General features: G+C 49.6%; 3 protein-coding genes across 23 annotated transcripts in view; 2 read left to right on the top strand and 1 right to left on the bottom strand.

The window, feature by feature from the left end:
• Positions 1-4,600: 4,600 nt before the first annotated feature.
• On the bottom strand, positions 4,601-36,101 carry TMCO3 (transmembrane and coiled-coil domains 3). 6 transcript variants are annotated; one of them, XM_036831525.1, is made up of 15 exons: positions 35,890-36,057; positions 35,026-35,432; positions 34,082-34,161; positions 27,434-27,956; positions 25,089-25,268; positions 23,349-23,540; positions 22,148-22,276; positions 18,416-18,508; positions 14,966-15,152; positions 14,767-14,887; positions 9,463-9,658; positions 6,716-6,866; positions 6,035-6,114; positions 5,202-5,351; positions 4,601-5,017 (listed from the first exon to the last, which is right to left on the bottom strand). In XM_036831525.1, the coding sequence occupies exons 4-15, from the start codon at positions 27,875-27,877 to the stop codon at positions 4,904-4,906; spliced, it is 2,037 nt and encodes a 678-aa protein (XP_036687420.1). In that variant the 5' UTR covers positions 27,878-27,956; positions 34,082-34,161; positions 35,026-35,432; positions 35,890-36,057; the 3' UTR covers positions 4,601-4,903. The 6 variants fall into 6 exon arrangements, with proteins under 6 accessions (XP_036687420.1, XP_036687418.1, XP_036687422.1 ...); XM_036831523.1 differs by having other exon boundaries at positions 34,918-35,068; XM_036831527.1 differs by lacking the exon at positions 35,026-35,432 and having other exon boundaries at positions 14,767-14,884; positions 35,890-36,101.
• Positions 36,102-36,157: 56 nt separating this feature from the next.
• Positions 36,158-55,924, top strand: DCUN1D2 (defective in cullin neddylation 1 domain containing 2). Of its 15 annotated transcripts, XR_005017202.1 has the most exons (9): positions 36,229-36,372; positions 41,238-41,304; positions 42,274-42,481; positions 43,904-44,037; positions 44,913-45,080; positions 45,496-45,616; positions 52,891-52,973; positions 54,205-54,301; positions 55,132-55,924. XR_005017202.1 is itself a non-coding variant. In XM_036831531.1 (5 exons), exons 1-5 carry the CDS (start codon positions 36,370-36,372, stop codon positions 55,209-55,211), a joined length of 471 nt encoding a protein of 156 aa, XP_036687426.1. In that variant the 5' UTR covers positions 36,226-36,369; the 3' UTR covers positions 55,212-55,924. The 15 variants fall into 15 exon arrangements, 1 of the variants encoding a protein (XP_036687426.1); XR_005017198.1 differs by having other exon boundaries at positions 36,168-36,372; positions 42,274-44,037; positions 45,496-45,558; XR_005017197.1 differs by having other exon boundaries at positions 36,168-36,372; positions 42,274-44,037.
• A 3,103-nt stretch (positions 55,925-59,027) lies between these two features.
• Positions 59,028-64,726, top strand: part of ADPRHL1 (ADP-ribosylhydrolase like 1) — a 12,316-nt gene continuing 6,617 nt past the window's right edge. The window contains exons 1-2 of one of the 2 annotated variants that reach the window (XM_036831529.1): positions 59,028-59,377; positions 61,977-62,141. In XM_036831529.1, the coding sequence (XP_036687424.1) occupies positions 59,164-59,377; positions 61,977-62,141 (379 nt within the window). In that variant the 5' untranslated portion in view covers positions 59,028-59,163. The remainder of the gene's footprint in view (positions 59,378-61,976; positions 62,142-64,726) is intronic. The other variant, XM_036831530.1, reaches the window with a different exon arrangement.

Genomic DNA, 64,726 nt, shown 5'->3' with positions numbered 1-64,726 from the left:
TAGAATTGCTGGGTCATATGGTAGTTCTCTTTTTAATTTTTTGAGGAATCTCCATACTCTTTTCCATAGTAGCTACACCAATTTACACTCCCACCAACAGTGCACAAGGCTTCCCTTTTCTCCACATCCTCACCAACATTTGTTATTTGTAGTCTTTTTCACAATAGCCATTCTGACAGGTGTGAGATGTATCTCATTTGTGGTTTTGATTTGCATTTCCCTGATGGTTAGTGATGTTGAGCAGCGGTGCCTGCTGGCCATCTGTATGTCTTCTTTGGAAAAATGTCTATTCAGATACTCTGCCCATTTTTTAATCTGTTTTTTTCTTTTTTTTTTTTTTTTGATGTTGAGTTGTATGAGTTCTTTGTATATTTTGGAATATTAACCCTTTATTGGATACATTGTTGGCAAATATCTTCTCCCATTCAGTAGGTTACCTTTTCATTTTGTTGATAGTTCCCTTAACTGTACAAAAGCTTTTTAGTTTCATGTAGTCCCATTTGTTTATTTTTCTTTTGTTTCCCTTGCATTGAGACAGATCAAAAAATTATTGCTGAGACCAATGGCACAGAGTGTACTGCTTATGTTTTCTTCTAGGAGTTTTATGGTTTCAGGTCTTACATTTAAGTCTTTAATCCATTTTGAGCTTACTTTTGTATATGGTGTAAGAAAATGTTCTAATTTCATTCTTTTGCATGTAGCTCTCTGGTTTTCCCAACAACCACTTATTGAAGGGGCTGTCTTTTCCCCCTTGCATAATATATTCTTTCCTCCTTTGTCACAGATGAATTGACCAAATAAGTATGGGTTTATTTCTGGGTTCTATTCTGTTCCACTGACCTATATGTCTGTTTTTGTGCCAGTACCATAATGTTTACTGCAGCTTTGTAGTATAGTTTGAAATCAGGGAGCATGACACCTCCAGCTTCGTTCTTCCTTCTCAAGATTGCTTTGGCTATTTGGAGTTTTTATGTTTCCACAAGTTTTAGAATCATTTGTTCTAGTTCTGTAAAAAAAAAAAAAAATGCCATTGATATTTTGATAGGGATTGCATTTAATCTGTAGATTAACTTGGGTAGAATGATTATTTTAGTATTAATTCTTCCAATCTATGAGCATGGAATATCTATTTGTGTGTTGTCTTCAATTTCTTTCATCAATGTCTTATAGTTTTTCAAGTACAGGTCTTTTATCTCCTTGGTGAGATTAATTCCTAGGTATGTTATTCTTTTTTGATGTAATTGTAAATAGGATTGTTTTCTTAATTTCTCTTTCTGATAGTTCATTGTTAATGTACAGAAATGCAACAGATTTCTGTATATTAATTTTGTATCTTTCAATTTTAGTGAATTCGTGTATTAGTTCCAATAGGTTTTTGGTGGAATCTTTAGGATTTTCTACATATAGTATCACGTCATTTGCAAACAGAGCTTTACTTCTTCCTTTCCAATTTGGATGCCTTTTATTTCTTTTCCTTGTCTGATTGCTGTGGCTAGTACTTCCAATACTACATTGAATAAAAATGACAAAAGTGGGCATCCTTGTCTTGTTCCTGATCTTAGTAGAAATGCTTCCAGCTTTCACCGTTGAGTATAATATTAGCTATGGGCTTGTCATATATGGTGTTTGTTCTGTTGAGGTATGCTCAATCTATACCCGCTTTGTTGAGAGTTTTTATCATAAATGGATATTGAATTTTGTCAAAAGCTTCTTCTACATCTATTGAGATGATCATGTTTTTTTAAAATTATTCTTCAATTTGTTAATGTGCTATATCACATTAATTGATTTAGATATTGAACCATCCTTGCGTCCCTGGGATAAATCCCACTTGATCATGGTGTATGATCCTCTTAATGTGTTGTTGAATTCATTTGCAAATATTTTGTCCAGGATTTTGCAAATTCATTTGCACATATTTTGTACAGGATTTTGCATCTATGCTAATCTGTGATATTGGCCTGTAATTTTCTTTTTTTGGAATATTGTTGTCTGGTTTTGGTATCAGGGTGATGCTGGCCTCATAGAATAAGTTTGGAAGTGTTCCTCTCTCTCCAATATTTTGGAATAGTTTGAGAAGAATATGTGTTCTTCTTTAAATGTTTGTTAGAATTCACCCGTGAGGTCATCTGGTCCTGGATTTTGTTTCCTGTGAGCTTTCTGATTACTGATTCAATTTCATTACTGGTCATCTGTCTTTTCATATTTTCTATTTCTCCCTGATTCAGTCTTGGGAGATTGTACATTTCTAGGAATCTATCCATTTCTTCTAGGTTGTCCTTTTTATTGGTGTATCATTTGTAGTCATCTCTTACAAGCTTTTGTATTTCTGTGGTGTTGGTTGTAACTTCTCCTTTTCCATTTCTGATTTTATTTGGCCCTCCTCTCTTTTCTTCATCTTTTCTTCTCTCTCTCTTTCTGCTCTTTTTCTTTCCTTCTACTAGCTCTGGGGTTTGTTTGCTCTTTTTTCTAGTTCCTTTAGATGTAAGGTTAGATTGTTTATTTGAGATTTTTCTTGTTTCCTGAGGTAGGTTTGTATCACTTTAAACTTCCCTCTTAGAATTGCATTTGCTGCATCTCATAGATTTTTGGATCACTGTGTTTCCACTTTCATTTGTCTGCAGGTATCTCTTTTTTAATTTCCTTTTTGATTTCTCCAGTGACCCATTGGTTTTTTAGTAGCACATTGTTTAGCATCCATGTGTTTGTGTTTCTGCAGTTTTTATTCTCATGGTTGATTTCTAGTCACATACTGTTGTGGTTGGAAAAGATGCTTGATATGATTTCAATTTTCTTAAATTTTTTGCAGACTTGTTATGTGGTCTAGCATATGATCTAACTTGGAGAATGTCTTGATTATCTGCAAAACTTCATTTCTCCTTCAAATCTGAATAACAGCCTTACTAAGTAGAGTATTCTGGGTTGTACGTTTTTTCCTTTCATCACTTTAAATATATCATGCCACTTCCTTCTGGCCTGAAGAGTTTCTGCTGGGCCACACACAGGCCCAGAGAAAATGGTGATGGGTCAATGCTGGTATCTGGGAGGCAGGTGGTCTGCAGCCCCAGGTGCGGGGGTTAGAAGGGCTCTGAGCCTTCTGCGAGTCTGCACGGTGAGGGGAGAGAGAGGACAGGGGTTGAGAGAGGGCTCTGTGAGTTCACCATGGGGGCAGACTGGAGCAAGTTTACAGATGATGAGGACCAAGAGAAGTGAGGGTGAAGACACCGGTGAGTAAAAGGTGACAAGGCCAATCCCGGGGCTGGAGCAGAGTGGGCCTGGTGGGGGAAGCCCCCAAGGCTTTGGGGAGTCCTGATGGTCTAGGCCTCTCCAAGGAGCAGGGCTTTTCTAACAGCATTTCCTCTTGTCACAAAGTGTACATCTTTATTAATTACTTCAGTCTCACAGAGTGATATTAGTTCCACATTTCAGGGAAAACTTTATGTCAGCACATCAGATAGGTTTCATTCAACAAAATTTAAGAGGTCCCAGCTCTGCTGTGGGTGCTGGAGATATAAGAGAAAATAGAACACACACCAGAGGGAGAGGCACATCGACAGACACGGTGCAGAGTTACAGGCAAGGCAGGAGGGCCTTGGTACCTCAGGTAACACCTCCCACTCCACCCAAGGATCTGGAGGGAATGGCACCATGTGAAATGGTTTACAAATGAATAAAACCAATGCTAGTTTCTAAAAATATTTAGTTAATATTACTGCAACCCATAATTTACATCTGCGATCCGTAATCACACCTAACATCTCTGTCCCTCTACACCAAGTGTTCCGGACAAATCACTGGGCTCTTAAAGCCAGTATTTATAGGAAAACTCAACTTAGGTACCCCTTAGGGAAATCTGTGTAAGGGTCAGATCTTCAGCTGTGTGGTTTTCTAAAATGGGGCACACTTTGGCCGCAGCTGTGGCTGTCTTGCCGCTTTCAGAGCTGGGAGACGGGGAGGCTGTTGTAATTGCTGACCCTGTGAGCACGTGAGACTGGATAATATATGGAATGAAAAAAAAAATCATCGAAAGTAAAAAACAAAAGGGTACATAATCACCAATACACTTTTAGAATTCAAAGTCAGAACTTAGCTTATACAAATAGCTCTGCATTCATTTAGTCTCTATAAAAGTGAGGTAATAGGTGACACACCTTAATTTTCTTTTTCTTTTCTTTTTTTTGGCCGCACCATGCTGCAAGCGGGATCTTAGTTCCCCGACCAGGAATCGGACCTCCACCCCCTTCAGGGGAAGCGTGGAGTCTTAACCACTGGACCGTCAGGGAAGCTCCCCCCCTCTTTGTTTTGCATCTTAATTTTAAAAACTGATAAAGATTAGATCAACACAAAAATCTAATTAAAAAACAGGTTTTCAATAAATTTCAATTAATTATACTGATCATAAATGATTTTTATTAAGGAATGTATATTCTTGTGATTCAAAACCAAATATTTTAAAAGAATGATTTACCTGATAAAAACTGACATGAAAGTGTTGTTTAAAATTGTAATAAAAAGCAAAAGACATTTAGAAGAACTTATCTCATTTTAGAAAACATAGACTTTAAGGATTAAAAGTAACTTTCCAAACACATTGTGAGAATTAAAAGCTCACGTCACAGAAACGTTTAATAACAAATATTGACCAACGGCTTACAAGTTGTACAATAAATAAAAAAGCCTCCTAGATTTTTTCTTTACCAAAAAAACATGAACTGATGAAATAACAATAGAAAGTTGACATCAATTTCTGAAGAAAAGGCACATCCAGGCAAGAGTCAAGGCGATTTGTAAAACGCAGTTACACGTAGACGGCGCATAATCACTGCACGCAGAGGCGGGCTCTGGGAGACTCTGAGGTCCGGGAAGGCGGTGACAGCTCCGGCCGGTCGCCTGGCCGCGGTCCTCAGAGGCTGGACCTTCTCTCGGGCCGGGGCGCACACCTGGTGACGGCCGCTCGCCAAAGCAGCGGGGCCAGGAGGAGGCTGAGCGTGGTCACACTCAGGATGAGGAGGTACACCTGCCGGGGGCGGGGCGTCAGCGCGGCCGGGGGCGTGTCTCCGCATCGCGGTGTGCGAGCCTCTGGTGCCCGGCCAGGAGGAGGGCGCCCCCTTCCCCAAGAGGCCCCGGGGACTGGGGCGCCCCCCCCACCCCAGCCCTACTCCCCCTAACAACCCCACTCCGCCAGCCGGGCAGAGACTCACCTCCCGAGAGATGACACGCGCTCTGCGCGCCCGGCTCCCCAGGACCAGAGAGAACTCGCTGACCTGGGCCAGCCCCGCGGCCACGATCCACTTGACGTACTGGCTGGTCTTGGGCAGCAGCAGAGACAGGACCAGGGCTGCCAGGACGAACTGCCAGAGCGGCAGGTCACGCTCGGCCAGGCTGGGCCCGGAGCACCGCCCGCAGGAAGCAGGGCGGGTCCCGGGGGGGACCGCGCAGGAGGACGAAGGGAGACCCCCCCCCCGGGAAAACCAAGGCCCTCCCGCCCAGCGAATATAGTGCAGCGTTCAGAATGGAAACTTTGTTTTTAACAAAATGTAAAGAAAGCGCAGAGGAAGCAGCCTAAAGCGAGCGGTGCCGTTCAGCCATCATCGGGGCGCTGCTCCTTCTCCTCCGCAAAGCCAGCGGCCACCGCCCAGGCCACTTCCGCTCCCAGAATCCCACGCTGACAGGGGCACCTCAACAATTTGTAGTCACAGAGATCAGACAAGTGGAAAGTGGCAAAATAGTTCTCAGTGGCCGTTAAAATGTACGTTTGCGTCACCAGAGCCGGGTTGGCGGTTCTTTAGACTCACTTAGAAGTCAAATTACAGAGCAAGGGTGTCACTGGAGGATCCAGAGAGTGGTTTCTCCAGTCCCAGCTTCTGAAACCCCCACTTTCAACACAAACTCTGAGACAAAGGACCATCCCGATCCAAGAAGCCCCGGCTGCCCGGGCTGCGCTGGGCGGGGGGTGCACACAGGCAGGAAGCGAGGCGCGTGGTGTGACGGGTGAAACCAAAGGCAGCATGGACTTCGCAAGCAGGGGCCCTACCTTCATGACCACCACGGACAGCGTGAGGACCAGCAGGACGGTGAGCTCGTACAGCACGAAGGTGGGGAACACGTGAAGGCCTGTGGGACGGGGACGGGCGATCGTCCGGGCGGGGCGGCCAGCCTCCCTGCCACCCCTACCTCCCCAGGCTCCTCCGCCAGGACGGGAAGGGGCAGGGTGTCTCCCACCCACTCCACCCCGAGAGCCCGAGCAGAGGGCCGGGCGACTCAGTGCTCCCCGCCCTGTTTCCACGGGCTTCAGAACCTGCCTCTCAAGGCACCCAGAGTCTCTGGGGCTCTTGGACCCACCGAGCAGTGGAGGGTGTGGGCGAGAGGCCAGGTGGCCGTGCTGTGACCACGAGCGGGACTGCCCCCCTCCACGGGGACATTCCCAGGGCAGCAGCCTCGACACACCAGTTTGATTTTTTGTATTAAAATTAGAATTTCTTCCTGCACTTGATGTGGACGTGCTGAAGTGGACCTGCCACCCTGCCGAGCGGTGGACCCTCAGGACCCTCAGGCAGGAGCCCCCGTCCCACAGCTCAAACCTTCCCTCCTTCTAAGGGAGAGTCTCTCAGACCCTAGTCGCCATGGGAACTGTTTTCGCAGCACAAGCTAAGTAGAAACAAGTGTGAGCAGATGAGACCCAGTGGGAGTGTCACCCCTGGAGGAGGAGGGTCACCTATGGACGCGAAGAACACGATGGCCAGGAAGTCGCGGACGGGCTCCACGTAGGACACGACCTCCTCAGCGACCACGTGACCCTGGGAGGACACCAGGGCTCCGGCCAGGAAGCAGCCCAGCTCCATGGACACGTCCAGGAGCTCGGTGACCTGAGGGGAGGAGGACACAGGTCACGCCGGGTGCACCCGCCAGCCTCTCTGCTGAGGACACACGAGAGGGCCTCTCGGACGTGGCGGGATGTCCCCATAAAACTGAGACAAGTCAGCTTCCCTGCCCCTGCCCAGGCCCCTGCGGTGTGCTAGGAGAACCCCGCAGAAGGCACGGCAGTGGACGTCAGCTCATTGACCACGAGCGAGAGGAAACGGTCATAAAAGTTGCAACCATCGTTCGTGTAGACTGCTGTGGACGTTTTGAGGGAGACTATTTTCCAAGATCTAAGCATTTGTGACACACTTTCTTTACCCTGAATCAATTAACAGCCCGACTCCCCTGGCATTAAAAACGTGGTGCACAAAACTATTCCCGCCCCCCCCCCGGCGCCTAGAGGAAGGAAGCGGACACGGCGTTTAACTCGGGGAGGTAAATCCAGTGACAAGAGCAGCACAGACAGACGGACGACGTTCCAGGAAGCCCCGCTGACGACCGTGTCAGAGCCCATCAGACGCCTGGGAGCGGATCCGACACAGCGCTCGCTGCCGCCACACACACACGACACACGCCCGGCAGCGCGGACACGGACGTGGGGAGCCAAGGGCGCCTAGCGTTACGGGAACAGTCACAGAACCCCCTGTGCGTGGAAGCGGACCAGCCGAACCCGTCCCCGTGACCCAGGAGACCACGAGCAGACAGCCTGCGGAGAGGGGGCCGGGCTGGCCGCCCGCCCGCCTGGGGACAGCAGGGCGTCTGGGCCACCCATGCTCGGCCACTCGGCTTCTGTGCTGTGACCTTCGACTTCGACTTCACGGGGGTGAGGAGACGCTCATGGAGAACAGGTCCTGACCACGGCCATCCACGCCGCGCTAGCTCGCCTCCCATGGATGGCAGGTCTCAGTGAGAGGAGAAAGCAGTACGTTTCCAGAGGACAACGCAGAGCGTCTCCGGGACCTGGGGCCGGAAAGCGTGTGTCACGCGGGATCCTGAGGTGCTGCCCCTGAAGAATGATCGCGGCCCTACACTAAAATTAGGAACTTCCGTTCAGAAAAACGTGGTCAAGAGAGTGAAAGGCAAGTCCCAAACTGGAAGACATTAGCAAAACTGTATCTGACAAGGAATATCATTCAGCCGTGGAAAGGAATGAAGCACTGACACGGGCTACAGCTCGGGATCAGCCTCTGAAACGTGCTGGTCGGGGAGAAGGGCACGGCCACCTGGGGAAACCAGCCGCGGTCACGCAGGCCCACGCGGCCCGGGCCTAGACCTGCACGTGCAGCCTCACTTCCACGGCCCGGAACGTCTAAGCACAGACGGGGCGAGTGAGCGGAGGCCTGGGGCGCTAGGCGCCTTCCCCGCAGCAGGTGCTCAGGAGACACGGCCACAGAGCGAGGCTGCTCCAGCTCAAGGGCCGCTGGGTGGCAGCACGGAGCGCCGGGTCGGAGCGCTCTGCTGGTGTCACTCCAGAGGGGACACTCCAGATGGGGGGGAGCCACGCTCAGAAATGAAGTCGGTCACGTACGTGAACGGCTTTGAGCAAAAGCAAACCTCAGTCTTCTCCCAAGATTATGAGACACTAGCAGGCAACTCAACTGTGTAAGGAAGTTATTTTCCTCAGTTTCCTTTATAGGATTAAACTTTTCTCTTGAGCTAACTGTAGGCTCACGTGCAGTTCTACGAAGTCATCCAGAGACCCCAGTACCTTCCCCTGGGCCTCCCAACGGCAGCATCTTCCCAAGTCACAGCACGAGTCCTGTGGATGTGACACCGTGGGGCCACGTGGGCCGCCCGTGGCCTCCGGGGTCCTCCCCGCCCCCCTCCCTCCTCAGCACCCGGCCAGCGGCCTTCCCCCATCTCTGATCTGTCTTCACGAACTGCACGGAAGTGGAGTGACACAGCTCCTGACCTTGGGGACTGGCTTTTCGAGTCAGCACAGCTCTCCGGCAACTCACGGACCCGCGGTTCAAAGCTGCGTGGCCACCCTGGCGTGGAGGGCCGTGGCCGGCTGAACTACGCGCCTGAGGAAGGCCATCTGGGCGGTCTGGCCCGATGGGAGCACAGCTGTTGTCACGCTCACGTGTCAGTTTCCGCGTGAACACGGGTCTTCACTTCTCCGGCGCACGTCGAGGGGCGCATCTCTTCCGTGCAGGTGATGCCCCAGATCTGGGACTGTTTATGGGGTCTCCGGCCCCTCCCCTGCTCTCCCATGAGAAGCCTGTCCCTTAACTGGGGTGGCCGCCTCCAAAACAAGCCTCTATGGTGAGCTTTTCACGTTACAGCGAAAGAAGTTATGCTGCTGGCTAGCTTGTTCTCATCAAACAGAACGAAAAGTCGTTTTAAACTGTGATTCTTGCTTCGGATGCAAAGCATCTAAGACAGACTCGCACGGTTTCACACTCACAAACACCATCCCAGCAGAGAGCCGAGAGCGCGGGCAGAAGTGCCAGGCAGCACGACTGTGCACGGATAAAAACACCAACAAGTGTCTCGCGTATGCCAACTGTTAGTAGAATGAAAGAAGAAGGACCGATCACAAGCTCTCGGTGAACAGAGGATAAGTCAGACGATGTACGTGGCGGGCATTTGGGGCCTTACCGTCAGCATGAGGAAGATGAAAGCGGAGATTCCCAGGATGAGGATCTCCTTGTTCCCCTTGCTCTCCGCGTGCAGCTTCCGGCAGTACGGTCCCACGAGGTAGGTCCTCATGACAAGACAGAAGAGGAGAACCGCAGCAAGCGAGAAGAGGACCTGCCCGACCAGGCCCAGGACCCGCAGGATCTCCATGGCGACGCTGAGAAAGAGAGGGAGACGCCTGATTCTCCTCAGAATACGCTAAAGTCCAATGAAATGACCTTTCATTCCTTTTTAACATTACAAAATAAATGACCCAAATCGCAGACATTTTCATTTCTAAATGTTAGAATAAAATCCATCAAACATTAACCTCAGAAATTAAGTTACTTGAATCGAATATAGAAGCTGAATTGTGTTGCAATTAATACTTTGGAGTAAGTACATTTTATAGGATGTAATGACTCGTGACTGACAGCTTATGTGTCTCCATTGATGACAGATGATAAGAGTCCTCACGAGGAATTAACCCCCGTTTGAAATTCTTCGTAAGGCAACAGTCGCTCTGTAGCACGACACTGCAGGCTCCCCACCAAAGCATGACTGGGGGATGTCAGCGACTTTCAGAAGAGCCTTCCCTTATCCCGAGCCAGAACTCTGAATTTTCTGTTATTTAGTCATGGAGAACAGGGTTCTGCGGGAAGCCCTTTTTAGAATATACTATTCAGATCTCAATATATTCTTAAGATCTCAACCTAATGACTTTCACAAGATGGGCACTATTGTGTATCTGCCGTGTTTATGGTAACATACATATTTTTTAACCCCAGTTCCCCATCACATTTAGGAAACCGTTCAGTCCAAAATTCTGGCTTAAAAGTTCTTGATGGAAGAATATAAATCAGGTTGCTAAGAGAGGATTCACCCCAGCAGCCAGGCCTAGACCAGCAGCCCAGACACGTCCCAAGGTGTGTGTGATGCCTTAGGGCATCAGAGCAGAGTCTCTGTGAACATCCACGTCTGCTAAGGCTCAGGATGACAGCCCAGGGGAGAAGGCGGGGTCTGTGGCCTCGGCAGGAAGAGAAACCTGCTCGAAGTCCCAGCCAGGCCCCCAGAGCCCAGCAGCTGACGCCGAACTCCTCACCCACCCCACGCGGCAGGGCTCCACTGCCCGCGACCCGGACCCGGGCCTCAGGGCCAGCACCAGGCGCCCCTTCCCCAGCAGCCCTCTTCCCCCTGTACCCCAGTGACCCCTGACTCATCCCATTCAGTTGGCTGCAGAGGCCAAAGCAACACGTGGGGATGTGGTCTGATGCCCGTGACCCGAGGGCCGAGGCCACGTCTCCCGGGCTGGACCCGGGAATGGGTCGTCCAGGCTGAGCCACACTGCGGGCGGCCTGTGGGCGAGCCCGTGCGCCGTCCATGTCCACCCTTGACGGACGGCCCCGCCCAACAGGGAGAGGCGCCCCCGGACTTCCTTCCGTGGGGGGCAGGGGGCAGGGTGTTCTCCCACCCGCGTGTGGCTGAGTTAGCGTCTCTCGGCGCTCCCCTATTTGCTAACTGCGTTAGTCTCATTTTTCTCGTTGATTTGTAGATCTTCATGAAATGAGAAACTTAGCCCTCTGTCTTAAAATCAACTATGCTTCGATTTTAAACAATAAGACAGAATGTGTACACACATCTCTTTCCCATTTGTCTTTGGCCTGCTTACCTAATGTGTTCCTCTACATGTATGTGCATGTATACATGTGTGCACACGTGTATGTGTGTATATGTATGTGTGCAGGTCTCTGTGTGTGTGTGTATCCATGCATGTGCGCAGGTGGATATGCGTTTGTGTGTACATGGACATGTGCGTGTATTTAAACATTTAAAGTATGAAACTTTAGTAGCACTGATCACATTTCTTGTCCTTTATGGCTTCTGGAATTTGTGTTCTGCTTGAACATCTTCAATATTTAGTAATACATTCATCCATACTTTCTTCTAGAACTTTCATGGTTTTGCAAGATTTTAATGCTAATAATTTGAATTACTTTATTTTTTTTTTATCATAGTCCCTGTGTTCTGTTCTTTACCTGTGAAATGTTTGGAGGGAAGAAGATAATTCTTTCCTTTAGGAAAGATCAAGATTAATTCTGAATAAAGCTGAATTAAGAGGCAAAGCTTATATTAACATTACTATTGATTTTATTTAATATTTTTTAACTATAAATTTTCCCTGGTTATCAAAATTGGAAAAGAGGTTTTCCCAAGTTACACAGAAAAGTAAATAAACAGTAAAATTACTGTAATCTATTCCTCTACTAGTAGAAAAATCCTTAACACTTTGTAATACACATTTCTAGCCTCCATCTTCTCCTTTATGTAGTTAAAATAATACTGCACGTAATTTTTAACAGCTTTATTGATACACGTCTCATTTCTCACAATTCGCCCGTTTAAAGTATACAATTCAACGGCTTCTAGTCACAAAGTTGTGCCACCACCACAGTCTCAGAACGTACTTCATCCCCCAGAGAAACCTTGCGCCCCTTGCACTCACTCCCCAGGCCCAGCCCCCGGCACCACCAACCTGCTGTCTCCGTGGATCTGCCTGTTCTGGACGTTTCACACAAACAGAATTGTTTGTGGGAACCATGGTGTGGCCTTTGGCGTCTGTCCTCAGGGCTCATCCGCGCTGCAGTGTGTGTCAGCGCGTCGTTCCTTCTTATGGCTGAGTAACATTTCACTGTATGTTTTATTTATCTGTCCGTTAGCTAATGGATATTTGAGTCGTTTCCACGTCTTAGCTATTATGACTAATGCTGCCATGAACATTCACACACAAGTTTTTTTTACTGTGGTAAAATATTCGTAACATAAAATTTACCACCTTCCCCATTAGTGTGTAACTCATGGCACGAGGGGCATTCACGTGGCTGTGCCGCCTTTGCCCCCCAAAGGTGACACCTGTGGACAGGTGTTCCCATTCCTGTGGGGTACACACCCTGGAGCAGAAGAGCTGAGTCAAATGGCAGCTCCATGTTTCTCCTTCTGAGAAATACTATATGTGGTTTGGACTCTTTTTTACAACCTAACACAATGCAGGGCAGTTTTCCACGTCATTAAAATTCTCGGTAAACATGGCGTCTCATGACAAAACGGGAATGAAATCAACAGGACCAGTACGAGTACTGAATGAATTTTTAAATTAGGAAGATAAAAAGAAAAGCTTTCCAAGTCTTCTGCCTGAGCCGTACCTGTCTACCTGGCAGGGGGCCTGGTTCCCAGGGGATACCCGTAGTTCCCAGGGGGCCCGGACACTCTTGGCTGCGGTTCAGATTCTGCCTGGGAAAGGGGGTTCCCGCCTCTCCCGGGAACAACTTACTGCACATCCCAAACAGAACTCAAACGACTTTCAGCTAAAGTTACAAATCCTTTTTCTGTCTAAATTTTTGTTCAGTTACTTACCCTGAAAATCTGTAGCCGGGAGGACTAATGTGACAAAGGGTCGCTTTTCTGACAGTTAAAGAACTTTGGATCAAAGAAAAATGGCAGACAAAGGGCCTTCCTGACAAACGGCCTTTAACAGCTGCACATACGAGGGGCGTGTTAGGTGCCTTACGAGTCTCTCCTGCTGACAGCCAGCACACGGTCCAGGTTCCACCTTGTTCCCATCCTACAGGTGAGAACACAGCCTGCAGGGCTGGCAAATGGAGAGCTGGGGCTCCAGGGCGGCCGCACACCAGGGCCGGAGCCTTCACCTCTGGGAATCTCAGTTAAAAACCATTCCCTCCTTCTACTTTCCCCACCAGGCTGAGCTTCCTGAGAGCGGAGAAAAGATCTTGATCACTTTGGATTGCTGAAACTTAATACAATATCTGGCAAAAGGCAAATACTAAAAATACAAAACGCTTCCACCCCGCCGGTCAGCAATGAGGCAGGCTGACCATGACCCCACGGACGGGGCCCAGCAGGAAGATGAACACACACCCACCCACCCTCAACCATGCCTCAACATGGGGCTGCTGGCTTTAAAAAATGATTAAAGGATCCAGAGACTCATATTATCAGATACAAAATGTCCAGGATACGATTGGAAATCACTCAGCACACCAAGAATCAGGAAAACCACAACTTGAATGAGACTCCAACATCAAGACCGGTCATCAGAATTATCTGACAAAGATTTTAAAGCAGCCATCGTGAAAATGATTCAATAGCACTTAAAATATTCTCTTGAAACAAATGGAAAAAATAGAAAATCTCAGCAAGATACAGAAGTTATAAAAAGAAGAATCAAATGGAAATTATATAACTAAACAATATAATAAGCCGAGCAAAAATCTTGCTGGATGGGCTGAATAGTAGAGAGATGACAGAGGATGGGGACCACTGGACGTGAGGACAAACGGACAGAATTTACCCAGTCTGAACAACAGGCAGAAAACAGACCGAAAAAGAAGCGTCTCAGAGACCCATGGGACGACAGAAGAGCCACGTTTGCATCACTAGGGTCCCACGAGGAGGCGGCAAGCGGGACTGAAAAAAAAAACACCTGAGGAAACAATGGCCGAAATTCCTAAACTAGGCAAGAGACATAAAGCTACAGCTTCAAGAAGATGAACGAACGCCATACAGAACAAACCCAAAGGTGTCACAGGCCGAAGGTGTGTGTTCCCCCAGAGTCATCTGGAGGTGGGGCCGGTGCTGGGACTAATGGCCTTTATCAGAGAGACCGGAGGGCTTTGCAGCCTCTCCACCTCCCCTACCGTGGAGACACAGGAGAAGACAGCTGCCTGAGAGGGCGCCAGCACCCTGATCTCCGGGGCCCAGCCCCCGGGACTAAACGTCTGCTGTGTAAGCTGCCGCATCTGTGGTGTCTGCTGTAGAGCCCGAACTAAGACACCAAGACACAGCGTAATTAAATTTCTGAAAACTAAAGGCAAAGTCTTGAAAGCAGCCAGAGAGGAGCCATGCGTTACCTGTGGAGAAACACAGATCTGAACGACAGCCAGTTTCTCACTGAAGCCATCGGAGGCCAGGGAGAAGCAGCACAGCATTGCCAGGCATTGGAAGAAGAAACGTCCGCTGCAGACCGATGCCCGGTGGCCACGTCCTCCAGGGGGAAGGGAGATAAGGCTCTCAGGTGAGGAAACCGAGAGAACCTGTGGCTGGCAGCAGACTAACCATGAAAGAATGACCAGAGCCCCCCAGCAGAAAGGAAACAGAGCAGAAGAAACCTTGTACTTGAGAAGGAAAGGAAGGTCGGTATTTCCGACCTCATCTGAAACGATCTGAAGCCAGAAGAACAGACTGTGAGCTGAAGCACGGCAGCAGCCCTACCTGGCGTGTGCGCCGGCTCCCGCCTGGATGAGCGTGGGCAGGACGGCGATGAACAGTCCCAGCTGCACGTCCTGCGTCACCAGCATCCCCAGCAGCACCGCGCCGTAGTCGATGTCGCCTGCTTGGGGAAAAGTCACTAAGGGCGTGTGGACTCGAGTCGGTTAACCTCGGCACACGCTCAGAACACGCGGCCACCTACCTTCCCTGTCACTGCGGGTGCTGCCCACAAGGAACTTGGACACCAGGGGTGTGCTCGACAAGGACAGGCAGGTGGAGATAAAGACGCTCTGGGTGGGTCTGATCTGTAGAAGGTGGCCCCAGACCAGGCCGAAGGCCACCATGAGCAGAGTCATGTAGCAGGGCCCCTGCAGGGAGATCTTCCACACCTGGGAGAGAGCACAGGGGCGTGCACACACCTCAGTGCCCACGGCCCCGCAGAGCGCGTGCACACCTGCCCAGGAACCGGCCGGCCCCGCAGCAAACACACCAGTGCAACACCACGAAAAGCGGGGGCGGTCCCACGCGGTCACCGAGCGCTGGACGTGGTTAGGGACGAAGCACGCCCTCCACCCTCTCCGCGTCGTGCACCGCCATCCTCAGAACGCAGCTGGAGCTGGGGAACCCCTCCGCCCCCGGAAACGGGACACACCTGGGCGGCCCAGGTGATTCACGAATAAACGACAGACAGTCGAGGGCGCGAGCATCCTCAGGGACAAGGCCCGGGAAGGATCTCGCAGACTCGGGCGTCTCTGAACTGTCTCTAATCAGGCCTCTAGGAGATTTCAGAGAAGACTGAGAGGGGCCTGCCAGCAACTGCTGATACTTCAAAACCCCACCAAGTAACTTCCCACCGTGACAGGGTCACACGGGTACCCCACAAGGCAGGAGAGCCACCGGTACCTCAGGCTGCGCTAAAGCTGTCAGTCATTTATCCCTGAGAAATAAAAGAAAAATAAACGTGGACTTACTAGCGTAGTTATCAATGGATGTAAACTTTCTGCACGCCGAGCCCACAGGCCTGCCTACGAAGGGGCGGGATGCGCTCCTGGTGCGGGTCAAGGGTCAGGGCCGCCAGGCAAGGGGCAGCCAGGCTCGGTGGCGCTCAGGGACATCGGAGCTAGGGGACATTAGAGACCCCAGCTCGCCCCAGACCCAAAGGCACCCAATAGGGGCCGGTCCCCGTCCACGCCCCTGCCCTGACTTACGACACACACCTGCTGCCACGAGCCCTGCCTCAGGCTGCATCGCCAGGCGCAAAATCCCCAAAGCATCACAAAAACGTATCACACTGATGAGGGCAAGCAAACATCATGGTGGATGATGTTACTTTCTCATTTAACCCTGAACACCACAGTGCCGCGGAAGATAGTTCTGAGACTCTGCACCCAGAGGACACCTGAATCTTCCCAACCCCTCACAGCCCAGATGAGGACACTGCCAGCTGAGATGGCTGCCCCAGGGACACGGGAGGACCAGAAGCTGCCCCTCCTCGCTCCTAACCTCAAGGTAACACGGCTGCTTGCTGTGAACGTCTGTCAACTGAACGCACGTGAACACCAAGGGGTCCAGGCTGTGCTTTCACAGGGCTGCCTGGGAAGACCCTCCCGCTCCCGGGAGACCCCACAGGTCCTCGCCAGGCCCCTCTGTCCCAGCCACAACACACACCTCAACGGAATTAACAGGAAGAATTTGGCCATTTCCCTTAGGACCCAGAGAAGTGGCCAATTTTCTTTATACTTTGGATTCAGAAATTAACACATGGAGGTGATTGTGCCAGAAGGATGAAAAAAAGATACCAGAGTACCAGGAGAAAACCCTGAACTGACTCAGGATGCTGTATGAGGAGGAAAACTGACAGGAAGTGAGTCATCAGTGGATGGACAAATGGAGCTTTAATAGAAAAAAAGGGGAAGGGACTTCCCTGGTGGTGCAGTGGTTAGGAATCCGCCTGCCAGTGCAGGGGATATGGGTTCGAGCCCCGGTCCGGGAAGATCCCACATGCCGTGGAGCAACTAAGCCCGTGCGCCACAACTACTGAGCCTGCGCTCTAGAGCCCGCGAGCCACAACTACTGAGCCTGCGTGTCACAACTACTGAGCCCATGTGCCGCAACTACTGAGCCCACGCACCTAAAGCAAGTGCTCCGCAACAAGAGAAGCCACCACGATGAGAAGCCCGCGCACCGCAACAGAGCAGCCCCCGCTCACCGCAACTAGAGAAAGCCCGCGCACAGCAACGAAGACCCAACGCAGCTAAAAATAAAAATAAATAAATAAATTTATTAAGAAACAGAAAGAAAGAAGAAAAGGAGGAACTGGGGAAAGGGGTGGGCAGGGCCGGGCACAGCTGCTCCCTGATGGCAGCGCAGGCTCAGGCCGAGCTCACTTCCCTTCCTGTAGGAAGCGTGCTGGTGGTCAGAGAGGGCTTGGAAAGCAGCATCCGCGGCTGTCTGGCACATTATTTCCTGTGCTTCTCGGCTCCTTCTGTGTCGCCACGGTCACACTATATGCTCACTTTTTTCTTCTGAAGTTCAGCATTTAACATTTTTTTCTTTGTTATTGCACATTCTTATAACACTTTTAATGGCTACATAATACTCCATCCAGCAGCTACATCACAGCTTAACCTTTAGACACTCAGGTTGCTTTGGCTCTTTTATAAAAATGCTACAGTGAGGAGCTGAGTACCTTTTAGGGGCTAATTTTAAAAACAAAACCCAAAACTTGGGTTTGACTCTTCCCTTTGCCTAGAAACCCAGGAGCAGAACCACAGATGAAAGGAAGTGAACCTGGCAAGGCTCTTGGATCAAACTGCCAGACTGCTCCCCAGAAGGGGCACGAGCTGTCCCTCTCATCAGCCTGGAGCAAGGGCGCCCACTGACCACCCGCAAAGTCACTGAGACCCCTGCTGACTTGACACTAGTGCCCTGGTTAAGTTGGTGGGCGAAACGGGGCCTGGATGGAGCCGCCCTTTCCTGTAACCAGCAGCTTCCCTGTGATTCCCCACCACCTCCCAACTGCTTTCTCATCAGCTTTTTCCTCTTCTGTGACCTGTCTGTTCAAACACGAAGTAGCTTTTCATGAATTCACTTCCAACCTAACTCTGTTTCCATTCTCGAATAGTCCGGCTTTCAAGGTAACCATTCTAAAAGCCAACAAATTCAGGAGGAACTGTTGCTTCCACTACTTTAACATTTATTCATACATATGGTCCTAAATACTATTAACCTTTCAGATATTTTCATCTTACAGTGACACAGCAATAATCAAAATTTGCCACTTATTTAGGAAAACGAGTTTTTCCCCAGAGTAACACACTGAACATTCCATCCCTATGATATTTCGGCCTCTACCAGCGTTGGACCCTCTTGGAGGGACTCAAAAATCAGTAAGTTTGAACACAGCACTTCTCAGACCTGGTTTGGAATTAGCCACTGAAAGCTAATTCCATTTATTCATTGAATTTTCACTCTTTTTTTTAAACATTTTATCTTCTGGAGTTTATGTTCCAAAAATAACATCAAACTACACCACCATATTCTACTCTAAACAGACCTAATCTGCTGGGCAAGTCTCCAGCGAATGTGGATGGTGATGGCAGGGCACGTTAATCTCAGTGGGGCAACGACACAAGCACACTGGTGGACTCACCTTTCTCAGCTTCTCTGGGGAAAATTCTAAGCCAACGAGGAAGAGAGTAAAGAACACGCCAAATTCTCCTAACGTCTCCACCTGCACAACTGACTGAAAAACAAGAAGGTTTTAAAATCGTAAAACTTAATGTATTTAAGGTATCACGTGTACTTCACAGAAGCATCTTGTCCTAACACACTCAGCGGGGCTCCACCAAAAAGCCCAGTATTTAAAAAAAAAACAAACAACGATCTGAATTTCCTCTATATCTGAGATAATCTTAACTTCCTGATGGTAGTGCCTTTTTTCCTTTTTCTTGATTAGCCAGAGGAATATTTTTATTTATTTTCTAGGAAATAGCTCATGAATTCACCTGCTTTCAAGTTCATTAATTGCCACTGTTACTTCCATTACTTCCTTCCACTAGCTTCCTTTGGGGACGGGGAGGCATTAAACCTGAGTTTAACACTTAACTAACAGGAGTGCTTTACTCTCCTTGGGTCTGGGTGAGACTGAGTGTGGGACTTTCTCCTGGACCCCATCTGGCCACTCCCCACAGGTCCTGACGTACAGTGCCCCTCATTTGCTATTTACCGTCAATGTTCCTGCACTACAGTAGACAGTGTTGTTCATACCAGTATATTTGGCACTACTTATATTATTTACAATTGAGGTTTGCATTATGGCCACTAACTTTTTGATTTTTTCAATGTTCCCTGAACACGTGAAAATAGAGTCCAGGCCTTCGTGTGTCGGTGTGCCGGCGGGCGTGCACCTCCTCTGTCTGCTGGCTGTGAACACCACTGATTTGCCCTCTTTCTATCAGCACATTTCCTCCTTTCACTCTCAACCTTTTAGTCACTTTATTTTTATTCAATCTCGTTTGTTGTACTTTTTTCCTGACACAATCTGCAAGCCTGTATCTTTTCATAGAGAAGTTTATTCCACATATATTTGTTATAAAACAACATGTTTGCTCTCACTTCTTTTATGACTTCTGCTTTTTATGCTTCCTTGCTGCTACTATTTTTCTTTCCCTTTTGAAAATTAGGCTGCAACCTGACTTCAAAGTAACATACTTAAACCTATACTTCTTGACTTAGAAAATGAAAGCCTGTTAACTCCCTACTAAGAAAAGATAAATACTGAAGTACAATTATATACAATTAGACTCTCTCCATTAACCACTCCCACTTTTGGCTAGTATGATCTTGGACTTTTATTTTGGTAATTTTATCTTGGTAATTTTGATCGTTTGTTTGGGGTTTTGTTTTTGTTTTTGTTTTTTGTTTTTGGCCACACCATGTGGCATGCAGATCTAGTTCCCCAACCAGGGATGGAACCTGGGCCCCCTGCATTGGGAGCGCGGAGTCGTAACCACTGGACGGCCAGGGAAGTCCTGATCTTGGTATTTTTATCTACTGTAATTATATTATTTTTCCATGGTATAGGTAATTTATTAAGAAATACAATATTCATAGTATCCAGTTGGATCTATTACCTAGTTATTTAGCCTTAATTCTTTGCTTATGAGCTATCTTTGCTGTTAAGTAAAAAGGAAAAGGAAAATACATTTGTGTTTTCCACTGTTTGCAAACGTTCTAGAAAGGGAAGGATGGGACAAGGTCAGGCAAAGATTTTTCACCTACATCTTTTTATACTGTTTCAATCACATGAAAACTACCTATTCAAAAAGCTGAGAGAAAACCTTAATTCAAAAAGAGTCATGTACCACAATGCTCATTTCAGCACTATTTACAATAGACAGGACATGGAAGCAACCTAAGTGTCCATCGACAGATGAATGGATAAAGAAGATGTGGCATATACATACAATGGAATATTACTCAGCCATAAAAAGCAATGAAATTGAGTTATTTGTAGTGAGGTGGATGGACCTAGAGTCTGTCATACAGAGTGAAGTTAAGTCAGAAAGAGAAAAACAAATACCATATGCTAACACATATATATGGAATCTAAAAAAAAACGGTTCTGAAGAACTTAGGGCCAGGACAGGAATAAAGACGCAGACATAGAGAATGGACTTGAGGACATGGGGAGGGGGAAGCGTAAGCTGGGACGAAGTGAGAGAGTGGCATGGACATATATACACTACCAAATGTAAAATAGATAGCTAGTGGGAAGCAGCTGCATAGCACAGGGAGATCAGCTCGGTGCTTTGTGACCACCTAGAGGGGTGGGGTAGGGAGGGTGGGAGGGAGACGCAAGAGGGAGGGGATATGGGGATATATGTATACGTATAGCTGATTCACTTTGTTATACAGCAGAAACTAACGCACCATTGTAAAGCAATTATACTCCAATAAAGATGTTAAAAAAATAAAGTTGAATTAAAACTTTGGTGGACCTTGGTGGACCCTGGTGGTCCTTGGTGGGCCTTGGTGGAAGCTGGTGGTCCTTGGTGGACCTTGGTGGACCCTGGTGGTCCTCCTCACCAAGGTCCAGGCTCCAGCCTGCAGCATCCAGGTACTTCTCGCCCGGCAACACCGTCTGCTGTGAGGATCAGTCAGCGCGAAGACCGCCTCGACCCCACCGCGTGTCGTCCAGTGGGGGGAACCCTCAGGACCCTCCAGACCTGGTGCGGGTGGGCTAAGCCGAGGAGGGGATGAGGCTGCAGGTGGAGCCCCTGCCCCCCGCCCCCACTTCACCGACTCGCGTTCTACCCAAAGGGGAGCGTCAGGGAGGGCGGGGCACGCCACGGCCCCTTCCCATGCCCTGCACTACAGGTTCCTCTGGGGTGGGACCAGGACACCTCTACGTGGCATCCTCTTCCCCTCTGTCCACATTGCGTTTTCTTTTCGAGGACCCAGCTTGAAGCCCACAGGGCTTGGGACCCTTTGCTCACTGTCAAAAGCGCCACCAACACAGGACGATGCTCCCCTCAACCTGCTCAGCAAACAGCCTTCAGCAAGAGCAGCCTCAGCACCCACGTCCTCCTGGGCCTCCAAACGCCCACAGCCAGGCTGGGTCGCTGCTTACTACTTTACCAGCTTCTCAGGGTGTTAAGCATGGTTTTTTGTTTTTTGTTTTTTTTAATTTTTATTTATTTTTTTGCTGCATTGGGTCTTCGTCGCTGTGCACGGGCTTTCTCTAGTTGTGGCAAGCGGGGGCTACTCTTCGTTGCGGTGCGCAGGCTTCTCATTGTGGTGGCTTCTCTTGTTGCAGAGCACGGGCTCTAGGAGCGTGGGCTTCAGTAGATGCGGCGCGTGGGCTCAGTAGTTGTAGCTTGCGGGCTATGGAGCGCAGACTCAGTAGTTGTGGCATGCGGGCTCAGTAGTTGTGGCTCACGGGCTCTAGAGCGCAGGCTCAGTAGTTGTGGCGCACAGGCTTAGCTGCTCCACGGCATGTGGGATCTTCCCGGACCAGGGCTCGAACCCGTGTCCCCTGCCTTGGCAGGTGGATTCTTAACCACTGCACCACCAAGGGAGTCCCAAGCATGTTTTAAAAATACATTTAATCCAGGATTTTTAGTTCCTTTCAGTGTCCAAATAATCCAGTCCATAATATTACTACAAACAGAATCTTTAAAACTAATATATTTTAAAGACACGAAGAGGATCATTTTGTCTGGTCAAGCTGCTCACTCATTAACGAACAAAATGACTTTCTTACGCTTTAGAGATTCCTCAGGAAACTTTAAAAGACATCTTCTTTGATGTGATTTATAAGAAACTGCTATCTTCATTAATTCAATTCAACAGACACTAAACAGTTCAATTTTGTTCTTACCTTAATACTGTTGAGTCCGGAGGGCCCCAGGAGCACGCCGCAGATGATGTAACCAAACATGGTCGGCAGTCCTATCATTGTGCAGAGCCAGCCGCATGGTAAGGACAACATCCCTATGGTGACGATGTCCTAACAGAAGGATAAACAGACAAGAAACACACACGTAAGATCACAGGCAGCAAGAGGAAGGAGAAGGTAGGGTGGGACGGGACCTGACCTCACTGCGTGGGAAGAAAGGCAAGTGAGGGGCAGTGGGAGGGCTCTGGGAGCAGGTGAGGCCCGCTCCTCAGCGTGCAGCGATCACAGCGGTGTGTCTGTTTCGCGCGGACCCCGTCACAGTCCTCTGCGAACTGTGAGTGCGAGGCCTCCTCTCGGCGCTCGAGCCCGGGAACGCTTCCCCACTGTGTTCCACGGCACGAAGACCATCTCACCTGCACGGTGTTAACCGATCCAGGAGAGACTCGTGGACGGTGCTAAGGCTGCTGGCCCGAGGGTGGCGAGGAACGGGGTATTCACGTGGCCTCACGCCGCCGCCCCAGAAGCTACGCTACGTACAAAGGCGAAGGGGGGCAACTGCGCAGTGGAGACCCTGCCCCTTCGCGAAGGGCACCGAAGTCGCCGTTCTCAGACTCAGCCCCTCCCAGTCCCCAGCCTGGTCAAAACCAAGGAAGGCGACACGCTTGCTGTCTTTTACCTCTCGATTCGATCCAGAAGTACAGGGATCAGCCCCTCACACGGGACAAGCCCGTGGGGAGCGTTTATCTACCTGCCCCTCGGCTGTCTGTGCTGGCAGCGCCTTGAAGGCTGAGTTCTTTGCCTCGGTCCCTTCTCCTGAGCAGATTCCAGCGTCGCGGAGCTCAGCTGGAGACCTAGCGACTGATCCGGACCCTGCGCAGGCTGCACCGTGTCACTCACACGGGCCGAGTCCAAACAGTGATCCCGAACCACAACACCGTCGACCTCGAGCCTAAAGAATTCCACGTCCTCCCACTAGACCGGCTCCCTCCAAGGGCGCAGGTGTGCACCTCAGGCCGCCCGGGGCGCCAGCCAGCCGGCACTGGAGAAGGCGGCCGCGCCCCACGTCTACACAGGCCACACGGGAAACCATAGCCAAACCCTCTCTGCCCCTTGAGAACGAGCTATTGTAGCGACGTCAGCTTTTAGGCAGCGGACGTGGGCGCCGGGCGGCGGCGCGGGCTACCTTTATGAGGTGGGGGTCTGCCCGCGGGATGGTGGCGTCCCTGGGCTTGGTCAGGATGTACTGGTTATTCTGGGAGTCGATGAGCATGCTCAGGCCCAGGTCCTCCTCCACCTCCCGCTTCGTGAGGTTCTGCTTGGAGCTGGCCTCTTCCTCTTCCACCCGCAGAACTGCCTCAAAGTTCACCCCTCTGACCTGCAACAATGACCAGTGTTATGTCACTAAAGCCAATCAGACGTGTTTAAGTTCAAGATCAAATGTTAGAGAGTAAGTCCCATACAGAAGAACAACAGGAACATTTTCAGCATTCTGTCAAGTGTGACCGAACACCAATAAATTAGAAAATTAGAAAAAGTTTTTCAATTGAAAAGAGATTTAAGGATGGAAGTGTTCAGGATTTCCATTACTTCCAAACACCTACTCTACCTGATTCAGGGCGTGGCACTGTGATCTGTAACAAGAAACACATATTTGGTCTTAGACCCCTTTCCCGCTCACAGCCCCCAAACCCGCGGGACTTCCTGAGTGATAAGGAGCGATGCAAACATCCTGTCCTATATTTGGTCTTTTGGCCTCCGTTCCTGAAATCGCTCCAGAGCAGCAGAGGTGAAAGGAGTGTTCTGTCCTTCATAATAAGCCCCTTGCGACCTCACCTGCCCTCAGGTGAGTGAGGGGTGGTGGAGAGCCCCCGGGTACCCACGGGAGGGGCTGGTCACCAGAGGAGCCGGCCACGTGATGAGGGCTGAACTTGCAGCTCCACCCCGGCCTCTGGGAGGGCAGAGGGGCTGAAGGCCGAGTCTGTCAGGAGCCTAAATAACGAAGCCTCCGTGAAGACCCTTCAGGCACGAGCTTCCGAGAGCTTCCAGGTTGCTGAACGTGTGCCGGTGTTTGGGGGAGGCCACCGTCCCCCACGCCCTGCCCCGGCACCTCTTCCATCTGAGCTGTGTCCTTCGTGCCCATCTGCCAACCTAGCAAACAGACTGAGTTCTGTGGGCAGCACAGCAAACGCCGGAGGGAGCCCGAGGAGGGGCGGCTGGCATCTGAAGTGGGGGCCATCCTGGGCCGGGCCTGTACCCATGGGGTCTGCGCCAGCCCCATGGGGATGGTGTCAGGCTGAACTGAACCACAGGACGCGGCTGGCGTCCCACAGGACCGGGGGAGGGCCAGTGTGGGAGAGCCCGGAGCCGTGGAGGGCAGAGTGCCTGGTGAGCAGGGTAAAGGCAAGGACACTCTTCCCCGGCGCACGGCCCTCACACACCCAGAGCCTCTCCCGCCTCGGGGTCACTAAGGGCCTCACTCCTCTTCCCTCTCCAGCCTTGCTCTGGTTTTCTGTCATTACCTAATCCTTTCTTGAGTCCGTCCCAGGACTCAGTCTGACATGCTGCTTGGGACCCAAAGGTGGTTTCCTGTAAGGAGCAAGCCTCTCCCCGGGCAGATCCGCACCGAAACGTGGCCACCCAGGGCCAGCTTCCTGAGACCAGAGCCAAGGCCGGGGAAACAGACGAGCTGCTGGGGGCGGGGCAGTCGGGGGGGGCGGGCTGACCAAACACGGGGCAGCGGGGGGAAGCAGAGGAAACCGGGGCACGTCTTCAGGGCCACACAAGTTACTTGCTACGGCACACAAGTGCTTTAGCCTCATCTTCATTTTCAGCCTGCGCTACGGCGCACCTGCAAACAATTCCAAGTACACCTCCTTTCAGTGGCTCAGCAGGCCAAGAGGAGCTTGCTCTGGGTGCTACTCACTGACTTATTGTCATCGAAAGCGCGCTCCTCTGTCTCCTTCTCCAGACGGTCTGCCGCCTTCCTCACGTCCTCAAGAATTTCATCCAGGAGCGATAAACTTTTGTTCCGATGCTGCATGTTTTTAAGAGCTTCAACTTGATGTTTTTCTGCTGCCAGAAGTTCCACATATTCTGTCTCTTCCTATTCATGTGTAAGAAACGAAGAGTGGTGTTTATTACGAAGGAAACCTGGGTGACCCGCCCGCACCACAAACACGGCAGGGGAGGCCGGGTGCCCCAGGGCACTCAAACTTCTCAGAGCAAACCCTGCAGGAAGGCTACTTACACACACACGAACGTAACACACAACCGTAAAGAGATGCTGAAGGCCATCTCTTCACACAAAAACCACCCGCCGAACCCTGATGCTGTTCCAGCCACTGTGCCTACTGCGTGTGGAAGCCCAGCTGTGGCACTTGATTATTTAGCTAGACATTTCTAAGCGGAATACACAGTCGAATTCCAAGTTACCAAGGGGAGATGTTCCAGGAGAATCTGACAGCATTACTTACTTGCACAGTTGATGGGTGGTGCTGGGAACAGAGTTTAACACGTGTATGGCACACAACTGTATTCAAGCTCGAGGGATCTCAAATCAGTACCCTTACTACTTACTCACGTTTGAGGCGGAGTGGGCGCTGAGCGGAGGATGGTCCCAGGCACAGGCTCGGCTGTTTCGCGGCCTCTACTCAGCACCCCCAGTGCCTAGACCGCCTTAGACCCATGAGGCCAGAACCAGCAGAGAGCAGGCGTGTGGGGTCAGTGCCACTCAAACTCATGTTTGTTCTCTGTTCTACCGTAAAACTACCGCAAACCGACACCCCTGCGACTCCCTCTTTAATGCCATGGAGTTTAATGTCCCACCTGTGCGAAGGGTCTGGCGAGGCGGTGATCCCGCTCGGAGGGGGCGGTCTGTTTCTAACAACAGACAGTACGACCGAATCCAGGGGGCTACTTACCCCATCACCATATTTCTACCCAAAATACCACACTTGGGTAAAAAAAAGTTTAATAATTTGTATCTTCTTTACTTTTTAAGCTGTATAATATTATCATAGCCTTTCCATGAAGAAGAAATGATACTTCGTATATTTAAAGTGCCTGGCACATAATAGATGGCTTAAATGATAGCTTTAAAATGTTATATAACTATCACATCTGACGTAATAATAGTTTCTTCTCATCATTTTAAAATTATCCTTCAGGGGCTTCCCTGGTGGCACAGTGGTCAAGAATCCACCTGCCAATGCAGGGGACATGGGTTTGAGCCCTGGTCCGGGAAGATCCCACATGCCGCGGAGCAGCTAAGCCCGTGCGCCACAGCTACTGAGGCTGTGCTCTAGAGCCGGCGAGCCACAACTACTGAGCCCACGCACCGCATCTACTAAAGCCTGTGCACCTAGAGCCCGTGCTCCACAACAAGAGAAGCCACTGCAACGAGAAGCCCGCGCACCGCAACAAAGAGTAGCCCCCACTCGCCGGAACTAGAGAAAGCCCGCACGCAGCAACAAAGACCCAACGCAGCCAAAAAACAAAAACAAATAAATAAATTTATTAAAAAAATAATAAAAATTAAAAAATAAAATAGGGCTCCCCTGGTGGCGCAGTGGTTGAGAATCTGCCTGCCAATGCAGGGGACACGGGTTCGAGCCCTGGTCTGGGAAGATCCCACATGCCGCGGAGAAACTAGGCCCATGAGCCACAACTACTGAGCCTGCACGTCTGGAGCCTGTGCTCCGCAACAAGAGAGGCCGCGATAGTGAGAGGCCCGTGCACCGCGATGAAGAGTGGCCCCCACCTGCCGCAACTAGAGAAAGCCCTCGCACAGAAACAAAGACCCAACACAGCCATAAATAAATAAATAAATAAATATTTTTTTAAAAAAATAAAATAAAATAAATAAAATAAAATAAAAGTATCCTTCATCAAAATCCTTAATTCAAATGTATGCATTTGTTTAAAACTACCTTTAATATTTTTGTTTTCAGCATGTGGGCCTTGAAGAAAGTCAGCCTTCACACTAAAAGTAATTCTTATCAGAAGCTCAAAACCCTGACAGCAATTACAATGGGCTTATTTCCACGTCAGTTCACTGGGAGAACATGAGTAACTCTTTTCAATACCCAGGGATCTCCACCATGGAGAAAGCATGAGAGACTCCTAGAAGTGCTCAAATGTGGCTCTGCTAAGTGACTGTGCAAAGGGACCGGCTCTCCTGCGCCTGCCGGGCCAGATCGGAGGCCCTGGGTGGCTCCCACCTGCCGAGCCCCCTTCCGCCGGCGCACGCCGCCCCCGCCCTGGACCCACCTTGATGGCAGCCTTCCGCAGGGCCTCCAGGCGCTGCCTGCTGCTCTCCTTCACGTTGACCACGTCCCTGTAGTCGCCCTGCAGGGCCCTCTGGAGTCCGTGGATGGCCTGGAAGACGGAGTTTTCACTTTCGTTCAGCTCTTTCTGGAAAATTTCAAACATGTGCACCTGAAACAGCTTCTCCTCGTCCGAAAGGCTGGCGTCTTTTTCCACTGCTCTGACTGCACTTTGGAGTTTGTTAAGAACCACAGCCTTTTGGCGAAGAAGCCCGGAGAGCTTTCTGCAGCCGTCCAGGACCCACTGTCTCCTCTGGGTGACGGCCGCCCCTTGGCCCCGGTGCCACTCGATGGTGTGTCTCACCGCCTCTTCGTGCTCCGCACCGCTGGCCAGCAGGTGAAGGAACGGGAGCCACATCCAGAGGCGGCTCTTCCCCAGTACCTTCATGATCCAATTTTAGGGACAGGGCAAGGCAGTCCAAAGATCCCTGCTAAGTCGGGCTCGCATTTGAGATACGCATTTTCAGCTGAAAAAGAGATTTATTGACACATATAGTTGAACGATGATTCATTGCTATTGAGATTAAAGCGTTAAATAATTACTAAAAACTATCACTTTTCCGAGGAAAATGTTATTTTTCGTAGATCAACATCTGAACTACCTGCTGCCCTTAGATTACAATCAAATACTGAATTTAAAGTATGGTGCCTGATGAAGAGTTGAGATTAAAGATTACATCTGAATTTAAAAGCAATTTTTTAAAGTGAAACTCAGCCTCATATATCTACTAAATCTACCGTGTGCAAAAGACAAAAAGCAATTCCATTTAAGAGGGTCCACGTATCAAAGGCCGCGAAACACCACCTGCTTCCCCCATCGCGGACGAGGGGCCCCGGAACCAGGTCCGAGGGGCTGGGAAATGCAGCCCAACTGCTATGAGCTGGCTGGGCCGTACCGTCTGCTTTCCTGAGTCACCTGGAATTCCGTCAAATTTCCAATGTCAGTCTACCGTTATGTGCTAACAAGATGTCAAGGAGAGAAAAAAAAAATCACAAACTACAACCACACTCAAACACTTTCTATCATGCAGATTCAGGCTCCTCCTCTTCTCCCTTAAGGAAGACTTCAAGCAGTGCCTGTGAGCTCATCCTGGCGGCGGGGCGCAGACAGGACCCCGGCCCGGGCGAGCTGGAGGTTTCAGCGCCACGAGCGGGGGAGCTGCAGCTGTGTCGCCCAGAGGAGGGCTGACCGAGGCGCAGGTGGAGGCCGGGTCAGCAGGGTCACCAAGAAAGAATGACCTCGGAGGCAGGAAGATAGAGAACAAAGACGGAAGAGGTGACAAATGCAGGAGAGCCCAGTAAGATGCGCCCTGAAATACACCCACTGAGCCTGGCAACTAGGCCCAAGTCCTTATGCCAAAAAGAAAAGAAAACAAAACTAAACCCACCCTTTCCAAGGAATCATGTTATTCTAGAATATATATATTTTCATTTCACTGGTAATCCCAATTCTAATGAGTTTAATCTGGTTTCCCAGGAAAAGTAGATTAGCAAAAATAAGAGTGTGCATTTCTAGAGATAGAATCCTGACCAAACCAAGGAATGACAGCCACAGAAAGTGGACACCAACCGAGCTTACAAAGACACACACGGGAACGCAGCAGAGAGCAGCAGCCGGCGGTCTGGGGGGCCGCCTGCTCCATGCCCCCCAGCAGGCCCTGAAGAGGCGACCGCTGAGGGCAGGACAGCCACCCGTGTTCAGAATGACAATCAGAAGTCGCCCATTAAAGACTGCACACTGGCTCACTATTCTGGGTAAAAAGTCAGGAAACTGCCCGATTTCAATACTTGTTTAGATACTCTGGGTCCCAGCATCTCCCAGAGGATCCACGGGTGCAGGACAGCGCGCTTCCTAATGAGGTGGGATAAACGGGTAGGGCTGTCTGAGTTACTGGGTTCACTGGCACAGTTTTAATACAACCTTAAGTAAACGTTACCACCTTGAGCAAACAAACCACTGATCAATCACACAGACAGCCGGCAATATCGCTGATCTGTTATTTTATTGACTCAATTGCTAAGCTCCTACTGTTTCAAGGGAAAGAAAGAATTCAAGCGCTACTTCAGACGTGCACACAGTTAGTATTCTTCAGAACCGAGACACAAATTTCAGGTGCTTTGTTAACTGCACAGACCTAGACACGCACATTTTCTCCAAAAGATCTCAGAAAGTGATTCTTTTACAGATTTCAAACTTCAGGAAAATAAACTGCTGCACAGCTGGTATGTAACACCCCTCCGTCCACTTTGGGCCCCTCCCTCAGACAAGTTCCTGAAGTTAGCTATCCCTCTCCCCAAAACACCGAAGACAGCTATTCACTTTTATGAAAAACCTCTCAGAATTTTAGTTGTAGTCATACTAATATTTCCACTGAAAAGAGCTTCTACCATGAACATGAAGTTATTTACAGACCTTAAGATATGAACCAGTCCTTTTTCATAAACATCTCATTTTACCTTCAAACTCGGCTACCAAATCCTACAGACTACTAAACTGTAACATGTTTTTTTTTCAGTAAACAGTGTCATTTTGTTATTGTTTTTTTTTTTTTATTGTTATTTTTAATTATAAAAAAGACACTCTGGATTTGTTGTGGTTTTATAATGAATTCTTAAAATTTCCACATCTTGAACGACTGACGCAGTAACCCGGGCGAACTCAAGGCCGAGGAGAGCCTGCCACGCTCACGCGTGATGTCATTTACACAACTTCTTTTCTTTCTTCTTCTTTTTTTTTGGTCGCAAGTCTTGTGGGATCTCAGTTCCCCGACCAGGGACTGAACCTGGGCCCTGGCAGTGAAAGTCTAGAATCCTAACCACTAGGTCACCAGGAACTCCCTACACAACTTTCTTAAAATGACAAACTGCAGAGACGGGGAAGGGACAGTGGGGGTCAGGGCCCAGGGAAGGGGGAGGCGACGGCTGCGGACGTAACAAGGCAGCAGGAGGGACCCTGTGGGGTGGACGCGTTCTGTGCCCTGACAGTGGTGGTGGCCACACGCGTGTGCACATGTGACAGAATCACACAGATCTACACACACACATGCGTGCGTGCATGTGCCCTGGCGCACCCAGATTGGGCAGTGGGCTGTCTCTCTCCCAGCTCCTGCTTATGATACAGTTTTGCAAGAGCTCCCACTGGGGACACTGGGGGGAGGGTCTATAGGATTTCTCTGTATTATCTGAATTTATCTAATTTTTAAAAAAATTATTGGAGTATAATTGCTTTACAGTATTGTGTTACTTTCTGCTGCACAATGAAGTGAATCAGCTATATGTATACCTATATCCCCCCTACCTTGGACCTCCCTCCCACCCCCGCCATCCCACCCTTCTAGGTCATCACAGAGCACTGAGCTGAGCTTCCTGTGCGTTATAGCAGGTTCCCACCAGCTATCTATTTCATACATGGTAGTGTATTTATGTCAAACCTAATCTCCCAATTCATCCCACCCTCTCCTTCCCCCGCTGTGTCCACATGTCCGTTCTCTAAGTCTACATCTCTATTCCTGCCCTGCAAATAGGTTCATCTGTACCATTTTACTAGATTCCACATATATGCATTAATATACGATATTTGTTTTTCTCTTTCTGGCTTACTTCACTCTGTATGACAGACTCTAGGTCCATCTACATCTCTAAAAATGACCCAATTTCGTTCCTTTTTATGGCTGAGTAATATTCCATTGTATATATGTGCCACATCTTCTTTATCCATTCATCTATCATTTGACATTTAGGTTGTTCCCATGTCCTGGCTATTGCAAATAGTGCTCCAATGAATATTGTGGTACATGACTCTTTTTGAATTATGGTTTTCTCAGGGTATATGCCCATAGTGGGATTGCTGGGTCATATGGTAGTTCCATTTTTAGTTTTTTAAGGAACCTCCATACTGTTCTCCATAGTGGCTGTAACAATTTACATTCCCACCAACAGTGCAAGAGGGTTCCTTTTTCTCCACACCCTCTCCAGCATTTATTGTTTGTAGATTTTTTGATGATGGCCATTCTGACCAGTGTGAGGTGATACCTCATTGTAGTTTTGATTTGCATTTCTCTAATGATTAGTGATGTTGAGCATCTTTTCATGTGCCTCCTGGCCATTTGTATGTCTTCTTTGGTGAAATGTCTATTTAGGTCTTCTGCCCATGTTTTAATTGGGTTGTTTGTTTTTTTGATATTGAGCTCCATGAGCTCTCTGTATATTTTGGAGATTAATCCTTTGTTCGTTGCTTCATTTGCAAATATTTTCTCCCATTCTGAGGGCTGTCTTTCCATCTTGTTTATGGTTTGCTGTGCAAAAGCTTTTAAGTTTCATTAGGTCTCATTTGTTTATTCTTGTTTTTATTTTCATTACTCTAGAAGGTGGGTCAAAAAAGATCTTGCTGTGGTTTATGTCAAAGAGTGTTTTTCCTATGTTTTCCTCTAAGAGTTTTATAGTGTCCGGTCTTAACATTTAGGTCTTTAATCCATTTTAAGTTTAATCCATTTTGAGTTTATTTTTCTGTATGGTGTTAGGTAGTGTTCTAATTTCATTCTTTCACAGGTAGCTGTCCAGTTTTCCCAGCACCACTTATTGGAGAGGCTGTCTTTCTCCATTGTATGTTCTTGCCTCCTTTGTCATTGATTAGGTGACCATATGTGCGTGGGTTTATCTCCAGGCTTTCTATCCTGTACCATTGATCTATATTTCTGTTTTTGTGCCAATACCACACTGTCGTGATTACTGTAACTTTGTAGTATAGTCTGAAGTCAGCGAGCCTGATTCCTCCAGCTCCATTTTTTTCTCAAGATTGATTTGGCTATTTGGGGTCTTTTGTGTTTCCATACAAATTGTAAAATTTTTTGTTGTAATTCTACAAAGAATGCCATTGGTAATTTGATAGGGATTGCACTGAAACTGTAGATTGCTTTGGGTAGCATAATCATTTTCACAATAATGACTGTATATTTCTCCATCTGTTTAAGTCATCTTTGATTTCTTTCATCAGTGTTTTATAATTTTCTGAGTACAAGTCTTTCGTCTCCGTAGGCAGTCTTATTCCTAGGTATTTTATTCTTTTTGTTGCAATGGTAAATGGAATTGTTTCCTTAATTTCTCTTTCTGATTTTTCATTGTTAGTGTATAGGAATGCCAGAGATTTCTGTGCATTAATTTTGTATCCTGCAACCTTACCAAATTCATTGATAAGTTCTAGTAGTCTTCTGGTGGCATCTTGAGGATTTTCTATGTATATTCTATAGGATTTCTCTGTATTATTTTTTAAAACTTCATGTGACTCTATAATCATCTCAAAATAAAGTTTTAAAAACTCTATATAAGTTCTTCCTGTTTCCCACTACACCCCTATTGTGTGTAATGTGCACCATTTACACTGCAGAGCATGGCAAACATGCCTGTGACATTTTATTATTTTAAAGTAGGAAACGCCCTAAAACCAAAGGTTTGCAGGATGACTCAACTAAAGTGAAACCCAAGGTTACTTTTCATTTAGTGTGATAGCAAAAATCAATACTTTGAGCACAAACCCTCCCTCCTAAAACTTCCTATTTATACATATTCCAATATTAATTAAAATATATCTCCCCAACTTTGCCAAATTTCTAGCAGGTTTGGCTTGTTTTTTTAAAGGCAGAACAGGAATCCCAAAACAAACTTTAAAATCGATGAGATTATTTGATTAAGAAAAAAAATTTGTAATAAATGATTCAGAATAAAAAGGCATATGGGTTCATTATTAAGCCTACTCAAAAACAAAGAAACTTCCAATAATTTTACATAAAAAGTCCAAGATCTGGGGCTTCCCTGGCGGCACAGTGGTTAAGAATCTGCCTGCCAATGCAGGGGACACAGGTTTGAGCCCTGGCCCAGGAAGATCCCACATGCTGTGGAGCAACTAAGCCCATGAGCCACAACTACTGAAGCCCGGGCGCCTAGAGCCCGTGCTCCACAGCAAGAGAAGCCACCGCAATGAGAAGCCCGCGCACCACAACCAAGAGTAGCCGCTGCTCGCCGCAACTAGAGAAAGCTCGTGCACAGCAGCACAGCAGCGAAGACTCAACACAGCCAAAAATAAATAAATAAAATTAAAAAAAAAAAAAAGTCCGCGACCAGGTGTTTTCAGAGCAAAGTCACCAGGTGAAGATTTCTCTCCCGCCTCCACTCCAAGTTCTGTCGAGACTGCAGGGCGTGCAGCGCTCTCCTGGGACACCCGCTGCTGGACCACAGAGCCCTAGACCATTGCTGGAGGCCCTCCGGAGACTGGGGGGCCGGGAGGCAGCGCCCCTGTGTTTCCACTTTACACACTGGGCTAAAATAAAATGCGAGAACCTGGCAGCCCTGCCCCCCAGCCTCCTGCACACGTGTAGCCAGAGGCCCCTCCATCTCTCTTCCTCAGGACCTTCCAGACCCACCACCTCAGATTTACCAGATCCAACTGCTGAAAGTCAGTCTGGTTTATTGACAGCAGCCTCTGTCTGTGGGCGGAGGCCATCAGGACCAGGTGGGGCCCAGCTCCCGGGACAGCCCACCCTAGGGGCCGGCCGTCTACCCAGCTGAACCCAGACCCTAAAGGGGGGAGGGGGCTGACCTGGTATGGGAGCTCCAGGCAGGAACTCCAGAGCGAGCCGCTTGGGTGGGGCAGGATCAGGGTTAGCGGGTGCAGGGCCTCTGGAAAAAGGAAAGCAGGAGGGTTGTTTGTAGTTTCTCTTCCTGATGCCACCAGAACTTCCAGGCCAGGCACAAGACGGGCAACAAAGCGGGGAGCTTGTGGGAAGATCCAAGGAAGCAAAGAAACCCCCAGTGGAAGCAATCTACCTCAGTGTAATCTGTGGAGGATTTTACTTGAAAAGCCTATTTTACACTTTAACAAGTTAGATGATGTAAAGTCTATTTCTTAAAAGATAAAGCACTTATAACCACTTATAAGCACTTATAATACAATTTATGGCTCACTTCTAATCAGTAAAATTGGAGAACGAGTTAAAAAAGGGGGAGAGGAAGGAAAGAAGAAAATTCTTAAGGACAGTAAAAAGTTTTAAAGTATTTAATGTTAATTAAACTGTACAAAAACCCAGTATTCCGTTAATAATCCAATCACTGAGACACTATCTTTTCAAAAATTTATATTATAAAAGAAATTTGGGACCAGTAAGGCAGTACGACGCTCTGGCCGGAAAAATGATCAGAAAAACGTATAAAAAGGCTGTGAACTCAGTAACGTTATTCACCATCCAGTTCCCCCGGCCATGGGGCGCTGGGCGCCCACAGCGCAGCCCGAGGGCAGCGCAGACCCAGGACGGGATGAGGCCTGGCGCTTTGGGAAAACAGGCCCTTCGACGGTTACACTTTAGGAACAACATTTATAGAGCGGATCCTTGCATCTTCCCACCCTTACGAAAGCGCTAGAGTCATTCACGGGGATACCTGTCCCCGTGACAGGCAGCGACCCTCCACGAGGCCCCCCTCCTCGGAGCGGCTCCCCGGAGCTGGATGAGGGGCTGTCCCCGAATCACGCGGAAACTCGAGGCTCACGTCGTGCGTCCTTTTCAGGGGACCCGGCGGGGCCGCCTGACACCTGGACGAGAGCGTGAACGGGGACCACGGGTGAGGTCCGACGGGAACCGGGGAGCGGCGCGCAGAGCCGGGACCCCCAGGGGCTCGTGGAGCGGCGGCTCCTCCGCAGATCTGACCCGAGGATCAGGCACCGGGAGAGTGTAGACGGTCCAACCGAGTGGCCCGCAGAGTCCGAAGCCTCGCCAGCTCCCGCCCGCGCCCCCATCGCGCCCTTCCCGCAACCCCGGGGCCGCCGCCAGGTGCGGGGTCTGGAAAAGGGCGCTCAGGTGCAGCACCGCTCTCGGCGCAAAGCCCGGAGGAGGAGGGAGCGGGCGGGGGCAGAGTGAGGCCGAGGGGACGGAACCTCGGGAGAAGTGGAGAGACCCCTGGGAAGGAGGAGGGGAGACCTCTAGGGAGGGGAAGGAGACACCAGACACCCCTCCCCCCAGGGAGGGAGAGAAGACATCCTCGGGAAGGGGAGACCCTCGGGGAGGGGAGACCCGGGAGGGGGAGGGGAGACCAGACTCCCGGGGAGGGGGAGAAGGGACCCCCAGGAAGAGGAGACCTTGGGAGGAGAGACCCCGAGGGGAGGGGAGACCCGGGAGGGGGAAGGGAGACCAGACCCCGGGGAGGGGGAGAAGGGACCCCCAGGAAGAGGAGACCTTGGGAGGAGAGACCCCGAGGGGAGGGGAAACCCGGAAGGGGGAAGGGAGACCAGACCCCGGGGAGGGGAAGAACTGACACCCACGGGAAGGGGAGACCCCCGGGGACGGGAGGGGAGGAGAGGGAAGCTCTGAGGGCCGCACTTCAGGCCGGACCCGGGGCCCCGCGCCGAACGCTCACCCGGATGTTCCGGCCGCGCCGCGTCCTGGGTCCGGCTTTCCAGAGGGGAGGACCGGGACGCCGCTTATCCGCATCCCTTCCCAGGCGGCGGGGCCGCCCCCGGGGCGGGGACGAGGACGAGGACGGAGTCGGGCACTGGGAGGGCCCAGGAGGCCCACAGTGCTCTCTCAAACGCCCTCTGAGCCGACGCGGCCGAGAGGGAGTCACGGCCCCTTTAAGGAGGCGGGGTGTGCGTTCTGTCCACCCCAGGGCGGCGCGGTGCACGCCGGGAGTCGGAGGCGCAGCGGGGCCTGCATCCCGGCGGCCCCGGGCGGCGCAGTGCACGCCGGGAATTGGAGTCCCGCCGGCCTGGCCTGACCTGTCGCTGCCTCCCTGGGCGGGTGTCCCGGGGGCTGAGGACGGGGACGGGGATGGCGCGGCTGGGCCGGGGCGCCTGCGCAGACGGCCGGGGCCGGCGACAAGCTGGGGAGCGCGGGGAGAATGGTAGGTGGCCCGCGGCTCGCCTTCCTCTCGGCCGCTCTTGGGCATCCGGGGCTGGGGGGCGGCGAGGCGCCGCTGGGGCCGAGGGTTGGGGTCGGAGGTCGTGGGTCGGGGGCTGGCGGTCGGGGCCCGGGGCCGGGCGCGGAGTCCTCAGGCGCGGCGGGGAGCACGCAGGTGGGACCGGACCGGTGACCCAAGTGCGGCGGTGCTGCCTGACGAGACGGAGGCACAGAGCGGGCCGGGGACTCCGAGCACTGCCTCCTCGGGAACGCGAGCAGCCGGGTGACCCCGGAGGGAGGACGTTGCGGGCAGGCGGGCGTCCTGCCGGGAGATGCGGTGGACCGGATCGCGCCTGAGCCTTGCCGGTGGTTCAGAGCGGCCGGAACGTGGACTTCAGGGTCGAGAATGGCAGGGCTCCTGAGCAGGGCCTCGCGTTCCCCGCCGAGGAGAGCAGAGTCTCCCAGGAGAGAGCGGGAGCCTGGAAGGTGTTTGAGAAGGAGGGGTGTGTGCGAAGCGATCGCCTTTTGTCCCGAGGACAGGACTTGGATGGGAGGGAGTCAGGACTGCGGGTAGGGGAGACCAGCTAGGAAGCGGTGGTAATAGCTCGGCAAGAAGAGGAGAAGATTTGAACGGAGACTGTCGGTAGGAACAAGGGGCATGAGAGGAGGGAAGGGTGGGGAATTTTGCAGAGCCGTTCAGAAAAGGAGGAAAAGGAGAGGAAGGGCTCTGCAGGCCCTGGTTGGGGCGTCTGAGCAGACGGTCATGGTATTGACCAAAATAGGGATTGTAGAAGGAAGCGCAGGTTTCTGCGGAAAGATGATGCAGTAAGGAGGGGGAGATAGCGGGATCGTCTGGTTGGTTAGAGACGTAGATCTGGAGCCCAGGAGAGGGCGGGCTTTCTGGAAACGTACAGTTGCTTTGAAACGTCGTGGAAACCATGGTAGTTGAAGGGTTTCAGTGTTCATTCTGTAAATGCAGTGGCTTCTGCGTGCAAGCGAGGTGGTGTGCAAGGTGCCAGGGCTTCGACGCTGAGCAGGGCAGACGTGGGTTTGGTACTGATGGAGCCGATGTCCCAGCAGGAGAGACGGGCACTGAACACGCAGCTACGTTATTGCAGCTGGAATAAGTGCCAGGGAGAGGCACCGGTTCCAGGAACCCGCAGGGTGGGGTGTGTGGTGTCAGATGCCCAGCCAGTGAAGGCTTGGCCGCGGCAGCACGGTGTGAGCTGAGCTGAACTCTCGAGAATGAGTGGGGCGTGGGGCAGCCAGATGTGCGCGGCGCTGCGGGTGGGAGGGACAGGAATGGGAAGAGGGCCTCGCGGAGCCCAGAGAGCCAGGGAGCAGCCGCGGCGGGAGGCTGTGATGGGGCACTCAGCTGGTCACAGGGAGGAATGGCAGCCTTTGTCCTCGTGGTAGTGGGAGGCTGCGGAGGGGCTTAAAGGCCGGAGAGAGATGGTCCAGGAGGAACGTGCCAGGAAGAGGGGAGGCGTGAGAACAAACCTTCTGGGTGGGGAGAGCAGCCAAGAAGGAGATGGAGAAGCGCCGGTCAGAGAAACATGAGGGCCCGAGAAAGCCGTCCCAGAAACCAGGAGCGGGCGGTCAGCAGTGCAGCCCGGAGGCTCGTGCGGGCCCCGGGGCAGCAGCTGCACTGCCCGGCCGAGTGCGCCCGCCTTGGCCGGCGAGACCACAGCTCCAGCTCTTAAGGGGAAGGGGCTGGGTGGGCAGGAACCTGACTTGCTGAAGAGGTTGGAGAGGAAGGAGAGTGAAAGGGGGCACTTGGGTGTGACTCCATGCACCACCCCCGCCTGCTGTACCTGAAACCGTCAAGGCGACTGAATTGATGCCACGAACTGGGTCAGTGTGGTTGCCCTGGCGGCCCCTTGTAAGTTGACCCTAAGAGGAGATTTTGTTGTATTCAGTGTCTCTGGAAGGGCATTTTAAGGATAACATTTTCATTTTGTATGTGGTCAGTTTTGGTGCCCAGATCACATGAGTGATTTTTTACAAGGTCACAATTTAAACGTTTGAGACTTTTTCCAGAGGTAGAGAATTTATCTGATGTTTTTCCTGGATTGTCCAGATTTTTATTTCAAGAATTTTGTACATTTTAACAGGGTAAAACAAAGTAGAAAAAGCCCTCCCACTTCCCTTAAAAGCTGCCGTTAATACTTTAACTTCCTTGGCGTGGTGAGCCTTAGTGAAGGCCATCAGAGCTTGAAGGGCAGGCTGTGGCCCTTCCAGGTTATGGACCTTTATTAATTTTAGATGGATTTAGTCCTAAGTAGACCCAGAGCTTTCTTTCTCTGGTAAATATTTAGTTTATGAGGCTTTTTTTTTTTTTTAGAAAGCTTTATGCCAGGTCCCTTTTTTTACAAATTGCAACTTGAATCTCTTCGTCCCTTTTGGGCAGGAAGCACATATAGTCTTTAGATTTAGCTGTTGGTTATTGTTTTAATCACTGTAGGGGTAACACTGAATCACTGGAACTTTGTTGACCGTCCCCTCCCCTTTCACCCTGGCCAGAGACCTGCCCTGGGCTCGGCTTGGACCCGCGGCCGCTGTTGCTGATTCTGAACCGGCACCTTCGTGCCACTGTGCGGTTCCAGGTGGCAGGATCTGTCTTGGAATAGACAGATCCTACCACCGGGAATAGACTGATTCTCTATGTGCACTTCTCCCCGCTTTGTAACTCACGCGGTGACAGTTCAGACCGCCCTGGGCGGCCTGGGCCACGTGCTGCCCCTGCCCCTCTCCGCCTGGGCTTCCCGGAAAGCGCCCTCCTTTATGTTGTCACAGAGCCGCCGGGTCACGGTTTAGGAGGGGCTGCGGGAGGCTACCGTCAGGAGAAGGACCTCGAGATGGGACCTCGTGCTGGGCAGCACCTCCTTGGCGGGGATCTGCCGGCTGCATGGTTGTCACCTGAGCAAACGTTGCTCTGTTGGCTCATCTGGGAGGGGCTCAGGGCGCTAGGGTGGATTTTTCTGAGGTGAAATCACATCACATAAAGTTAACCGTTTCGAAGTGTACGGTCCAGTGGTGCGTAGGACCTTCACCGCGTTGTGCTACCGCTGCCTGTGTCTAGTTCCAGAATATTTTCATCCCCCGAAGGAAGGCCCACACCTGTCAGCAGTCCCTCGCACGCCTCCCTCCCCCAGCCCCTGGCCACACCGCCCGCCCTCCGTCTCAGGACTTGCCTGCGCTGCACGTTTCACGAGAATGGAATCTCACAGTGTGTGACCGTTTGTGTCTGACTTCCTTTGCTCAGCATAATGTTTTCGAGGCCCACCCACCTCGTAACATATATCAGTACTTCCTGATTTTTTATGGCTGAATTTCATTGTATGTAAGTACCGAATTCTGCGTTTACAAGCCTGACAGAATGTTAAAATCTAGCACTGATGGTAGTTTCCATAGTAAACATGTCATGGTTCTTCTGAACGGTGCACCATCTTGGGGTCGAACACCAGTCACTGTCTTAAGGTGTCTGCGGTAAGCCTTGGCTTTGCCCACCTCCCCTGGGGAAGCCATCGGTGTCATCAAAGATGCCAGCATTGTCTTTCGTCAGTTTACTGTCAAAGCATTTGGGACCTGACCGCACTGAGTTAAATTTAATCTTCCCAGAGAATAGAACCTTGAACTCGTTGGTTTTTCTCAGAGGCTCACTTTCAGGAAATAATGTAGAGAACATGCACTCTACATGTGCCCCCGGAACCCGGGCTGTAGGCTGCAGTCGCAGGGTAGCTGCGGGTTTGTAAATGCAGCCGCGTGGGGCACGGTTCGCCCACCTCTCTGCGTGGTACTCTCACTGCGGCAGAGACCAGCGCCTCCTGCCCTAGCTCCGGGGTTCTTAGCCCGAGTTCCACCTTCCCCCAGCCTCTGAGAAGCCAGGATGGTCCTAAAAGGTCCGTGAAAACCCGGAATTTCTGTGCCAAACCATATGCCCACCTGTGTACCACATACGTTTTCCGGGAGAAAGGATCCGTGCTATCATCAGATTCCAAAAGGGACCCAGGGCCCCAAATGATCAACAGTCATTGTTCTAAGTAGCCAAAATATTAATTCCCTGGGTTACTTAGATCAGTGTTTCTCAAACTTCTAAGTCCCAGGCCCCCTATACACTTTAAAAAATTATTGGGATTGTAGCCATTGGTATTTACCATATTAGAAATTAAAATGGAAAGTTTAAAAATATCTGTGTTCAAAAATAACAATAGTAAACCCATTATATATTCACATTACATTTTTGCAAACATCTTTAATCAAAGTTAGGTTCTCCAATCTTCTGTGTTCAGTCTGTTGTGATGTCACCAGTCAGGCAGCCTCTGGAAGCCTCTGCTATACACCAGTGAGAGTGAGAAAGGTGGGTAACGGCTTGGAGGCATTTGGAGATACTTTTGTGACCGCGGAACCCCTGAGACGTCTTGGGCCCCCGGGGTCCCCAGCCACACTGGGAGAGCAGTGTGTGTAGACTGCAGTAGCGTAACCCCTGCTCAGTCGTCCTCTGCTCTCCTGGCACCAGCAGGCACTGAGGGAGGCCTTAGCAAAACGCTTTGCAAGCTTGCTCTGCTGTTTCCTGGTGGCATTTGGTGCGGAGCTGGTCTGGTACAAAGGGGACATTTCATGTCTTCACTGCCTTCCAGTTTCAGCGCCAGGAGGAGCTGGGCCACTGGTGGGTCTTTAAATCTTATGAAAACAGATTTTCCTAACTAATCCTCTTCTCTTCTTTACGTTGGCAACTGAGAAGCTCAGAGCCTAATTTTCAGCTCACTTTCAACTCATATATGGTATGCGTGTCTGTGTCTTATCTCTGGCTTTCTTATTTTCCTTATTTCCTCTTCTTGATTTCCTCATCTACATCTTGTTTTCCAGTTACACATTTCTGTAAGTTATCATTTATTCTGTGTGCTTCTATAAACTCATCTTTTTTTGAACAAGAGTGAGTATAAATCATTTTAAGTAAAACTTTTCCCCTTATCATATTATTGTGTAAAGTGTCTTTTAAAGTATTAGCACCCAGTAGATTATAGAGTCTGTTTTGATTTACAGAAATTAGTGAATGACTGTCATTTCTGCTGTTGTTTTCATCAGGCTACCTTAGATAAATAAAACCTTAACCGTTCAATACCTGGAAACATTAAAATGCTATTTGGTTTCATTATATACTATATATAGTACTGTTACATGGCAGTTTTGTTATTTACTACCTACCGACAGCCTCTGCCCTATTTTTCCATCTTATTTCTGTCTCATGTACACAGGCATTCTCATTATTAGTATCATCTTCATTTAATCATAACAGGCTTTTTGTGCCTGCTTTTGGAACTTCTATAAGTTATTTTTCACACAATTCTTTGTTATGTGTGTTTTCATCAGTGTTGTTCTGCTAATTTTAAACGGAGAAAAACTTAAAATAATCATGTTTCCAACCATGAGGTCCTCCTCCTGGTCATTAGGGCCTGAAATTAATTGAAGCCAAGGAGGACCCACAGGTGGGCTGTGGTGATGTGGTCAGGCCTCGGGTTAGCCGCATTTCATCAGAGGGTACATACGTGTTATAAAGAGGGATTTCACTGAGACTTAGAAAAAAATTAACATCCTACTTCATGCAAAGTGAACCAGATAGAGATCAAAATGTATTCTGTATAAAACATTGATTCTTCTAATTTGGGGGAGATTAGACTTTGTATATTTATTACTGTGTAGATGCTGTCATTTGAATTTTCAGAAGGCTGTGCAGTCTTTTTAACTGATGAAGAACAAGGCTTTGTCTTCCTATAATTCTGAAGTGAAGTCCAGTCACCCAAGGAAAAATTAAGTCCAGTTACAATATAGGCGTTAGTGATAGAGCTGAAACAGCTCTCTGGACTGGCCTCATTGGCTTTCCTGCTTCTTTTGCTTCCCACAGCATAAGCTTAAATCATCTCAGAAGGACAAGGTCCACCAGCTCATGGCATTCACTCAGGCTGGTGAGAGAACGGCCATCCACTGCTTAGCCCAAAGTGAGTGGAAACTGGACACGCCACGGACAGCTTCTTCCAGAACCCGGCCTCGTTCCACAAGGACTCCACGAGAACCTCCGCCGTCAGGAAGAAGCTGGAGCCGCTGTATAACAGGTGCAAAGGTAGGGGGCGCAGTGGCGACTGCGTCCGTCTCCAGGGAGCAGGGTGGCTGTTCTGGAGTCTCCGTGCTGCGTCCCAGGGCCCCCGACGTGCATTCCTTCCCGTGCAGATGTTCAGCTGCACGATTCAGTCAGTCTAAGTGGGACCGTGGCTGCTGATGGCGCGAGGCTGGGCTGGGACGAGACGCGTGGGGTCTGAGGACTGACGAGCAGCGAGCCCTCCTGCGCGTGGCCCGGGCGGAGGCTCGTGTGCCCCCGGTCAGCTGCGGGCGGTCACTGCCCGGAGGCCTGGTGTCCAGGCCAGGTGGCTACACTCGTTAAGACAGTGCTCTTCCCCAGCACTTCCACGTAGGCAGGAATACGTGGTGAGAAGGCCGTTTCAGAACGATACCAAATCGTAAGAATAATTCTGACGTGAGGGTACAGGACGCCGTGTGCTGGTGTTGGAGCCCTGGAACAGCTCCAGCTGCAGAAGCTTCTGAAAAAACTCTTGGCAAAAAAACCTTTGTGTTGTCAGTTGGGGACAGTTGTTATTTTAATTGAAATTGGCACTTAGAATGGAGCTTTCCCTATCAAAATACAGTCATGCTGCAAAAATAAGTCTGCATGATAAGTCTGTTTAGATCCAGACTGCTCAGCAGGCTTTAAATTCCACATCAAATGTCAGGTCTATGCTGTAATGGGAGAGGCGGCAATGATTCAAGAGCTGATTTTTTTTGTTTTTCTAGCAGTTTCTAAGGTTAATCTTATCTTTCCAAAACTTAAAAAATAAAATCCCTCATTTAAACAAGTATTAACACAAACAGAGTAACTCCCTTGGCTTTAAGTTCTTGTTTATTTATTATTTTCATTTTTTACTTTTGAAAATACTGTGTATAATCTGTCTATTTAGATCCAAAAAATCAATTGAAAATTGCATTCCTTTTTTTTTTTAAAAAAAATCTTGGTTCAGAAACATGTTCTGTGGTTTGAAAAACAGATTTGTACTTGTTGTAGTTCTCCAAAAATGAACATTGTTTTCAGTGTGCTTTAAATTTTTTTGGCTAAGTTAATTACTGAGCTAATTTTGTAAGTCATGTGCTATGCAGATTTTAAAAGTTATTCAGATATGTGCAGCTGCCTTTGGAAAAATATTTTTATGTGAAAATTATCTTTAAGCTTCATCCCTTATCATTTAATTTTATTCATGCAATTCTAGTCATTTAAAGTAGACATATGGTACAATCATTTTGGGCCCTAAAAGTAGATGTATAGTTCAAAGACTATTGACAAATAGAACAACTGTTGTTACACAATGTATACAAATGAATGAGTGCTTCCAAACTACTTTAAAGCATTCAAAATCATTGTATATGAAGTTTATCAGGACGATTATTAGGTGAGGGCATCGTAGACCCATTTTTCTGTTATCCTGAAGGTCTGTCGTGTTCGGAGCACAGGCCTGAGTCAGGAGGTGTGTGGGAATCTCTGACCTATGAGCCCACAGCGGCAGGTTCTCACGGACACAGGAGCGTAGAGTTGGAAGGGTCTGTGTGATTTTGCTCATTTAAGGTAGGTCAGCAGTTCTTCTTTGGTAACAACATATGTATATATAAATGTGGCATTGAGCACTTAAGAGTTCGATCTTGTGTGATGGAAGAAGAGTTTGCTGCACTTAACCTTTCTTTGCGGGAAGGTGCCGCAGGCCTGCTTCTCGCACCTTCTACGGCAGCAGGTGGGCTGTCATTGTGATGCCGGTCAGGAGACACGGGCTGAGGTCACAGGGCCTCGCTTGGTGAGGCCTTGCTGATTCTTTTAATGGATTTCACGGTTTGATTTTCCCATGGAGAAATGCTAAGTTCCTTAATTTTATTTCTAAACTAGAAATTGCCGGGGGACGGGGGAGGGAAGCCTGAATTTCTAAGCTGTTAAATGTGGGTGCATAAACTAAATGACTGAAAAATAAGTATTGTGCAGTAGTATTAGCACTATAGCAAATGAAATCACTTTTAAAAGAAAAACATCTTTCTTTTGCTTTGACAAGGTGGTGATAAAAACTTAAAATATTTTGAATACTTTACAGTGTTTTTCGTAGCAGTTTGCCTTTGGGCAAGGTAAAATTCTGTAAACTTGAAATTTTATTTTACTTTAGGGAGATTAATTAATTTTTTCTTAATGATGAAGTCTTCAAAGAAGTTTCAATGATTTTTTTCCCCCCTAAATACCCAGGAACCTAGATTTTAAAAATAAAGAGTATTTTCTGGATAAATCATTATTTGTTGCTATTTCTTTCACATATGGTAGAAAATTGCAGTGCATTGATTGATGAATTTGAAACACACTTGCCAGAACTATGTAGTCGAGGTATGATTCTTACCACCCATTTTAGTAATGCTTTTCAAAATACCCAAATTTTTAACTTCTTTTTCCCTTAATTTTAACTATAGACCCACAAGATGAAAATAAAATTGGAATTGATGGAATTCAAAAGTTTTGTGATGATTTAAGCGTAGATCCTGCCAGTGTCACCGTTTTGGGTATAGCTGGAAATTTAGGGCCACAACTCTATGTGAATTTAGCAAAAAGGAATTTGTAGATGGCATGGCAGAGCTTGGGTAAGTAAATTGGTCTCAGTTTAAACTTTTTCAGAAAGGAAAATACTTTCAACGTTAATTATGTTTCAGCAACCTGTAAACTTCATATCAATTTATGTCCTTTGAATATTTTACAAATTTCTTATGCATTTGTACTATTAAACCTTTGGTTTTCTTTTAAATTCCAGTTAAAGTTTTGTTCAGTGTTTTTATTCAGATTAATTTCTTTTGTAACACTTTCTCCTTTTTAATTTTTTTCCTTCCAGTTTTGAATTGACAGTAAATATCCAGGTGTTTTTGTTTGTTTGTTTTCAGCCATTTAATTTATTTCATAATACTGTGTGCTCCATGTATAATTTGTTGTGTTGCTGTATTAAGCGTTAATAAAATGTCATTCTGTCTTTTTGCTTGTAACACCTCTCTGTTCTACCTACAGGGTTGGGATAAAAGCTTCATTCATACCTTAACATGTTTCTTACTTGCTGGATGAGTCGGAGAGGTAAAGGAAAGCACATAAACACCTTCTAATCACTAAGCTTATTGAACTGTTTCAGGAGGTGTGTAAAAGCTGACTTGCTGACTTGCTGCTACTCTGATATCTCAGTGTTGACAACTTAAACTCACTTATTTTTAGCTCCTGAAGGAGCTCAAAAGCCTTAGGTAAACATGTTCTAAGGCTGGGCGGACAGCGTGCTTGTTTTCACTAAACCCGTGTGTCTGTTGTGATGTTAAACTCTATGAGACTTTATTTCTAATATATTACCACATTCCTGGTAGTCGAATAAAACCAACCAAACAAAAGGTATCATTGTAACAATTTGTAACAGCATATGTGTTTGGCATTCTTTTCAACTAGGAAAGCCTAGATGAGTTACCAGTAGTTTTAGAGTAGGAAAGACCTCGTAAAGAAGCGTTCCATTGGCATTGGACTACAAGTTGTCCCACCTGTTAAAATCTCCCCCAAAATGGGCCATTTTGGAAACAAGTGCTTCTTACAGAGACAATTAATGGCATTTCTTAGACATTGTCTAGAAATATGCTATACAAGTAAAATTTTTAAATTCCTATTATCCTATGAAGTATCATAACTTAAAAAATATATTTTAAAGATTTTGAGAGTGAATCTTCCCAAAATGTTTTAGATAATCTCACGCCCTCTTATCTGGAGTATACAGAACATAACTTTAGCTTACAGGTTAATGGTGGTTGGTGGACTGCTCTCTCTCTACACCTCAGGGAGCAGTTAAAGGTGAAACTATTTTTCAAAATATTAAAAGTATTGTGAATGTATTAGTGAACTATATTTTGGAGATAACCTATGTTTTCAGAGATGTGAAGGACTTTGCTTCTAGTCTAAATAGCACTAACCTCTAAAAATACTTTGGCTTTGGCGTCTGCTCTGTTATGACTTCTTCACGTTTTCCTGGCTATTAACTCCTGACTGCGGTTGGAATACCTGCCTTTAACAGTTAATTCTTCATCCTTTCTTTGGGGGCTGGAGGATTCTTACGTAAACTGAATAAACTTTATGAAATACCTTGACATCTTTTTAAAAACAAAAAACTGTCTGTGTGGATCTTCTCTGTTGAATTCCATGGGTCTTTTTATCTGTCTTTAACCCAACATCACATATTCTTAATTGCTGTAGCCTTAGAGTAAGTCTTGAAATGAATTAGTAAAGTCTTCCTACTTTGTTCATCTACTGCAAGGTTGTTAGTCAGCTTTTATTATTTCAGTGGGGGAAAAAAGAGCCTTTTCAACAAATGATGCTGAAACAACTGGGTAAAGGTGAAAAAATTTAACCTCAGTCCCTCTTTCATATCATATATAAAAATTAATTGGGGCTAGATTGTACACCTGTACAAGATACTGACAACCATAAAGTTTTAGACAAAACATGAAGAGACTATCATCATCTTTGTAACCTTGGGTTAAGCAACACTTTTTCAGGGAAGACATAAAATGCACTAGCCATAAGGAAAAAATTGATAAATTGGACTCCATCAAAGTTAAAAACTTCTGCTTATCAAAAGATGCTTTTAGGGCTTCCCTGGTGGCACAGTGGTTGAGAATCTGCCTGCTAATGCAGGGGACACGGGGTGCGAGCCCTGGTCTGGGAAGATCCCACATGCTGCGGAGCAACTAGGCCTGTGAGCCACAACTACTGAGCCTGCGTGTCTGGAGCCTGTGCTCCGCAGCAGGAGAGGCCGCGATAGTGAGAGGCCCGCACACCGCGATGAAGAGTGGCCCACACTTGCAGCAACTAGAGAAAGCCCTCGCACAGAAACGAAGACCCAACACAGCCAAAAATAAATCAATCAAATAAATTTTTAAAAAAAAAGTTGTAAGTAGAAAGGATTTGTAAAGCCGAAAGCTTGTTATGTGAACACTTATAAAGTAATGAATAACAAATAACCAATATAGAATGAAAGGGGGACATCACTATAGACCCTACAGATTAAAGGACGAGAGTATTATGAACAACTTTATGTTAGTAAATTTGAAAACCTGAATGAAACAGAGAAGTTCTTTTAAAAATGACAACTTACTGAAATGGGCACATGAAGAAATAGTTCCATAACTCTTACAGAATCTGAACCCATAATTTAAAATCTTTTCAAAGAGAAAACTCTTGGCCAGAATTGGTTCATTGGCACATCCTACCAAGCTTTTAATAAAGAGAATAGCACCAATTTCACACCACCTCTTCCAGAGAATAGTACAGGAAGAAACACTCCGCAATATGTTTTGAGGCCAGCACAACCTAGATAATAAGACCTAGAGAGGACATTTTGAGAATGGAAAATTATAGGCCACTCTCAGTCATAAGAATCAAAAGATGCATATGATGAACATAAGATCCAAAAATCCTAAACAAATTTTCAGCAAAATAAATTAAGCCCCCAAAACAAATCAACCAAAAAACCAGGATAATTTGTTATGACAAAGTTTGCTGTAGTCCAGGAATGCAAGATTTTTTTAACATTACAAAGTTGATCAATGGAATTTATCACCGTAACAGAAAAGTGAGGGGGTGGATATTATCTCAGTGCATAACATGGGACTTTTCAAGCTACAGTAGTTAAGAGTACATGGCATTGGGGGCCAGGTTAGATGAATAGGCCAGTAGAGCAGAATGGAGAGCCCAGAAACAAATCCATGTTTACAGGAACACTTGATTTATGGGAAAGGTGGCCCTTTGGAGAAGTGGAGAAGGGACAGCTTTTCAGTAAATGGTCCTGGGAGAATTATCTAGTCGTATGGAAAAAAATGCATCTTGATCTCTGCCTCACACCATACATGAAAGTCAGTTCAAGTGGGTTGTAGATCTCAGTGTGAAAGGCTGAAGGCAGAAACCTTTAGAAAATAATGGAGGAGAGTATCCTTATGGCCATGCAGTAGGGCAGGTTGTAAAACGCATGAAAAATCACTGTAGAGAAGACTGTAGAGTGTACTACGCTAAAATAAGAACTTCTGACCAAGAAACAGCATCGAGAAGTGAAGAGGCATCCACATGAGGGGTGGGGGCCATGAGATACTCAACTGACAAAGGCCTGTGTCCCTGATATGTAGAGAATTCCCACAGAACAACAAGAAAAAGATAACCTAATTGAGAATGGGCAAGAGACTTGACCAAGCCCTTCACGAAAGATATGTTCCATATGGCCAGTGGAAATACAAGCAGGCGCTCAGCCTCATTCATGGCAGTGTGCAAATTAGAATACACAACTCACTCTTCCAGGACAGCTCCAGAACAGCGCTGGTGGGCAGTCAGCTTGGAGAACTGTTTAACAAGACTCATGAAATCGTGGGTGGGTGTCTGCCTCAACACATTCACTTGTGTGCCAGGATCCGTGTACAGAAACCTTTTAGCAACGTTCTTTGTGACCAGAAAACAAGAAACAGCCAAAACATTTACCATCAGTAGTACATAGAAGTTATAAAATATGAATACAGTGGAGTGCTGCATGACAGTTAGTCTAAATTAATTACCTAATTTAAAGTTTAAAAATTTACTTTCTGCATGAATAATTTCAAAGAAATTCAGTGTGAGGGTACGGAGTATTTTGAAACCCTTTTGCAATACGGAGCCTAGTATGTTAGCCTCTATTTTAAATAGATCTGCTGTAGCATCAGGCAGCACAAAAGGTGAAATTTATAGTTATCCTGTAATTCCTTTACTGAGAAAAAAATCATTGTCTTATTTATTTTTATGCCTATAGACACTTAAATAACGTGTTTATCAAAAATCATTCACTAGGGACTTCGCTGGTGGCGCACTGGTTAAGAATCTGCCTGCCAACGCAGAGGACATGGGTTCGAGCCCTGGTCCAGGAAGATCCCACATGCCATGGAGCAACTAAGCCCGTGCGCCACAACTACTGAGCCTGCGCTCTAGAGCCCGCGAGCCACAACTACTGAGCCCACGCACCACAACTACTGAAGCCCACACACCTAGAGCCCGTGCTCCGCAGCAAAGATTAGTCCCCACTCACCGCAACTAGAGAAAAGCCCGCATGCAGCAACGAAGACCCAATGCAGCCAAAAATAAATAAATAAGTTTTAAAATTAAATTTATTTAAAAAAATCATTCACTAGAGAATTAGAACAGTTACTGATTTTTTTCTTTGCTTCGTGAGACTAATTGGAGGAATATAAAATTGTATTAAAGAAAATAATAGCCTCTACAGGAAAATGATTAGATACCTGAACATTTATAAGGTTTTTTGAGGGCTTTTTTAAAAAATAAAGTAAGATGAGTAATTTTATGGCTGCGAACCCCAGATGGAACAATTGATTTTACAATTTCCAAAGTATATTACATGGTCTGTCCTCTGAAGGGTTAAATATAAATTAAAGAGATTGATACAAGTGTTCCTATAATTCCTAGAAAAAGCATGGACAGCAGTGGAAAGGGGTAATCAAAAACAAAAAACCCACAGATGAACCCTTCCTTTCCTTCAGGTTTGTGTGTCTGCTTATGTGTGTGTGAAGATGTACATGTGCTGTATTGCTTTGTGTGTGATGATTCCTTAGCCTGTGCTTAACTGATAGGCTAAAAGAGGAGATAATTAAAGCTCCTTGACTCCGTGTTTTGATGTAAGAAGCTTAGCATGGTTTTATACTGGCTAGAGTCTGGAATCAGTTGGCTTTGAAAAATCATAATTTTTGAGGAAGTAAAGTTTCATGATTATTAGCTAATTTTTACATCAGCCCAAAGACCCTTTTTTGACAGAAGGAACATCTTTTTTAAAATTTATTTATTTATTTATTTTTGGCTGTGTTGGGTCTTCGTTTCTGTGAGGGCTTTCTCTAGTTGCGGCAAGCGGGGCCGCTCTTCATCGCGGTGCGCGGGCCTCTCACTATCGCGGCCTCTCTTGTTGCGGAGCACAGGCTCCAGACGCGCAGGCTCAGTAGTTGTGGCTCACGGGCCCAGTTGCTCAGCGGCATGTGGGATCTTCCCAGACCAGGGCTCAAACCCGTGTCCCCTGCATTAGCAGGCAGACAGAAGGAACATCTTTATGATCTAATTCTAAAGGGAGTATCACAGATAAAAATTTTAAGTAGGAGTAACTTCTAAACATTTTCTTACTCAGGAGGTAGGATTTTTCAGAGGTTATTGGAAAGAAAATAGGTGCTATGAAGATTCCTTTTATGGTCACTGGAGTAGCTTTTATTCTTGATTTCAGCTCTCAAGTTCTATAATTTTGAGTTTTGTTGTTATTTTGCAAATGGCCAAGTCCATCAGGACAGCACTCAGCGTGTTTATGTAAGTGATGCTAGGTCTCTGAAAATGCACACTTCTACGTTAGTTGTGTGGTTTGCAAACATACAAATCGGGAACTTTATAAGAAGGGTTTCGAGGACCAAACGAACCTAAAAGTAACTAGATTTAATGTCTGCCAAAAAACTTATTTTTCTTTCTTCCCCAGGTTTACCTCCATTTCTCAACGTGACACTTTTCATCATTAAGATGCGTTGAGTATAGATTTCCTAAGTGATAAGGGTGTAGACCTAGCAGGACGGGACTAATCGTCTAGGCGTAAATGCCGAGGGCCCCATAGGTAAGGTCCAGCCAGCCTTCCCTTCTACCAGCTCCTGCAATTTTCTGACTGTTGCTTTCTTTCTGATTAAGACTCCAGGTTATTTCAGGCTGAGAACATCTCACGCGCTTTAAACACATAGGGAACAGAGGCACTTTATTTAAAGTTGGCTGCTACTCATATATTTCTTTTGCTCATCCAGCGTTAGCGATGGACCCTGGAAATCTCAGGTCAGAGCTCCAGCTTTAATAGTTTTTGTCCAGGTGGGACCAAACCAGATTTAGGTAAAAATCTGAAAAGTGATTAGTTGAGTATTTTGCATTTAAAGGAATTTGTTACCTTAAATGTTTATTCATCAGCTTTTCGCATTAATCTAACTGGTGTGCACACGTAAGCATTATTGCAGTATGACTGTTTGATCATCTGAAAGTGATGAGCGCTAGCCGACATGGTTCAAGGTCGTCAGCTTTAGGACGTAACCTTCTCAGCCCCTTGATGTACCTGTGTATCAATCATATAAAAAGAAATCAGCGCTAACCTTGCAGCGAGCAGAGAATGAGTCTGTGTTCCAAACACGGTGGGTCGGGGAGTATCCTCTACTGCAGCCCCGAAACGGCGTTCGTGTTGCGTTAAGACACCATCTTATGATCGATCCCCACAGCGTCGGTTTGTATAGAAGTTGTGAAATCATCGCTACCTTCCAGCCAAGGAAAAATGAAAAATGAGGACGTTGACTTTGACTAGTGACCAAATAAACATGCTTATTTGTCTTGACTTTAAGAAATTCCAAGTCTTTTTTTTTAAGGCTTTTTTTTTTTTATAAATGTATTTATTTGTTTTTGGCTGCGTTGGGTCTTCATTGCTGCGCACGGGCTTTCTCTAGTTGCGGCGAGCGGGGGCTACTCTTCGTTGTGATACGTGGGCTTCTCATCGGGTGGCTTCTCTTGTTGTGGAGCACAGGCTCCAGGCACGCGGGCTTCAGTAGTTGTGGCTCGCGGGCTCTAGAGCGCAGGCTCAGTAGTGTGGCTCGCAGGCTTAGTTGCTCTGAGGCATGTGGGATCTTCCCGGACCAGGGCTCGAACCCGTGTCCCCTGCATTGGCAGGCAGATTCTTAACCACTGCGCCACCAGGGAAGTCCCAAGAAGTTCCAGATCTTTATAGTACTTATATGATCGACTTTTGAATCAGATTCTGTTTTAGTTCTTAAGTGGCAAGGCAGGTCTATTTGGAAAGCACTATGTCCCTTCCTTTCTAAATGAGTTTTTAACTTGTAGTTCATCACTTAGAAAGTGCATTGGGCTATTTTTTAAAAATAAATGATCTGTGTTAATGATATCCAGGTCGGTTCAGCTTTCAAGAAAGCCCAATACATAAGAAAATGAGAGTCTTTGAAATGGTTTAATTAGGGGATACTTATTTACATGTCCAAATAACATAGTACACAAATCCTTTTTTTTTTTTTTTGGCTGTGCTGCGTGGCTTGCGGGATCTTAGTTCCCTGACTAGGGATTGAACCTGGGCCACCGCAGTGAAAGTGTCAAGTCCTAACCACTGGACCGCCAGGGAATTCCCAACAAATCCTTTTTAAAAGACATTTCCCCAGAGTTACAAAATTAGATCACACACAACTTCAGGAACACTTCTGTGAGCATTAGCCCTCACGGCACTCCGAGGTAAGACGGCTGATCGTTACTGAGTGAGTGAATACCAGCGTGCTGAGAAGTAATCACTGTGCAGCGGAAGAAGAAACCGGGGTTCACTAACTGCTCTTTCTCTTTTCTTGCCAGACTTAGAAGTGGCCGTCGCATATTGGAATTTGGTATTATCCGGAAGCCTTAAGTTTTTAGATCTTTGGAACATCTTTTTGTTGGTAAGTGTCTCCCTGCTTGCGGGGGCCCCGCGTGAGGGGTCAGTGGGTGCGGTGGCCGTCCGTACTAACTGATGGCTTGTCCGCGGGCACTGTGGAGCCAGGGTCTCGCGCAGAGGTCACCAAGGAGACGACCCGCGGCCACGCTCTGCCACCAGCTGAAAGCGGCGCCCAGGGGCTCTGACCCGGCTGCTCCGAGGCCGCCTCCTCTGGACTGTGCACCACTGGGCCCCCCCCAGCTGTGTTCACGGGCTGGGACTCCTGGATGTCTTGTGCATCGCTCGGGAGGTGTGGAGGGCTCAGCTGGCCCCAGGGGGAGCGGTCCTTCGGGGCGGGGTCTCGGCTGCGGCTGCGGGGAGGGTGCAGGGTGCAGGCCGCCCTGACCTCCGGAGGTGGCCGTGCTGTCCTGCTCAGGCCCCCCCTGCACGCGAGGAGCAGCCCTTCCACTGGGTGGCGGGGTGGGGGCTGTGTGGGAAGGCCCTCCTGGAGCAGCCTGGGGAAGGACCCCAGAACGCCACGCAGCGGAGGGACACGGGGCTCACGCGGGACGGCAGGTGCAGAAGAGTACGCGTGCTGTGCCGGTTACGCGCGTGTTCTGAGGTGTGAGACGAGCTTGCGAGCCGTCTGTGAATCGTGTGCGTGTGACGTGTGCAGACGGGCCCACAGTGGCACCTGCTGCCTTAGGAGCTGGGAGCCTCTGGGAGATAAAGGGGAGGCCGGGCCGGGGCCAGGGCTGCCCCTTCAGCTGCGGGCGGGTATCCTGCACGTGTTTGCTGCACCTGAAGTACCGAGGAACAGAGACATTTCCAGAAAAGTGTCCCATCCCACTTCAAAGAACTCCCTGGTATTTAGGAAAATAAACGTATCAAAATACTACTTGCCTGCACTGTTTCTGAATTGGTTTGGGGGTTAGGTGAAGAGATTAAAAAGTGCTGCCTCTCAAAAAAAAAAAAAAAAAATGCTGCCTCTCGATTTGAAATAAAACTTTATAATTTTTGTATTTTTAAAGTTTTATTTTAATTTGTGTTTAAATAAGTCTGCTTTCTACATCTGCACATTGGCATTATGTAACTCTTAACGTTTACCCAAAGCGCTATTATTATTTTAACTTTTGACAATATTGTTCCGGTACTTATTCCATATCAAATTCTGTTCTGAGATTACCAGGCCAGTAGAACACCTGAGAGCTAAGTCTGTATCGTAAGTCTGGTGGTTTTTTTCTCTTGTGTATTAGGAGCATCGCAAGAGATCAATCCCAAGGAACACTTGGAACCTTCTGCTAGATTTTGGAAATATGATTGCAGATGACATGTCCAGCTATGATGAAGAAGGTACGAGAAGTAGTCGGACTTCAGGCGATGGCCAGAGGCACTGACGCGGGCGCACACGTCTCTGCCCCCGGACCACGGGTCGGTGACGGCAGCGCAGGCCCCGGGGTGGACGGCACCTGCTGACTCCTGGCCCGACCCCGTCCGGAGACGGGGTTGGTGAGCACAGTGACCGGTAGTCAGTTTATTATGTCTTGTAAATCGCACAAAAGAAAATACAGCTTCATATTTAGTTCAAGTCAGGAAGACAGTTGTCTGAGCTAAAGCATTTCGGAGTGGATGTGCAGAGGCCCTGAGGCAGACCTCAAGCAGGACAGTCGCTGGGGCCCACTGCCCCGCGTGGGGCTGCAGCGGCTACTCCATCGCACCGCCGAAGCTCACGGAAGATTGCAGCCGCCATTTACTCACCTGAGCACGATCACGCCTGCTGAGGCCCCCACCCCAAACATTTCAGGACTCGGGGAGCGTTTGCCTGCCTTCTGAGCTGTGGGCGCTGCCCCGTTAGGGAAGGATGCCCACCCCCCCGGCCCCGCCCACCATCAGCTCCGTCTGCCCGGCCAGGAGGTGACCATGCACGTTCCCGGCGGGGTCAAGGGTGGGCGGTCCTCACAGGGCCGGGTCCACACAAGCACACCAGCACTTGCCAACCCTGGTCTGGCTAGAGCAGAAGAGGGTCACTTTAGCCAATTCTTTAAGTGGAGCACAGGCTATAGAAAGTTAAAATCATTTGAGTTCTTGAAATATAAAAGTTGGATTGTGAAAAAATGCTTTGAATATAAAAATATTGCTCTAAATCGTTGATTTTTTTAAAAAATCTGTTTGCTTTCCTTCAGGAGCATGGCCTGTTCTTATAGATGATTTCGTAGAATATGCACGGCCAGTGGTCACAAGTGGTAAAGGCAGCCCTCTCTAGGCAGAAAATCGAGATGGATTAAGGTGAAAAGGGAACTGTCCTGCAGGAGACACTGGTCAGCTATGCCTGTCGCCCATTTTGGAAGTCATCCTGACCAGTCGTGAGACTGGAGACCCTCTCCTGCTGCTTAGAGAAGACACCACTGACTGTGGACGCCGCACGGAGACCCTCTGAGCTCGCTGTTGGGGCGCCCAGAGACGGGGCCCTAGCTGTTGCTGTAAGAGACCTCTGCATGATTTCCGCATTTACGGAGGAGCTGGGGCCTGTCTGCAGGCTGCAGGGTCGCTGTTGATCATGACCCAAAGCAAGGCTGTGCTCACCACACTCGCTGAATTGTCCGTAACCACCCCTGAGAAACAGTACAAGTCAGGCTGCTGGAAACGTGCCCTAAAGAAGATGATCGTCGTGGATGCTGACGGTTTTAAACTTGGTGCCAGGGTTAAGATTTATATTTTTTGAATCATCAAGTGTCTAGATTTATCAGCTCTATTTTCATTTCACTTTTCTCTGGATGTTCATCTGGGAATCATTTTACAGGTTAACGCGCTGTTGCAGTTTGCAAAGCGATGGTGTCATCGTGATTCCAGAAAAGTGTTCTTTTAAATTGCCTGCAAGTCAGTAGGTCTGCTTTACTTCTACTAATGTCAGCTGAACTTCCTAAGAAGCTTCATAAAGTATGCTTTTAAAAAAACTGTATTTAAAAGGACATTTTTCCATGAAAAATTATTTGTTTCATGTTTAATTATAGATTTAAACATCAGCATTCTCTCCTTTCAGCCGTCTGTGACATGAGTACTGTTCAACCACCCGCCCTCATACGGTTGTCACATTTGGGAGGTAAAATACACATTGTTGTCCCAAAAACCCCACACCGGAAACCATGTCATGTGCAGGTGGACGTGTGTGTCCGCGTCTCGTTGCCCGGCCTCCTGGTGCTCCGCTGTCGGGGGGACGCTGTCCAGAATCGCTGTGTGGACCCCACCTCGTACTGGGAACGATCTTCACGCCACAGGTGTGCTTGTTGCCCAGCCCGCAACCCCGTTCGTGAGACAGCTAAATCGGGGTAATTTCACAGGAGAGGGGAATTCACTCAGATTTCCAGAAAGTGTGCCTAAAATGTGTAGTTGGTTTGGCGTCCAAAAACGTGACCCACTCAGGCCTGGGGCCTGGAGACCCAGTCTGGGCGGGGTCAGCCCGTCATGAGGTGCAGGGCCAGGGAAGTCACCTGATCTCTCCCAGGCCCCGCTGCCCCGTCCTCTACCTGTAAGACTGGGGTTCTAAGAGGCTTTAATAGAAACTTCAACAATTGTAACGCGTCCTTCGAGGCTTCGTGGGTTCTGACATGTAAGAGTTCTGTTCAGAGAGCTTATGGAACTCGGACGGGCCTGTAAGAATCATGAGATCTGTGGCACTGTTTCATTCTTGAGATTTAAAGTCATGTGGAGAGAGGTGTTCTGTGGAGTTGTTTATCAACAGACACCAAAGCACCAGTGACAAAGGCTCTTCAAACACTGCAGGTTTCCCTTCTGTAATAAACGTTTGAGTCGTGCGTGCTGGGAAAGTGCTGAGGACTCTGGAAGCACTAAAATTCTCTTCCTGGCGTCACGGTGCCTTTCAGTTCTGTCCTCGGACGCTCGGCCCTGATGTCAGGGTCCTGGTCCCACGTCAGGGGAGCGGCCACCACACTTGGGACCCTCCCAGCCTGTGTCCAGCCTGCCGCCTTGTCACAGGATCACGTCCCACACGGACGGCCTGGGTCACATGCTTTCCTTTCTAGGTATCACGTAGTATCTGCTAAATACACCTGTTCCATGTGGGCGGTCACAGATCTCATAATACACGAATTTCCTTGAACTGACGGGAGTGACATAGCTAACTGATCCACTGAAACGCAAACTATAAATACAGTGAAGACACGCGGATTAACCAAATGTGAGAGGTTTAACACACGTGGGCTCCCCGTGCCTGCCGGGAGTTCCTGGGCTGGACAACATCACCTCCTTCCGTGTTGGTGACATCGTACACGTCGGTGTGTTCTTTTTTTTTTTTTTTTTTTTTAATTTACTTATGGCTGTGTTGGGTCTTCGTTTCTGTGCGAGGGCTTTCTCCAGTTGCGGCAAGCGGGGGCCACTCTTCATCGCGGTGCGCGGGCCTCTCACTATCGCGGCCTCTCTTGTTGCGGAGCACAGGCTCCAGACGCGCAGGCTCAGTAGTTGTGGCTCACGGGCCCAGTTGCTCCGCGGCATGTGGGATCCTCCCAGACCAGGGCTCGAACCCGTGTGCCCTGCATTGGCAGGCAGATTCCCAACCGCTGCGCCACCAGGGAAGCCCCTCGGTGTGTTCTTTTACGTTAGTAAACGCTTAATGGGATATTACCTATGTCTCCGGCTCCAGGCTCCGTGGGGACAGCCATACCCAGGACTCATGGCACACGGCCAGGGCTCGGCAAACGCTGCAGGAACAAGGCAGTGGGCTCGCCTCGCCGCTTCCTCTCGGCTGACATCGGCCAGATAGTGTGCGGTTGCTCTTAGCGTCTCCGACGACAGTGTCTGCTGCCTCAGATTCAGCAAAAGAGAGCAGCAGAAGACGGTACCTCTGCCTCAGTGATAAACGGCTCTGCCACATGGTGCCCTTCTCCCCACGTGGGGGGCTGTCTGGGGGGCTGCCCTAGGGGAGGGAGCCTGCTCCCTAGCAACCCGGGCCAGCTGCACTGGTCGTAAAGGGCTTTTGCTTCAGGGCCTCTCAGAACTGTGCCGGCCGGAGTCGTGTTCCAGAACCTCACTTTTAATAAGTGCTGTGATGATACTACCCGTTCATTTACCTTTTCTTTTTTTTTCTTGCCACGCCACGCGGTGTGCGGGATCTCAGTTCCCCGACCAGGGATCGAACCCGTGTGGAGTTGTAACCACTGGACTGCCAGGGAAGTCCGACCCGTTCATTTAAAGGCATCTTAGTATCTTGTTATCGAAAGAAACTTAAGTTTTATCAGACGTGTTTCTTACATCCCGCGTGACGCCCTCCTGCTTGTCCTGGTCTCACGTGGGACCAGGACCTGGGGGACAAGGGGCCTGGGGACAGAGGTGGCAGCTCTCCTGACCCCTCTTTTCAAGTCAAGGTCCCTGGTTTGCAGGGGTTCCCCCCACTCTCAGCCTCAGCACGGCCGTGAACACCCTCCCCACGGAACGGGATCGGCGGGAGGGCGCTTATGGTGCGTGAGCCTTCACGGCAGCGCCCTCGCCAGCCCTCGGGGCTCTGGGCTCTGCGCACACACGGAGCGGCCGGGAGGCTGGCTGTCGGGGAGCCTTTGCCGACGCTGGGCCGCGGGGACGCCCGTGATCACGCGTGTGGCGGCTCCACGTGCTTTCCCCCTTTGCACGGGGCAGTTTTCTACCATAAACACGCTTTATAATCAACGAGTCCTCCGGAAAACAGAGCCGTGCGTGTGACAGCCGAGTCGCAGCGTGGAGGCCGCCGTGCGCGATCCCGTGTAATTGAAAGTCCCGGAAAGGCAGAGCCGCAGAGACCAAGTGGGTAGGTGGAGGCCCGGGGAGCAGAGGGGCCAGGGGCTCGGGCGGGCCCTCAGCCTGGGCTGCGGGGAAGGTTGACACACGTGCGTGACTGGACCGAACGCAGTGAGCCCGACGGTGCGCGAATTACACCTGGAAGCTCCAGAAACGTGCGCATCTCCCCGTGCGCCATGCAGACCTCCCCCGAAGCGGTGGCTGTGAGCCCGGCGATGCGCTGAGCCGCAGGTTCCCCCGCGGGAGAGCCAGCTCTGGGCGCACCACGTGGCTGCGGGCTGCGGGCCCAGACGGTTTCCCCATTGGTGCCGCCGCCCAGGGCAGAAGAGGGCGCCTGGCCACTCGGGGAGGCTCCCGACGGCGACGCGACGACCAGAACAGAGGCCAGCGGGGCGAGCTGAAGGCTGGGTGCCTGGCAGCTGCCGGCAGAGATGGAGAAGTTTCAGGCTGCGATGCTGCTGGGGGCCGTGGGCGATGCCCTCGGGCACGGACATGCCTTCGGGGAGGACAGCGCCTCGGGCCCCAAGGTCCAGAAGGAGCTGGGAGAGGTGGGGGGACTGGACCACCTCGTGCTCTCGCCAGAGAAGTGGCCGGTGAGTGACAACACCATCATGCACATGACGACGGCAGGGGCCCTGGTCACAGGTGAGGCTCAGCCCCGGCGTGCCGGCGGGCCGGAGGGCGGGCGCGCGGGGTCCCGCGGTGAGGGTGAGCCCGGAGCCCGGGGGTCACCCGCTGCGGCTGCTGAAACCAGCTGGTCACACCCGGGTCCCCAGCAAACCGGCCGTGCCGTGGGTTGTGTTCCCACGCAGCCTCTCGGGTGACACTGCCACTCTCTGCTCATCTGCAGCCTCAGGTTCTCAAACCCGGACTTTTCACTGTTTTGTAAACGTTCACTCGGCCGAGCCTCCGTCTCTAGGGTTAAAACCAACCGAAAGGCTCGCTTCGGGGTTTGGAATGAGGGCTCAGCTTTTCACCGCAGGTAGTAAGCCTGCTTCTGAGTTTATTTCAACAATACATAAAATAATAAGCCAGTTTGAAATTTGGACCCATTACAGTGATATTTTGGGGGGATTACTTCTAAATTCCAATGAACTGTGGTTAAAATGCCGCCTACCAAAATAGGATTTAGCCTGGAGAGTTGCTACAGTTTCCCAGTTGTCCTAAGAAAATGCTACGATTTGAGGGGAGACAACGTTTCCTAAGGAGCAGGGTGATTTAGGAGCAAGTCTCACTGAGTTTCAGAGAAGCGGCGGGTGTCTGTGAGGCGCGGCTCCCCCACGAGTATCGAGTGGTGAGCACATCACTGCCAAATTAGAACTCGAGCCGGCTCTGAAGTGGCTGGAATGTGTGTGTCACCACGTGCTCACCCCGCCGGCCGGTGCCAGCAGCCGGGCTTAGCTCTGCTGTCACCGCACAGGAATGCCATCTGCTCTGCCGGGTCCCAAGTAGCCGGGGGGAGAGCCAAGGCACCTCGGATAAGACAGTGTCACAGCAAGCTGGCGCAGCAAGCGTCCTTCTGAGTCTGCAAACTCCGAAACTGGGGGCAGCGGGGGCTGATTGTGCGGCTTTCAGGCAGGTTCCCGTGTCCCTCTGTGCCAGTCCGTGTGCCCTCGTGCTGGCCCTCGCCTGGCAGAGCCCACGGCGTGTCTCCGTCCCATGCGGCGGCCCCCAGGACAGCTCCCGGCTCGGCCCCTGACGAGAACATGCTCCCCCGGGGTGGATCGAGTCACGTCCTCTTGGCAGGAATAGGGCGGAATCCGCCCTGGGTGAGGACGGTGGCAGCGGGCCTGGTTCCGACGGCTGCGGGCGCAGCTGGACGGACACACACCCTCTGGCCAGCGGGTCACCAGGGCACGCTCAGGTGGGCCTGCGCCCCCAGAAACTCGGCAAGCGGACGTGTTTCCAGCTCCCTAAACATCCAAGTTGGAATTTCATTTAAGTTTAGTTTTCAAACAGCCCATCTTTTTTCTTTACTAACAAACTGCAGCCTGTGGAAGGGGCCTCTGAGCCCCTGAGTCACAGCGACCACAGGCTCTGACTGTGGCCGGTGCTGCTCTAAGTGCGGCGGCGTCATCGGGTGCTCGCGCCGCCCTGCAGGTCGACTTTATCACGAGGGGCTACAGACAAGGGAGCCGACGCGCAGAGTGGGGTCCAGTCCACACTCACTGTTTGGCGCTGAGTAGCCTGCCCAGCGTCACACCGTGAGTGTGGCCTGGACCCCAGACAGCGTCCTGCCTGCAGCTGAAGCACCGCCCGCCTCCTGGGGCTGCTGCGCACGCAGTACTGCAGGGGCCCCGACGGACAGCGGCTCTCCACGCGGCTTCCAAAGACAGGCAGACTCCCGGAGGGGAGGGGCGGCCCCCGAGGCCTGAGACGCAGCCCCGCCCAGGCCGGGTCCCTGGTGCCCGTCAGCTGTGTTGGCAGGTGCGCCCTGCCCTGCACTGTCCAGTCTGCTCTCCGTGTGACCAGGCACCTTGGGCCCCAACTTTGGAGGGTGCGTGGCCTCTATCCACCACGCTGCGGATTCATTTAATGGCAGAAGTGCTCAGGCTTTGCGATCGAAATCCATTGGCCAGCTCTGGCCTCGGCAAGTGACCGCCCCTCGCTGAGCCTTGTCTGGGAGGAAAGAGTAGACAGACAGGAGCCTGACCCTGCAGTGGTGGGCGCGTGGGGGGGCGTCACGTGAGGTCACCCAGATACAGGTCAGCCAAACCCGGTGCCACCCAGGTGACAGCCTGGGTGCCCCTGTCCTGTGGCCCGTGATCTCCGAGGGACTCGAGACCACGCTTGTCCCCAGAACGCCTTCCCACGAGGAGGCAGTGGGGACGGTGGGCAGCGGGGACTTGGCCGCTTCGCTGACAGGGAGGTGGGAGAGGGTCAGCTCCCCGTACCCTGGATGTGGGTCCCCGAGGGCCCGAGGAACAGGCAGGTTTCGGGCCAGTCGGGCCTCTCAGGGATAGAATCGTGAGCCGTGTATGAGGATCCTGGGTTTTTCTAGATTCTGGTGTGTAACTAGAAGAGGCACAGCAGCAAAATACAACATCCGAAATTCAGTGAGATCCACGGCGCATTGTTCGTCTGCGGTCGGGCTCCTCCGGGGAGCCAGGGTCCTGTGAGCCGACCCCAGGCTCTCCCTCCTCCTGGGGGGATGGGGCCGGACGCTGGTCGTGGCTTCCCTTGTCACTGCCCTCCACCCGCCCCTCGTCTGACCCTGCCCTCCACACACCCCCTTCCGCCCCAGACTTCTGGTGCCTGGACGACCTGTACCGTGAGATGGTGCGGCGCTACGTGGACGTGCTCGAGAAGCTCCCGGGGCAGCGGGTGGACCCGGCCACTGTCGAGGGCTGCTTGCAGCTGAAGCCCGACAACTATCTCCTGGCCTGGCACACACCCTTCAATGAGAAAGGTCAGAGCATGAGTTCCTCTCCCTCTCAGGCCACGGGGCTACAGGGCCCCGCGACGCTACCCTGCCTGTCACCCCCCTGACCGGCCGCCCAGGGAGCCCGCCAGCCTGGCCGCCGGCTTCAGGGCCACTAGCGTCCCCAGCTCCTCTGTCACCAGCCCTGGTTTATTTTAAGGAACGTTTTCCCACTGCTTTCCCTTTAAATGTGTTATTTTTAGCCAGTGCATCAAGGAAAGCACACACCACCTGCATAAATGTCTGTCTCTGTGATGATATCATGTGTCCTCGGGGTGACGTTATCAGGCAGCTGCAGTCTCTGCCCCCAGGGCCTCTGCTCCTGGGGTCCTGGACCCGCCCTCCGGGTTGACGCGGAGGGCAGACCTGTCCCTCTGGGTTTACCTTGAAGGATGCCATCAAATCAAATGTTACTGGCACATAAAGAAGCAGGAAACATGGTCCATAATAAAGACAAACATCAGTAAATCAGAACTGACGAGCCCTGACACAGTCATTAAAGTTACCAGGTGAGGATATAAAATAGTGTGTATTCTATACTTTTGAAAGGTTAAATAGAGACATGTAGGTATAAAAAAGACCTACATCACAGTTCTAGAGAAAAACACTACAATGTCTGAGTTTAAAAATTCACTGACTGAGATTAACAGCAGATTAGACATTTCAGAAGAAAAGATTCCTGAGTTCGAAGGCACAGCGATAGAAACTATCCAAAATGGGACATACAGAAAAAAAAAGAACCCCAGAATGTGGAAAGGGCACCAGGGAGCCACGGGACAAGTCAAAGCACTAACACACCTGTAACTGGAGTCCTTAAGAGAGGAGGGGGGACAAAGAAAGATGGGAAGAAATAGTGGCCACATTTTTCCAAATATGGTCAAAAACATAAACTCACATGCCCAAGAAACTCAATAAATTCCAAGCACAAGAAACACGAAACAAACTACACCAAGGCACATAGCAAACACACCGCTCAAAACTAATAATGAAGAGAGGAACGCGCCTGCAGCACTGACCGCCAAGGCGAGGACGGCAGGTGCGCGTCCGAAGCAGAGCCATCCGGGTGCAGAGCGAGCGCCGGCCAGACCGACGCCCAGAGGACGCCTTCCCGAGTGAAGGCCAAGTGGCCTTTGCAGGCAAACGAACCGAGGAGTTCATGCCGGGCGGGTGCCCAGGGAGAGATGCCCAGGACGTCCTTCGGGCAGGAGGACACCACCAGTGGGGCAGGGAGTCGGTGGAAATGGCGAGGACGCAGGTGTTGACTTTTATTATTTAACCCTCTCTAAAAGATGTGGCATTAAAAGTAATAACGAGGTGCCGCAGCGTTTATCAAATATGTCAAAGCAAATGCCTGACACCCCAGCACGGGGGCGCTGCGAGGGTCAGGGCCCCATTCAGCCCTGAAGTGGGGCAGTGTCCCGCGAAGATGGACCCAAGGCAGCTGCTCAAACCCCCGAACAGTGACAGCTCGTAAGCCAGCCAGACACGAAATGGAACCCTTTCAATGACACTCGCTGGGGGAGCAGCTGTCATGCGACCTGGGCCCTCAGCTGGGCCAGGCAGCGCTGGCTGGACGGTCCCCTCTGTGGGGACCAGGAGGCGCGGCCCTTGGCCCAGACGCCCCTTCCCTGGCAGGAGACGCCTCTCCGTTGTGGGTCCGCATCCGGCACCACATCTGCCCCGTGGGGAGGGGACAGGGCCTCCCCCGCAGCCCGGGAGGCTGCACGCGGCCCGCCGCCTGGCCCGGCCCCGGGAGCGGGGAGCAGAGACCACACAGACCTCGAGTCCTCTCCTCCCCACGAGGAAAGCCGGCTCCAGCCGGTCTGCGCGCTGAGTGCTCCACGGCTCTGACCCCTGTGGGCCCCTCCCTGCTGGAGCTGCGCCGTGATGGTCTTTTCCGTCCCCCACCCGCGGGAATACTCATCCGGACGGAAGCGAATCTTCCCACTCCATAACGTGCCGTCCTCTTGGCAGGAAAGAGAGAGAAGGGTGCAAATAACAGGTAGGATAGGCAGGAAACCCAGTACCAAGATGATGCCATCACCTCATTGTCAACCATCACAGCAAACGAGAGTGGTCTAAGGACCCCAAACAAAAGGTCAGATGGGACAAAGAAGCAAGTCCCAACTCTGTGCTGCTTGTAAAGGACGCACTTTAAATACAAACAGGTTAGATGGGAAAAGACACGCCGGTTGACACTAATCAAAGGGAAGCTGGAGTGACTCCTTCAAAAACACCCAAAGTGAAGAATGTCACCAGGGGAAAAAGGAGGCACCCGTTCGTCGGGAGAAGTAACAAACCTGGAAGTTTATGTGCCGCGTAACAAACCTTCAAAATAGATGGAGCAAACGCTAATAGAGCTGCACAGAGAAGCAGACAAACCCACAATTATAGGCAGAGACTTCGTAGCAAGTTCTCAAACCAATGACTTCATCTTTACAGTAAGAAACTAGAAAAAGAGCAAAAGAGCCCAAAGAAAATGAAAGAAAGGAAAAATTGAAAGTCAGAGTGAGAATCAATGGCATAGAAAACAGAAAAATAATAGAGAAAATCAACAAAACCAATAGCTGACT

This window comes from Balaenoptera musculus, chromosome 18 (assembly GCF_009873245.2).
Source record: "Balaenoptera musculus isolate JJ_BM4_2016_0621 chromosome 18, mBalMus1.pri.v3, whole genome shotgun sequence".
NCBI classification, from domain to species: Eukaryota; Metazoa; Chordata; class Mammalia; order Artiodactyla; family Balaenopteridae; genus Balaenoptera; species Balaenoptera musculus.
The sequence above is the reverse complement of the archived record's forward strand: the minus strand, read 5'-3'. Positions and strand labels throughout refer to the sequence as shown.

Excerpts from the sequence above, each read along its gene's own strand:
- TMCO3 (XM_036831526.1), bottom strand. The coding sequence starts at position 27,877 with ATGAAGGTACTGGGGAAGAGCCGCCTCTGGATGTGGCTCCCGTTCCTT. Across the intron at positions 9,659-14,766 it reads GGAGCCGGCGCACACGCCAG|CGTCGCCATGGAGATCCTGC; the intron begins GTAGGGCTGCTG and ends TCTCTTTCTCAG. Across the intron at positions 6,867-9,462 it reads TCATCTTCCTCATGCTGACG|GTCACCGAGCTCCTGGACGT; the intron begins GTAAGGCCCCAA and ends TCCTCCCCTCAG.
- DCUN1D2 (XM_036831531.1), top strand. Across the intron at positions 52,974-54,204 it reads TTTGGAACATCTTTTTGTTG|GAGCATCGCAAGAGATCAAT; the intron begins GTAAGTGTCTCC and ends CTTGTGTATTAG. Across the intron at positions 54,302-55,131 it reads GTCCAGCTATGATGAAGAAG|GAGCATGGCCTGTTCTTATA; the intron begins GTACGAGAAGTA and ends GCTTTCCTTCAG.